Source organism: Corylus avellana, chromosome ca10 (assembly GCF_901000735.1).
Source record: "Corylus avellana chromosome ca10, CavTom2PMs-1.0".
Taxonomy (NCBI): domain Eukaryota; kingdom Viridiplantae; phylum Streptophyta; class Magnoliopsida; order Fagales; family Betulaceae; genus Corylus; species Corylus avellana.
This window is the reverse complement of record NC_081550.1, coordinates 4,121,693-4,192,169: the sequence shown is the minus strand read 5'-3', so window position 1 is coordinate 4,192,169 and position 70,477 is coordinate 4,121,693. Positions and strand designations below refer to the sequence as shown.

Below are 70,477 nucleotides of genomic sequence, written 5' to 3'. Positions count from 1 at the left end.
TGCTAATATGGAGAGTGCCGATTTTTCTGAAGTAAGGAATTGGTTATACTTATTCTTCTGGTTTTGAATTTTGTTTATATGTAAAGACAGAATACTTTTGGTTCTCTATTACAGGTTACTTATTGGTCTTCATTAGTTTCTTACTTTCTTTCTTGGTGTTGCAGATTGATAAAAATACAGACGAGTTGATAGATAAGTACAATGATTTTCTTGATAAGAACTCTGACCTATTTAAGAGTGGTCATTTGGGGTCGGACAAAGTATGAATCACACTGCCTTTAAGATTTTTCTTGTTCCTAGGGTTCTGCTTAGAAGACTCATATGCATGTCTGTTCTTAGAAATGTCTGATGGTTTATGTTAATCCCATACACAGGTGAGATTGGGGGCTGCTGGCTGGAAAGAAAGATACTACAAAGAGAAATTTTTTGCAGAAACCTGGAGGGATATTGAAAACCAAAGAAAAGAAATAGTGAGCTTGTGTTACTACAAACTTTTTCTTGTAGTTTCTTTTATAACATCCCCTATTTCATTCTAAATTGATTGTGTATTACTGATATAAGTGTAGCTGAATATTGATTTAATTGTTGTTTCACTAAAACTCCTCAAATTTTAGTTCAATGGTCTTGGACCATTTTTTTTTTGGACGTAAGAGGAGTTTAAATTATGCTCATAAAGCTTTAACCTCTGTTGCTTGATTTCTTGAAGGTAAAGAAGTACACTGAAGGACTATTGTGGGTTCTTCTATATTATTATTCAGAAGTCCCATCATGGTCATGGTAAGACAATTCTATAAAATGAAGTTCCCTAATTATAATGCCTCTTAATAATGTAATACAATTTACTACAGGTTTTACCCATACTACTATTCACCATTTGCGTCAGATTTGAAGGGACTTGCTCAGGTCCGTGTAGAGTTTCAAAAGGGTTCCCCATTAAAACCATTTGATCACCTTTTGGCTGTACTACCCCCACAGAGGTAACAACTTTCCTGCTCTCTCTTCTTCTTCTTCTTCTTCTTCTTCTATGTTTGTGCTGAATTTATCATAAATCGGTAAATTAAATGAATGTGCTCTTGTGTAGTGCTCATGTGCTTCCTAAAGTTTACCAGCCTCTGTTGACAGATGCAGAGTCCAAGATTATTGATTTTTATCCTACTGGTAAAGTCTGATTTGTAGAGTTTGTTAAAACCAATAGATTTGATATAAAAACTGACTCTAGTCTTTCTTTTATGCTTAGATGTTGATATCGACTTCGATGGAAAACGTTTTATGAAGCAGGTTTGCTTATATTTCTTATATATATTTTTTTTTCATACGCATATGATTTTGTAAATCCTTTGTATAATGTCTTAACAAGACACCTGCAATTCTGCAAGTACTTGATTTTTTTACACATTCCATATGGTGAAATGATATGTTATATTTTCTGTTTCCGATTAAGGGAATCATCAAGCTCCCATTTATAGAGGAAGAACGCCTTGTATCTGAAACTAAAGAATTAGAGAAGGGTCTACAGGTATTGCACTTTAGCCTTATTTTTCTTAACTTTATGTTCCATAGAGATTTGAAGTGTTTTTATAACTTTATTTTATAGAGGGATGAAGCACTGAGGAACAGAAACAATGTTGATCAGTTATATGTGAGTAGTACACACAATTTGGCATCACAGATTTTGTCACTTTCCCCAAATGAAAACAAAGTGGTTGAGATCGATACCAGTATCAGGTGGGTGGATTCTTGTGCTAGGTTACATTTTCTTTCTTTAGCATCAAATTTATTAATATTGTTGTAATATTCTTGTTGACAAATGTATTCCCCACTAAATAAACTGATCAATTAACTTCTTGTTTTCTTTTCTACCTATCAGTGATGGTATTTCTGGTTTTATTCATCTTCCTAATGAGGATACTGAAATAGTTTACAAGGAAGTCCATAACAGCATTGAAGAAAAATGTGTCTTGTAAGTAAACAACATTAAAAGCACATTTTTCCAGTCTTGTTTTCTCTTTATGTTTCTTATGGTATCATTTCTATTGATGTTGCAGATGTGTGTCTTTTGAGATGCGTGATGATGTTGTGCATCTTCCCCACTTACTTGATGGTGTTATCTTTCCAATTAAGGTACTTCAATTAAGGTTTTTTTTTTTTTTAATCCTAGGGGGAGATTCCAACTGGGGCTTTGCTTCATCAGGCGTGGTCTTTATTTCAACTTGAACAATGTCTTGCATCTAATTCTACCTGAAAATAAAAATGACAAACCATTCACTGTAGCCTATAAAACCACAATTTTATGTATGCAGAGTATTACTGAAGGAGATATTACAGAAACAAAACTCTGGCATGAATATCAGGGTAACAAACCTTCGAACAGGTATGATATCTCAGTTCTTGTTTACAACATATTCCATCTGTTCAATTGGTCCCTATATTTGGTTGATGCACTAGGGTGACTTGGATGATAGTTGCAGATTACAGTACGAAACATGTGATTTGAAACATGAAGGGTATCAAAGGAGATTTAGTACAGATTCATCTTGTGAGGTGATACATAAAGGTGCTGGTATTGGATGGGGTGGTGGTAGAGGAAAAGTGAATGATACTTCCAATACAAGCAAACATATTGAGAGCAGAGAAAGAGTCATATTGCCTAGCTCTTCTTTTGCCCAACAGAAGAGTTCAGTGTCAAGTTTGGATGCTGGAAAGTGTTACGGCAATCTTGTTAGCTCAAGTTGTAACCTAAATGAACAGCTCAGGCCTCATGGAGGAGCTCAGTCGATGAACGACAATTTTTGGTTGTCTAGAAATGGTGTACGATATGGAACAGATAATGTGCAGCAGCAGAGAATACAATTCGGGTCTCCTCCTACTCATCAAGGGAGGGGACATCATGGTTCAACAGTTTCTCCAACTTACTCCTGGAAACATAGTTCTGCTACAAGCTCCGTGCAGGGCCGTGGCAGAAGCCAGCATGTTCAACATTCTTCTGTCGAGGAAAGTGGCAGCCACTGATCCAGTGCTTTGTAGCTATTTACCTTGTGGGGGTCATTACATGTGCTAATCCAGTGCTTTGTAAATATTTACCTTTTCTGATTTCAAGTTACTTTGACTGAGATTCCTGTGCTATGACATGTCTAAGTTGCTATATTTAGCACCAAAATGTTTGCTCTTTGAACAGTTACTGCTCTCTCAACTATGCCTTAATCAAGCACAATCATACTTCATGTCTTGGCATTTTCAAATTTGCTTCCTCTGCTGTAGCTAAGGAAGCTGCTTTGATCGCAGCTGATGGGTTTTGGCCACCATAGACTTCAGACTCCATACTTATTCCTAGCAGAGAGACTATACTAGCCGCTCCAGCCATGAATCCAATAATAGTAGCTTTTGAAAGAAAGGTAATTATAAAACCAAGCCTGCGCAAGTCTTCCAACAAAACAATATCCAAGTATGAAATTATTAATTCCATAACATATCAAATGAGTTTTTAAAGTATATTGCAGATTAAAAAAAAAAAAAAAAATCACTTTAAAAATCTTAAAGAAACAAGAGGGGGGGTCATGGTTGGGAGATACTTCTTGCCTGAGCATTGATCCCAGTACAAGAGAAGCAATAGAAACTGGTCCTACTGCTAGGTCTTCAGCAGTACAAAAACATCTGGCTAAATAAGGAAGGTGAAAAACTCTAAACAGATAAATATCACAATTTTATGCGGAATTAACGGATATTTATCAAAGCAAACAATCACCAAAATATGAACAATCACACACAAAGATTTTGGTTACGAAGAGGAAACCTTTAGAAACCGATCTAAAAGTAAAACCTCTCCGGGGCAGCCAAACCTAGGAAATCACTATCAAAAGATTATCTAGAGATTACAGACACTAGGAACACTTACAACCCTTTGCAAGACCTTGGCTCTGTAAGATCGACAAGCCTACAACTCGTCTCCTTACTCACAATCTTCTTCAACGTGATTCTCCTTTACCGGACCCTTCCGATAGACTTCTCAACCGTAGATTTATCAAAGGAATAACTAAAACTCTAAGAGATTCAATTAAACGCTCACCACATATGATCTCTCTTAGCACAGCCTCCGACGAACTCTCTGGGGTGAAAATCCGTACTTCTCTCTTCTCTCTTCTATAATGATGTATATATACCCTCGACAAAACCCTAGACCTAACCCACTTAAAATCATGTTTTTGGGCCTAAAACTTACGGGGTGTCCGGACATGTCAATGGGCGGTCCGGACACGGCTTCGCGGAGCAAGATTTTAATTTTTGGAAATGAGGTCCGGACCCGGGGAATTGCGGTCCGGACCCAGCCTGTCCAGTCTTCATCAACAGCTCCGATCGATGGGTATTTGTGGTCCGATTGAGCTGAAATTTTGCAGGAACGTTTATAACACATGAATCTACATTATGAACGGTGGAGATTGGATTCTGAATATTCTATATCAGTGTTTGAGCCGTGAACAGTAGCATCTGCATTTTGGAACTGAATTAAGCCAACACAAGAACTAACAAACTCCCCCTTTGGCAATTCAGTGACAAAACCAAAATGTCGAGCCAATCCCATCATCTCCCCATATTTACTCCCCCTTTTTGTCACAGAATGACAAAAGGTCTTCATGTTTCCTGAAACACTTCACAAAATACATCAAGGCATATGTGGAACAAGAAGACATAAATAAAACTCATGATAAAAAAATGACGTAGAATGCGTGATTATAAAGAAACATCAGCAAAACTCTCCCTCAATGTATGACTCAATTAACAACAGGAAACTGGAAATGCAAAGCATGTTTCTCCCTCTTAAAAGTTAAATGAACACACATGATAACACATCAATAACTCATGTATTGCACAATGAATATCCAAACATGCTCCAAATATGCAAAATATACATGAGACTAGAAATGGCTAGAAACTCATATTGCTTAACCCAAGCCGAGAAAATGTTCCATTCAACCTATGCTTGTGTGGTGTGTGGGTAAGCCATCCAAAGAGAAAAATTTTCAATTTACAAAATGAGGAGAAAGTTTCACCACCATGAGGTTTTGACAAGTATATCAAATCAAAAGTCAAACCTTATCATACTAGGGCCTAGCCACTCTCATCCTATACATTTCTCTTTGTAAAACATTTTGCACAAGTTTGACACAGTGAAATAAATTCCTTTTGGAATATGATCTTTTGATTTTATTTGTTTCACTATTTTGTTTATTTTTCTCTTTGAGAAAGTGTCCTTAAACTTTTGGTGCTTATCACAAAAGAGAAAGCAGGAATTTTTAAGCCCTAGGTTCAACTAGCATATGGTCAATTTGAAAAATATGACTAGTCAAAAACCTCATATGGTTACCTAACAGACCTCACAAATAAAGTGAAACAAAACCTCAATTTAAGCTTAAATGTGCACAAAAGATAAAGCATAGGCAAAATGTACCACATAAGCTCAGGCTTTAGGTAACCACAAAAACAAGTCCATTGACACAAATTTTCATCTCATGCATATTAAGAACATTCCAAGACGTAAGGAATTAAATCCATAAAAAGCAACATGAGAAATTAATGGACTATCTAGGTGCATAAGACAAAAGAAAGAAAAGAAAACAATCAAAGTAACATATTTTTGTCTTTTTGAAATTTTTCACAAAAGAAATGCACACAAAAGAAAACAAATGCAAAACAAGAAAAATGCAATGCAAAACAAAACAACATGCTTGAATTGAGATTACAACAGGCAAGACATGAATGTCCTTTAGCATTAAACTTTCATCACATCTTATAGGTCTCACTACAAAATAATGATTTGGTTTAATAACTACTTCTAGGTCTTCACAAGACATTACACATTCCTGAACATTTGATTAGCAAGTAGACAAAAATCTTGGTGGTCCGCACACAACATCTCATCTATAAGCTTTTCAAAGATCATGATATATGAATTTCTTGAAAAATCCTTTATGAATATGCCTCAAAACATGAATCTCAAAACAATCATGTATATACTCTTCATACAGAAAGTGTAACAACAAAAACAATTGCAATGCATAAACTAGAAAAAAAACAAAAAAAAATGCAAAGCAAAGAAAAATAACACGCTCTAGGATATTCAAAAATAAACAAAACAATCAATCCTAGGCATGTTATTGACTCACCTAACTTTAGGTAAGATCACTACCACTCTCCCACAATGGGTGAATGGTATAATCCTTCCTAACCCAAACCTTCTTGAATGAAGGTGTAGAGACGTGAACATTTTCAAACTTGTCTACTCTAGACACACCTCCTATCATCATTACCAAACCCTCATAATCTTTCCTAGAAAAAGAATTTTTATTTTTATGCACAAGAGGTTTCAATTTAAAACAATTGGGTCGAATGTGACCAACTTTTCCACAATGATGACAAGTAGGGATAAACCTTTTAGGAGGTAGATTCCTAGGAGGAAGGACGACTCTATATTTGGGGTAAGATACACAAGGTTTAATGTGAATTTTCTTAACTTTCTTACCTTGTGAGGTCAAGGCAACTGCTTTTTTTCTTTTAACCAAAGAGTCTTCTACTTTTTCTGATTTAATAAATATTATCTCGGAAGTATAATCATTGTTAGAAGACAAAGCAACATGACAATCAAAACTTAACTCAGATTTATCACAATCAGAATTCTGAGTATGTAACATATTCTCAAGAGAATTGCTAGAGAATTTTTCCAATTGAGTTTCTGACTCTTTTAATTTATTCTCTAACAAATCAACTTTAGAACCTAAAACAGAATTTTCAGATTTTAGAGAATCAATTAAAGCATGTGATTCAGATAATTTAGTAACAATAGATTCATTCACATGTTTAAGATCTTGAAACTCTCCCAAACAATTTGTGTATTGATGTCTCAAAAGAGTGAATTTTTCCAACAAATTGTTGAAGGAGTTTATAAGATCATATTCCCCTTGAGAAGTATTCATAGCAAACAGGAGTCAATAGATCTCACTCAAGAATTTAATCCAAACAGAGTGAACCCGCTCTGATACCAATTGAAAAACTCTAAACAGATAAATATCACAATTTTATGCGGAATTAACGGATATTTATCAAAGCAAAGAATCACCAAAATATGAACAATCACACACAAAGATTTTGGTTACGAAGAGGAAACCTTTTAGAAACCGATCTAAAAGTAAAACCTCTCCGGGGCAGCCAAACCTAGGAAATCACTATCAAAAGATTATCTAGAGATTACAGACACTAGGAACACTTACAACCCTTTGCAAGACCTTGGCTCTGTAAGATCGACAAGCCTACAACTCGTCTCCTTGCTCACAATCTTCTTCAACGTGATTCTCCTTTACCGGACCCTTCCGATAGACTTCTCAACCGTAGATTTATCAAAGGAATAACTAAAACTCTAAGAGATTCAATTAAACGCTCACCACATATGATCTCTCTTAGCACAGCCTCCGACGAACTCTCTAGGGGTGAAAATCCGTACTTCTCTCTTCTATAATGATGTATATATACTCCCGACAAAACTCTAGACCTAACCCACTTAAAATCATGTTTTTGGGCCTAAAACTTACGGGGTGTCCGGACATGTTAATGGGTGGTCCGGACACGGCTTCGCGGAGCAAGATTTTAATTTCTGGAAATGAGGTCCGGACCCGGGGAATTGCCGTCCGGACCCAGCCTGTCCAGTCTTCATCAACAGCTCCGATCGATGGGCATTTGTGGTCCGATTGAGCTGAAATTTTGCAAGGACGTTCATAACACATGAATCTACATTATAAACGGTGGAGATTGGATTCTGAGCATTCTATATCAGTGTTTGAGCCGTGAACAGTAATATCTGCATTTTGGAACTAAATTAAGCCAACACAAGAACTAACAGAAGGAAATTAATCATAGACTTACAAGGAAATTAAATAAATCTTAATATAAAAAATAAGTTATTCTAACATTCTCTCTTCAAACACAAAATAGAAAGAGTTTGATTTTTTATATTTTATTTTTTTTAATTTTAGGTGCTCTGTTAGTGTTCTCCTGGTCGTAGGTAGATATTACTTTCTAAAGATTAGGTGAGAGAAATAAATGCTAGTTTCTTTTTTGTTTTTTATAAAATAATATCCACCTATAATCGAGAGAACACTAACATTCTTTTTTCTTTGTTTAATGGGATCCAATGTGGCAAGCATCCAAAGCTGATTGTGAGCTCTAAGAATCATTGATGAAGCAGATAATGATAATGCATAGCAGGCTAAAAAACTTGGCATGCAAGCGTGACTCATATGGGCCAGAATCCAGATAGACGAAAAAAACACTTTCATTGTGAACCCGGGTGGCTAGGAGTGCTGTGAACCACCCACCACACACAGTGCCACGGTGGTGATGATGGCCGGTAAGGACGGCTAAAGAAAGCGCTAGCAGAAGTAGGCTGTGGATGGCCAGAGGAGGCACCACTTAGTTAATGATATTTTGAGGTCATTGAACAATGAACAGTTAGCTAAAGCCAAGCTTAATTCTCAGCCCATAGAAAATGTAATATAACTTAAATGTGTTTCACAATTTGGAATTGTAGTAGCTTCAGCAAAATGTGATCAGTTACTTAGACATGTCATAGCACAGCAATCTCAGTCAAAGAAACTTGAAATCAGAAAAGGTAAATGTTTGTTACAAAAAACTGGATTAGCACATCGTCATTGAATGGCATTACACAGAAACATAGGGAACAGTGATTTCAAATGTACATTCAAATGGCTGCCACTTTCCTCGGCGGAAGAATGTTGATCATGTTGGCTCCTGCCACGGCCGGGCACAAAGCTGGTAGCAGAACTGCGTTTCCAAGCTGTGGCAGCATGCTGTCCTCTCCCTGGTTGGACAGGAGCCCAAAATTTTGTTCCCTGATGCTGCATATTATTTGTGCCGTAGGTCACTCCATTTCTATACGACCAAACATTGTTGTTCCTCGACTGAGCTCCTCCATGAGGCCTGACCCGTTCATTTAAGTTACTACTTGACACTGAAATATTGGAAGCATTATTAACTTTTCCTCTACCAGCACCCCATCCATCACCAGCACCTTTATATAACACCTCTGAAGATGAGTCTTTAGTAAATCCCCTGTGATAGCCTTCATGTATCATCTTAGGGGACCGGCTTGAAGCAGAATTCAGGCTACTATCCACTTTTCGACATCTTTCATACTGCAATCTGCAACTCTCATCCAAGTCACCCTAGTGCATCAACCAAATATAGGAACAAATTGAATAGGTGCAATAAATAGTAAGCAAGAACAAGAGATATCATACCTGTTGGAGGGATTGTTACCCTGGTATTCATGCCAAAGTTCTGTTTCCATAATATCTCCTTCAGTAATACTCTGCATACATAAAATATTGTGATTTTACAGTGAATTGTTTGTTATTACACATAATAAAGCGAAGATCACCCGTTGGAATCTCCTATTTCCCCTCACTTGGGGTAAAGGAAACTTAAATGAAGTACCTTAGTTGGACAGTCAACACCTTCATGTAGGCACGGAATATGTACGCTACCATTACGCATCACAAAAGACACACATCTGCAACATCAACAGATGCGATATCAGAGGATACATAAAAAAAGAAAACAAGAATGAAAAAAGTGTTTTTAATGTTGTTTCCGTCCAATACACGTTTCTCACTAATGCTGTTATGGACTTCAAAGCAGTGAACTATTTCAGCATCGTCATTAGGAAGATTAATAAATCCAGAAATACCATCACTGACAGGTAAAAAAAGAAAAGAAGAAAAAGTTTATTGATCAGTTGATTCAGTAGGAATACATTTGTCAATAAAAATATAACAACAATACTAATAAATCGGATGCTAAAGAAAGAAAATGCAACCTAGCACAAGAATCCACCCACATCATGGAATGTGTAAAATCAAGCACTTGCAGAGTTGCAAGTGTCTTTTCAAGACAATAAAAAAAGGATTTAAAAAATTTCAAGCACATGAAAGAAATACAAGAAATATAATCAGACCTGCCACATAAAACGCTTTCCATCGAAGTCGATATCAAAATCTAAGCACAAAAGAAAGAGCAGAGTCAGTTTTTATATCAAATTCATCTGTTTCAAAAAACTCTACAAATCAGACTTTACCAGTAGGATATAAATCAATTATCTTGGACCCTGGATCTGTCATCAGAGCCTGGTAAGCTTTAGGAAGCGCATGAGCACTACACAGGAGCACATTCATTTAATTTGAAGATTTATGATAAATACAGCATAAACATGCAACAAGAAAGAACAGAAAAAGTCTGTTACCTCTTTGGGGGTAGTACAGCCAAAAGTTGATCAAATGGTTTTAATGGGGAACCCTTTTGAAACTTTACACTGACCTGAGCAAGGCCCTTCAAATCTGACGCAAATGGTGAATAGTGGTATGGGTAAACCCTGTTGAAAATTGCATTACATTATTAAGAAGAATTGTAATAGGGGAAACTTTATTTTATGAAATTGTCTTACCATGACCAAGATGGGACCCCTGAAAAATAATATAGAAGAACCCACAATAAACCTTCAGTGTACTTCTTTACCTTCAAGAAATCAAACAAGAAAAATTAAAATTTAAGAGCAAATTTTATATGGAGGAGAAACTTTGAGGAGCTTTAGAGAAACATCAATTCAATCAACCATCAGCAACACTTGTATCACTAATGCACAATCAGTTTAAAATGAAATAGGGTTTGTAATAAAAGAAACTGCAAGAAAACGTTTATGGTAACAAAAGCTCACTATTTCTTTTCTTAGGTTTTCAGAATCCCTCCAGGTTTCTACAGAAAATTTCTCTTTGTAGTATCTTTCTTTCCAGCCAGCAGTCCCCAATCTCACCTGTGTATGGGATTAACATAAACCATCAGGAATTGTTAAGAACAGACTTGCGTATGAGTTTTCTAAGGAGAACTCTCTAGCTAGGTACAAGAAAAAGCTGTAGAAGGCAGTGATTCATCCTTTGTCCAACCTCAAACCATTCTTAAATAGGTCAGATTTCTTCCGAATTATTAGATTTTAACTTTTCTTTCAACTCTTTTGTATTTTTGCCAATCTGCAACACCAAAAAAGAAAGTAAGAAACTAATGAAGACCAATAAGTAACATATAATAGAGAACCAAAAGTATTTTTTCTGTGCATATAAACAAATGGGACATCTATTATTTATCTATATATATATATATATGATTCAGAGAAAAACATAAGAAACTACAAGTAACCTCTGGACGAGTCCTAGTTTCTCTTCAAATGCAAAATATCATATCACAACTTTTACCCTTCAATAAAGAAACTGCCATTATTCAATTCAAAAGCAGAAAAATAAGCATAACCAATTCCTTACATGATACAAATGCAGCTCTATTCTTACACAAATAACAATGGTAGACACATTTACCTTGTGAATGCTACAATTTGGTCATTTTGGATGTGTAATATATATATGGGTAATGGTAGACACATTTACCTTGTGTCTAAAACCATTGTTATTTATGATAGAAAATTGAACTTAATTTTCCAAAATCATTTTTTTATAGCATGAACAAACTCTTAACTACAATTGCACAGGAAAAACACCAATTGGACCAGGATTAGGTGTAAACACTGCTTTATAGAACACAAGCAATGCAATTCAGTTGGAATAGGTGAATGTACAAACAATTGAAACTCATCAAATTGTCATATCAGGAAATTGAAAAATCTCAAAAATATACCTACTAACACTATGACCTAGTGCTATTTAGGGAAACATTGTGGCTCATGATTGTTTAGGAAATCTCTAGAAAAGTTGCTTGATGGAGGTTTAGAAAGAGTTGTATCTAAATTTAGAAAAGGGAAAAATATAAAAAAGCCCCACAAACTATCAGTCGTTTTTTATTTAGCCCCCTAATGTTTCAAAAGTGATAAAGTAGTCCCTCAAACTACCAAACTATTGCATTTTGGCCACTCCGTTAGTCAAAATCGTCAGTTTGGACAGAAACTGAAAAACGACGTCGTTTTGTTAGGGAGCTACTTTATCACTTTCTAAACATTAGGGGGCTAAAATGAAAACGGCTGGTAGTTTGGGGGACTTTTTTATATTTTTCCCCAAATTTTTTTTTTCTTCATAAAACGACATTGTAGTAACTTACCCATAACAAAACGAAATCGTTTTGCAGTTTCCGTCCAAACTGACGGTTTTAACTAATGAAGTGGCCAAAATACAATAGTTTGGTAGTTTGAGGGGCTACTTTATCACTTTTGAAACATTAGGGGGCTAAATCGAAAACGGTCGGTACGTAGTTTGGGGGGCTTTTTTATATTTTTCCCTTTAAAAAAAAAAAAAAGGTTTAGGGAAGCTAATATGACTGCTCAAATCTTAGAGAGTTATCCTCAAAAGACCCATTTCGATACAAATATCAGCATAAATTTTCCATTCAATTCCATTACAAATACAATTACCAATAAAAATAATTTCATCAAAATTACAAACACATGTAAGCAACCTGCATTTATATCTCAAGAAGAACATTTCAAATGGACTTCGATTGCAAATAATTGAAAACAAGTTACACTGTATGGGATTTTTTTTTTCTTTTCTTTTTTCACACTTTAATACAAGCCACTAAATAATAGTCCTTAAACTACATAGGTTTCTCCCTCTCACGGCAACATTGTCCTACTAACAGTGCAATGACGTTTCTCCTTATCATTAACAAAACAAGACAGCAACATAAAAGCTAAGATCAAACAAGTGGCCAATGACATCCTTAAGTTTTTTTTCGATGCTAGTGTTTTTGCACTTTTCAGCAGTAATCTGCAATGTCAACTTCACCAGTTCAGTTTCAAAACCTTTCTTTTGATCAGCTATTTGGGCATCGAATTGTGACCCAGGGAGCATAGTTTCTTCGTCAACCCACATAAAATAATCACAACCACGATCACCTTCGTTCTGCATATTTCATAAATGAGAATTACTAACTAATTGACATACAGAACGTAATATAATTTAGTGCTAACTGAAAACATAAAATATACGGATAAAAAGTTATTTGAATATAATTTTTAAGCTTCGTTCTAGCAGCAAGTCTACTTCTAACATCTCTTTTAACAGCTTGAAGCAAGCCAGCCTTCTTCACTCTTGACCTACCCGTTAAGCACTCTTTCATTTCTATCAAACCAGAGATGATACATGGTAGCAGGCCAAGCAAGTTTACAAAGAATAAATCTGAAACTCCGACCTTTCAAAGTAGTGACAGCCAATTAACCCTTCACCCTACCTCCTATTCTGTCTAGTAACCAAACATCTGCTCAAAATCTCCTAGTGAGAGATCGTTCAAAAAAAAACAAATGATCTCTACTATCCAATCTAGTTCAACAAAGAGAACACAATAAGTTACCCATAATACCCCAATTACCAATCTATCCCAGGTAGAGAACAGATTCTTTATAACATGTCCGCACATAAATGAGTGCTTAGGTATAGCACCAGAGAACAAAATAAGGTTTAGCCAAATGACTTGAGGCATCTTGTGTCTAACTACTTCCCAAATATCAAGGGAATTTTATTTGCCCTAGAAAGAAAAATCGGAATAAGGAAGCAAATATCAGTAAACAAGTTTAACTTAGGGCTGGAAATACCACATACACAAACTGGTTTTTCTCTACTCCCCGCCCATTATCCTTTTCTCTCTTATAATTACTCAATAACATAGACCCACTACACCCTAAACTACCCCATCACCACTAGGGGTGAAATAGCGGTTGCGGTTAGCGGTTAGTGGCTAAAACCGCTAACCGCAACCGCCTAGGCGGTTAGTAAATTTTACTAACCGCCTCCGCTAACCGCCTAGGCGGTTAACCGCTTTGGAATAACCGCTTTTTTCTAACCGCTTTTTTGGGCTTTTTTTGGGCTTTTTTCTTTGGACCGATTTTGAGCCGGGTTTGGACCGGGTTTGGGCCGGTTTTGGGCTCACTTTAAACATTTTTTTTTCTCATTTTAAACATTTTTTTTTTCCCTTTTCATGGCCATTTTAGCATTAAAAATTACTATATACCAAAATCTTGTTGGCCACCTTCTACAAATCTACACATCATATAATATACAAATAAAATTACAACAAAATCATCACTTCACTTGTAGTCTTATACATAAACTCACAAGCAAGTTCATAAACTCACATATAGAAATAAAATAAAACACAAACAAGTTCATAAACTCACAAGCAACCAAAAAAATCAACATATATGGTTAAACTTGAAGCTTGAAGCCCATTTCAATCAACCAAAAAAAGTTCATAAACTCACGACTTATTGTTATTATATATATATATATATATATATATATATATAAAAGCGGTTAGCGGGTAGCGGTTAGCGGTTAGCGGATTTCCAAAACCCACTAACCGCAACCGCCTAGGCGGTTAGCGGTTTTTACTAACCGCTTTCAAAGCGGTTAGACGGTTAGCGGTTAACGGTTATAGCGGTTAGCGGTTAACGGTTGCGGTTAGGCGGTTTTAAATTTCACCCCTAATCACCACACCAACAAAAAATGCCCGCCTATCATGCCAATAGAAAATATCCACTATCAGACTATTAAGAAACTACCCCCACATCACGTCACTATGCCTCAATTCATCAGACCCGGCAAGTGGCCAAATCCAAGAACCAGTTTGCAGAACACTATCTAGTTTTGCTAACTTTGCTTGCTGAGTCATAAAAATTCTGTTACGAATACATGGTTAAATAGGACCCAGAGGAATAGATTAAGCATTTCCCTCATTATGCCTCAACAAGGATCCAGATTTATGTTATGTTATTATCTAGTTAATGCAAACGGGCCAAGCTTGGTACAGCCCAATATCTTTCACAAATCAGAGCAATTCCGAATGATGCAGCAGCCCCTTTGGTTGATTAGCCGTTAGTCATTACAATGTTAAAGTTTCACCCCTACCTACTATCTAATCAACTAATCAAAACAAACAGCTCACATATCTAAGAAAATTTTTCTAACAAGCAAAGTAAAGCCCTTACTCGCTAAAATAAGAACACAAACTTGACACAGATCGATTCAAACAATATAATTCCAAACAAACATGCTAGTCACCCATGATTCACAAATAAACCATAAGAAATCGAAAAACTCCTAATTTTTAAAACCCTAAATTCGCACATTGTATTTATCGCATCCAATAAACCTTCTATCAAGATTTTTCTGCGTACGAGAAGTCATCACTGGTGATTCAATTTCGCATAGGCATTTCGTACACGCAGGGGTAGACTTCGCTGGCGAACTTCCCACCAACAGTACATAGGCACTCGCATTATTGTCAGGGAACTCACTTCCAATCTTCTCCATCATTGACGAGCTGTTAGTCGAAATCTTCAAAGTCAGACTTATTTCCCCCTACGATTTCGGTGTTTAATGGGTTGGGTAAGAAAACCCTAAAAAAGTTGCAAGTTTTGCGGAAAGACGGGACTTGTGCGTGAGGGAGACGATCGGCTGGATGGATGGAAGACGGGACCTATGCGTGAGGGAGACGATCAGCTGTTTGGGAGATTTGATTTTTAATCCCTACCACTAACCAAAACGGCGCCGTTTTGCTTGTTGTTTTAAAAAATAATAATAATAATAATAATAATAAAATTTATAAAAGGGCATTATAGTAATTTACCTGTAACAAAACGACGTCGTTTTGTAGTTTCCGTCCAAACTAACGGTTTTGACTAATGGAGTGGCCAAAATGTAATAGTTTGGTAATTTGGGGGACTACTTTATCACTTTTGAAATATTATAGGGCTAAATCGAAAACGGTTGATAGTTTATGATGCTTTTTTATATTTTTCACCTTTTGAAACGAAGAGTAGTCACTCTGTCACTAGTGGAGCAAGTCCTTTATTTTTCAGAGTTATGGGACCATTGACATTTTTGTGTGTTTAATAATCAAAATCAATAATGGTGTGGAAGCCGACAAAAACCGACCACCATGGTAATATTCTTGCTAGCTGGTTGGTCTTCACATCAACTGACTCACTCAGATTAATTAAAGGGATTTAAAGGATTAACCACTTACGTTCTTTGAATCTGAAATTTTAAAAATTATGATTTTAAAATAGCGAATATGAAATTTAAAGCTATAATCTTTAAAAATGCAATTAAACTTTTGATAAAATTGCAGTTTAACTTTTAAAATTGTGCGTATTTAAAAAATATTTTTTTTTAATTTTATAAAATCACAATGCTAAACGCACTCTTAATCCAACAATAACTGCATGCCTTGCATAGCACAATCTAACCGCGCCCATTATTTATTTATTTTATTTGTCAATGATTAAAAGGGATTGGCAAAAAAAACAAAAGAGTTATATATATATATATATATATATATATTGAGTAAACAAAAGAGTTATAGCTTGTTAAGGAAATAATAGATAGGCCCATGTGCAAAGGAATCCATATATTAATTAGGTCGGGCTCATACCAACTGAAACTAAGAATTGAAAATTGAAACGAGAATTCAGGAAGAGAGAAAATAACAAATAAGGAAGAGAGACCTTAATTGCTCCTAAATCACGCACACACTCTAAATCCTAAAAGGACCTGGTGTCACACCTCAACCGAGAGAATCACACTCCAACACAATGAATTGCAAATAAGCTTCTTGAATAATACATCTCCTCGGGTACAAAGTGACACTTTAAATACCCACTTAATTATTTAAGAGAAACATACTTAAAGAAAACACTTCAATATAAAAAAATAACATAGACTACCACGCTCAAATCCTCACTCATGGGCTCGGACAAAACCCTTTCCTCGCCACGAAGCTCGGCTGTGTGTATGCTATATGTGGAAGCCCAGCTCGGTCACTGCTCGTTTTTTAGCTCAAGAACGTGTACCTATGGAAACCTGTGATTAATGGGTATGTGAAAAATGTTTATGCTTGGACAGCAATGGTCAATGGTTATGTGCAGAATGGAGCTTAAGATAAAGCATTTATTTTTTTTCATGAAATGCTGGTGAAAGATGAATGTTAACAAGAGTATTATAAAAAATATTTTTTTAAAAAAACAATTAGAGAAGATAATAGAAAATTTAATGTCCATAAAAAATAAAAAATAAAAAATAAAAAATAAAAACCTTAGGGTTTTTGAGATTCTAACATACGCAATAAAAATAACGGGGGGACAATTCAAACAGAAGCCCCAAAACAATTGAAAAATCGTGTAAAAATTATTAGAAATAGATCAAATAAATGACTTGGCTCAATATTGAAAATTGATATTGCCACAAACGGCGATTTTCAAAGGCAACAACTGCAACAAGTGGAGAGACGCTTTAACATGCACTAATTAATAAGGGTGAATTGTCTCCAAGAGGTGGCTCAATCGGCTGGGACCACGCCTAATGAAGTGGAAGTCATTAGTTTGAATCTCCCTTATCCTCTTATGCGAACATGTCAAAAAAAAAAAAAAATTAATAAGGGTGAATTGGAGCAGCCAATTAATGATAAGGAATCTCACGGCCGTCCAAACAGAAAAAAGAAATGACACATTTGCTGACTTGATGAGGTTACACTTCTATGAATTGTTTGTAATATAAGACTTCTTATATTGAAAATGATTATTTTGTTTCTCTACAAGAGCGTATGATGCAATTTTAGACACTTTAGATTTTGTATTTTTGTTTATTTTTATAATGCTAGTACTTACATGTTAACTTAAAAATTATATAATATTGCGTTAAAGAGCTTCAAAATAATTTTAGTATATTAAAAGTTGTACAAAGCAAAAATAGGTATGTATGGTGAAAAAAATGAAAAAATAAAAATTATTCTTTGCTTTTCTTTCTAAAAAATGCCCTTTTGGAAAATGAATCTCAAAAACTATTTCTTGATAAATAAATCTAAAGCTCCATTTTTCAACACAAGTTCACATAGATTCTTACAAATGTATTAATTATAGGATATATTTATGAAATCTAATAATTAAATATACTTGTTGTCGTACATATGGTTTACATACTTTTATATATTATAATAAAAGCATTGTATATTGTATATAGAAGAGAGAAAACCGTAAGTGGAAGTTTTGACGAGGGAGGGAAGAACCTAGCCAAGAAGTTTTCTTGTTAACTTAGTAGAGAAGTTGTCGCATGAGAGAGAACGAGCAGAGTAGATAATTGCACTTTACGTTACTAAAAGTAATAAAGAATTTTACTTTTGTTAAAGAGTCCGTCAAGAAAAATGGCACTAGTACTACATTTGCTGGGTATTTAACATTTGCTCTGGTGTCGCTCTTTCTCCTACAATCCGACGCAAAAGAGAAGGAGAAAGATTCAGAGTGAGAGAAAGAAGTGAGATGGGTGTGCCGTCGTTCTATCGGTGGTTGACGAACAAGTATCCGACCGTTGTGGTTAAAGCTAGAGAAGATGAAGGAGAGTGCATCAACACCTCCTTGCCAAACCCTAATGGCATCGAGTTCGATAATCTCTACCTTGATATGAATTTGATTATCCACTTCTGCTTCCAGCCCGCTAATCAAGTTCGTTCTTTTTTGGCCTTTTTTTTCAGCTAGTCTAGAATATTTTAATCATAATTATTATTGTAATATTTATAAGCACCTTATTTTTGAATTTTAATTTTTGTTCTTTCTAGTAAATTAACTCATAATTTGTTTTATATTGTCTTATTTTGTTCATCAGCCTTGCCCTCCAAAAACCTTCGAAGAAGTATTCAATAATATCTTTGAATACGTTGACAACCTTTTCAGTATCGTAAGACCACGGAAGTTACTTTATATGGCAATAGGTGAGACTGCAGTCCTTCAACTTCAACATGCATGTTCCTTAATTTAAATGTTTGGTTGAAATACACGTGCTTAATTTGCTGCGCTTGATTGTAGATATGTAATTATCATTTGGCCTGGAAACTTTTGTCAACTATATATATATATCTCTCTTACCTTAGACTAGTTAGGTCCACAACGGACAACAATTTCCTACGATCTGAATTGTTAGAAATTTCTTAAACGAGTGACATGTACGTGTCCTTAATTAGGATAGGAAAAGAATATGTTTGCTTCTCATAATAATATTAATAAGAAAATGTATTTTTTTTATATATATATAATTAAGTAATGAATATGTTTTATTAAAAATGTACTTCTCACATGCTTAAAGGACCGTAGAGTTTAGTTTGTAGAAAAAATTCTGTTCATTGACAATGTAAACAAGTATTAGGCTATTCGCGTCCGTGTGCACTCGCAGATGTACCTGTTTAATTGTTGTTTGTTATCAAGAGAAACAGATAAAGATTTCTTTCAACCCAGTATATAAAAATGTGACATGTCACATTGCATGTAAGAAACCCATACTTTTAAAATAACAAGTGAAAAACACATGACTTTTTAATAAAAAAAATTTCACCTTTAATTTGTCCTTGCAATAAAAATAAATAAAATAAAATAAAAAATGTGATATATTATCACATGCAAGGGGACACACAAAGATTGCAGAAAGTTTCTCCAATTTAATTTAGAAGAAAACTCTCTTTCAAAGAAACTCGATCTCTTTGGTTTGAATCTCAGGAAATGCTTTGCCTTTAACATCACGTACTGAAATTTGTTCTCAAACTTAGATGGAGTTGCTCCATGGGCCAAAATGAATCAACAACGATCTGGACGTTTTCGGACTATTTGGAGATGTGAAAGAGATGTGAGTTTTCTCATCTTGAGTCTGGCTGAATATAGATTTCTGCTTCCTGCTTGAGAGATGATCGTTTTCTTTTATCTTACTGTTATCTACTATATAGCAAGCCGAGAAGAAGAGGCTAATAGAACAGTTTGAAATGGAAGGAAAACCGGTTCTTCTTGAGTATCTTCTTCCGAAAAATGACAAACATGAAGTTTCAACTTCCCATGTAATCACTCCAGGCACAGAATTTATGTACAAGTTGTCAGAGGCCCTCAGAAGCTATGTTATTTCACGTATAAACACTGATCCAAGCTGGAGGGACATCAAGGTCTGGTCTATGTCTGCCTTCCTTTTGAGAATTAACTTTGTTAAAACCATCATATCTAGAGAAAAAATACTAGAAGATAAATGTTATTTAATAGAATACTATACGACTGCCATATAATTATTAGGATAACGTGCACAATGAAAATCAATACTTGATTTTTCCTTTTTAGAAGCTCTTCTTGATCCATATGCTGATTTTCATTGTGCATGCCACGCTATTCTAATTGTATGGCCAGTGGTAGAGTCAGACATTTTATAATGTAGGGGCCCTAAAAAAAATTTTGGCGGCCTAAAAAATTTTTTTTTGGCGTCTTAAAAATTTTCTTCACCTTAAAAATTTGGTAATTCATACAATATATGCATCACAAAAAAATATCTAGAAAAGTTCATAAATATGTGCTCAAATTGATATATTAGAAATATAACATGTCGACACTATATCAAAAAGACAGAAATACAAAAAAAAATGTCTAGAATAGCACTTTATGGTCTCCAATTAAATGATTAAATTTTAACAACTAATATCCTCAATATTTAATAACCAAAATATCTGAATTACAAGAACATTTAAATTAGGAATTGAGCTTAGAATACTAACCACAAACGAAATCATAGAGATATCGAGGAAATTAGGAGAAATTATGGTTGTGGCTAACCTTGATTAAGTTCAAAATAAAGTTTATACAAATATAAGCAATCATTCAAATTAATAAGCAATCATTATAAATGTTAAACAACTAATTAACAAAAGATCTTAACCAAACGGAATCAGAGAGAATCAGAGAAATCGAGTAAATTAGGGTTGTGACTCACTAGATTTTGATTTTCGAAGAACAATTAAAAAAAGGAAAAACAATTAAAAACAAACCCTTGAAGAAGACAAAAAAGTGCAGAGAGAGAAAAAAAATTAAAATCATTTTGTAAGTTGTGCACTAAGGTGAGTTGGGACTTGTCGGACGAAAAAGAAAAAAAAAAAAAAGTTTAAAAAACTTATTGTAGGGGCCGCAGTACAGTGTGTTGGACATTGGGTGAGGAAAATATGAAGAAATTTTTTTTAAAAAAAAAAAAAAAAAAATCCTTGCAGGGGCCGTGGCCACTGCCCGCCCTAACGTGGTTCCGCCACTGTGTATGGCTATCTTATAATAATCTAATATATAAGAGGATGATTGTGATTGTGTTGGGAAATATAACTTTTAAAGTACCGATTTTTTTAAAAAAATATATATATCATTTTTAAGATTTTTTCGAAAGTGTGTTTTGGTCATTTTTAGAATAAAAAAAATCAAAGAAGTACTTTTGAAATTTTTAGGTATTAAAAATATTTTTTAAGCTCCCTAACGCAATTTCAAACATACTCTAAATAGCATCACTCCTACTAGAAAGATACTTCTGAGTACTGTGGCACATATTACACTCACTATTTAGTTGACTTCTGTGCATTTACTATACAACTAGATACATGGTAATAAAAATCAGTTGTTGATAAGCATTTAGTTTTTGTTTACTGATTTTTACTGCCACATCATCCAATTGTATGACAGTTATAGAGGAGTCTACTGAATAGCATTACTCTATACTAAAATGCAACTTGATTTCAAAGTCACTCATATCCTGTCATTCTTTATTTTGATCATTTAAATAGGTTATTGTTTCTGATGCCAATGTTCCTGGTGAGGGAGAACATAAGATAATGTCTTTTATTCGCCAACAGAAAAACGTTAGTGTTGGATATAATCCAAATACGAGGCACTGCGTCCATGGTCTGGTATGACAACTCTGCTGGCTTCTGTTGTTTGTATTGTCATTGAGAAATGCATATTATGCTATTGCATGGTATTTATCATGTGATATTGCATGCAGGACGCTGATCTGATAATGCTTGCTTTAGCAACACATGAAGTTCATTTTTCCATTTTGAGAGAGGTGAATTTGACTAATTTTTGTAAATTTTAATGATATGTGGTATGGATTGCAAGAGTGAGCATTTTCGGCCTGTATTAGCAATTATTGTAACATGTACCAAGGAACCATGATGCCACTGGTGACATTAGGCCCAACAGAAGGGGTAGAGTTAGAGAGTGGTAATTATGGTATCATTTTGCATGTATTCTTAATCTTCACTTCTTCCTATCTGGAACATTACAGGAGCCTCCAACAAGCAATGAAAGTTCAGAGGAGGAAAGGGAATGGTTTAAAAAGCCTTACGAGGTATCATGATTCACCTAATTACTATCCTTGGACCTTGACTTCAGCTGAAAGCTTTCATATTTGATATTCCTCTTATACTTTTTTTTTTTTTTTTTTTGTTCCGTTTGCATGCAGTTTGTACAAGTATGGATTCTGAGGGAATATTTGGAGCTTGACATGAAAATATCTGAACCTCCAGCCAATGTGAAGATAGATCTTGAGCGGATAGTTGATGACTTCATTTTCTTGTGCTTTTTTCTGGGAAATGATTTTCTACCCGGCATGCCTTCATTAGAAGTTCATGAGGTCTTGTAGCCTTTTTCATCTACACTGCACCCCTTGAGATTGATGGGGATTCCAATGGTTTTGATTTGAAGACAAATAGAGTAGTTAAAACTATTTGAATTGAAGACAAATAGAGGAGCCACCACAGCCACCTCCGGGGGTGGCTCGCAAGCCACCCTAGGCCACCCCAAATGTGGCCAGGGTGGCTCTTCTCCCACTTGGGTGGCTGCAAACCCCTCTTAATTTTTTTTATTTTTTATTTTTTAAAAAAAAAATCAATACTTTCTAATATAATAGGTGGTTTTTTTTTTTTTAATTTCTTAACATGTTTTATGCTGAGGTGTCAACTCTTTATTGGTGGGTAAAAAAGGGCAGTTTTGTGCACCAACCCCATTAATGAAGTTATTCTCTTACTTCTTATAGGGTGCTATTGATTTATTGATGAGTGTTTACAAGAAAGAGTTCAAGAACCTTGGTGGCTATCTACTTGACATGAGCAGGGTAACATATAACTCTCATATTGTAGCTTCTTTCAAATACTGGCTGCCACTGTTAACCTTAAAACTTTTCCCATTTCTATTTACAAAAGCTTGTTGAAGAAGATCAAAGAAAGGAGTATATAAATCTATCCAGAGTCGAGAAGTTCATTCTTTTGGTTGGCTCATATGAAGATCAAATTTTCAGGAAAAGATCAAAAACTCGCGAGAGTAAACTTAGACACCTTCGCAAAGATTCAGATAATGTGAGTCAATTTGTTTTCAATTAAATTTCAATCAGCACTAACGTATCATGCATTCTACTCCAAAACTAATGGAACTGATAAAAACTAATATTGCCTTTTCTAGCAAGATGAAAATAAAGGTAGTAATATGGAGATTGGTACAAGAAACAATTCTGATGCATTATCTAGTGAGGAAGCTCCTACTTTCAGTGAGGAAGCTCCTACTCCCAGTGATTCAGCAGAAAGTAGTACATTATCAGATGGGTCTAAGAGTGCCGATGTTTCTGAAGTAAGTCATCATTTTCAAAAAAGAAAGAGAAATTTCGTAGTTCTGAATATAGAGCTGCGTTTGTATTACATAAGGAATTGGTTATATTTATTCTTCTGCTTTTGAATTGAATAATGGCAGTTTCTTTATTGAAGAGTAATTAAAAGTTGTTGAAAATTCTAAAACCGACTCCAAACGACACCTAATCAACTGTCTAGGTGTTTAACAAAAATTATGAAGAATTAGATCTAACCTAACAGTTAAAAATCAACCAAATACAGATATGAAATAAACATTCAAGAACACAGATATTTGGTTACGAAGAGAAAACCATTTAGAAAACTTTATAAATGTAAAATCTCTCCGGGAGAGCCAAACCCAGGAAATCAATCCACTATAAGAAGAATAAAGAATACAAGAAGGATTACAAAACTTTTGCAATTGACACTTCCTTGCACACGACAAGCGACCCACTTGACTTCTACCGCAGTAGCCCTTTCCAGAACATCTGACACAATTCTTCTATATGATTTCCTTTTACCGGAACTCCGATAGACTTCTCAACCGAGCGACTTATCAAAGAAATAACTAAAACTCTAAGATATTGAATTTAATGCTCACCACATATGATCTCTCTTAGCACAGCCTCCGACGAACTCTCTAGGGGTGAAAATTCGTGTCTTTCTCTTTTATAATAATGTATATATATCAGTACATCAAACCCTAGACCTGGGCCCACTAAAAACATGTTTTTGCGCATAATAGGTACGGGGTGTCCGGACAGGTTAATGGGCTGTCCGGACACGGCCTTGCGGAGCAAAAATAAGGTTTCTGGAATTGCGGTCCGGACACAGCATGCAATGAGTGAAACAGCATTCTGAAAATGTTGTACAGTCTTGATCAACAGCTCCGATTGATGGGCGTTTGTGGTCCGATTGAGTTGAAATTTTGTAGAGATGTTCATGACACATGAATCTACATTATGAACGGTGGAGATTTGATTCTGAGTATTCTATATCAGTGTTTGAGCCCGTAAACAGTAACCTCTGCATTTTAGAACTGAATTAAGCCAACACAAGAACTAACAGTTGTGATATTGTGATATGATATTTTGTGTCTTAAGAGAAACTAGGACTTGTTCAGATGTTACTTGTAGTCTCTTATATTTTTCACTCAATCGTGTATATATCTTCTTGATAAATAGATGTCCCATTTGTTTATACGTGCAGACAAAATACTTTTGGTCCTCTATTATAGGTTACTTATTGGTCTTCATTAGTTTCTTACTTTCTTTCTTGGTGTTGCAGATTGTTAAAAATACAAATGAGTTGCTAGATAAGTACTATGATAATCTTGAGAAGAACTCCGACCTATTTAAGAGTGGTCATTTGGGGTCGGACAAAGTATGAATCACTGCCTTTAAGATTTTTCTTGTTCCTAGCTAGGATTCTCTTTAGAAGACTCATATGCATGTCTGTTCTTAGAAATGTCTGATGGTTTATGTTAATCCCATACACAGGTGAGATTGGGGACTGCTGGCTGGAAAGAAAGATACTACAAAGATAAATTTTCTGCAGAAACCTGGAGGGATATTGAAAAACAAAGAAAAGAGATAGTGAGCTTTTGTTACCATAAACTTTTTCTTGCAGTTTCTGTTATAACAACCCCTATTCCATTTTAAATTGATTGTGTCTTACTGATCTAAGTGTAGCTGAATATTGATTTAATTGTTGTTTCACTAATGGTCTTGCACCATTTTTTGGAGGTAAGAGGAGTTTAAATTGTGATCATAAAGATTTAACCACTGTCGCTTGATTTCTTGAAGGTAAAGAAGTACACTGAAGGATTATTGTGGGTCCTTCTATATTATTTTTCAGAAGTCCCATCATGGTCATGGTAAGACAATTCTATAAAATGAAGTTCCCCTATTACAATGCCTCTTAATAATGTAATGCAATTTACTACAGGTTTTACCCATACTACTATTCACCATTTGCGTCAGATTTGAAGGACCTTGCTCAGGTCAGTGTAGAGTTTCAAAAGGGTTCCCCATTAAAACCATTTGATCACCTTTTGGCTGTACTACCCCCACAGAGGTAACAACTTTCCTGCTCTCTCTTCTTCTTCTTCTTCTTCTTCTTCTATGTTTGTGCTGAATTTATCATAAATCGGTAAATTAAATGAATGTGCTCTTGTGTAGTGCTCATGTGCTTCCTAAAGTTTACCAGCCTCTGTTGACAGATGCAGAGTCCAAGATTATTGATTTTTATCCTACTGGTAAAGCCTGATTTGTAGAGTTTGTTAAAACCAATAGATTTGATATAAAAACTGACTCTAGTCTTTCTTTCATGCTTAGATGTTGATATCGACTTCGATGGAAAACGCTTTATGTGGCAGGTTTGCTTATATTTCTTACATATATATTTTTTTTCATATGCGTATGATTTTGTAAATCCTTTGTATAATGTCTTAACAAGACACCTGCAATTCTACAAGTACTTGAATTTTTTTACACATTCCATATGGTGAAGTGATATGTTATATTTTCTGTTTCCGATTAAGGGAATCATTAAGCTCCCATTTATAGAGGAAGAACGCCTTCTATCTGAAACTAAAGAATTAGAGAAGGGTCTACAGGTATTGCACTTTAGCCGTATTTTTCCTAACTTTATGTTCTATAGAGATTTGAAGTGTTTTTCTAACTTTATTTTATAGAGGGATGAAGCACTAAGGAACAGAAACAATGTTGATCAGTTATATGTGAGTAGTACACACAATTTGGCATCACAGATTTTGTCACTTTCCCCAAATGAAAACAGAGTGGTTGAGATCGATACCAGTATCAGGTGGGTGGATTCTTGTGCTAGGTTACATTTTCTTTCTTTAACATCAAATTTATTGATATTGTTGTAATATTCTTGTTGACAAATGTATTCCCCACTAAATAAACTGATCAATTAACTTCTTGTTTTCTTTTCTACCTGTCAGTGATGGTATTTCTGGTTTTATTCATCTTCCTAATGAGGATACTGAAATAGTTTACAAGGAAGTCCATAACAGCATTGAAGAAAAATGTGTCTTGTAAGTAAACAACATTAAAAGCACATTTTTCCAGCCTTGTTTTCTCTTTTATGTTTCTTATGGTATCATTTCTATTGATGTTGCAGATGTGTGTCTTTTGAGATGCGTGATGATGTTGTGCATCTTCCCCACTTACTTGATGGTGTTATCTTTCCAATTAAGGTACTTCAATTAAGGGTTTTTTTTTTTTTTTAATCCTAGGGGGAGATTCCAACTGGAGCTTTGCTTCATCAGACGTGGTCTTTATTACAACTTGAACAATGTCTTGCATCTAATTCTACCTGAAAATAAAAATGACAAACCATTCACTGTAGTCTATAAAACCACAGTTTTATGTATGCAGAGTATTACTGAAGGAGATATTACAGAAACAAAACTCTGGCATGAATATCAGGGTAACACACCCTCGAACAGGTATGATATCTCAGTTCTTGCTTACAACATATTCCATCTGTTCAATTGGTTCCTATATTTGGTTGATGCACTAGGGTGACTTGGATGATAGTTGCAGATTACAGTACAAAACATGTGATTTGAAACATAAAGGGTATCAAAGGAGATTTAGTACAGATTCATCTTGTGAGGTGATACATAAAGTTGCTGGTATTGGATGGGGTGGTGGTAGAGGAAAAGTGAATGATACTTCCAATACAAGCAAACATATTGAGAGCAGAGAAAGAGTCATATTACCTAGCTCTTCTTTTGCCCAACAGAAGAGTTCAGTGTCAAGTTTGGATAATGTGCAGCAGCAGAGAATACAATTCGGGTCTCCTCCTACTCATCAAGGGAGGGGACATCATGGTTCAGCAGTTTCTCCAACTTCTTCCTGGAAACACAGTTCTGCAACAAGCTCCGTGCAGGGCCCTGGCAGAAGCCAGCATGTTCAACATTCTTCTGTCGAGGAAAGTGGCAGCCACTGATCCGGTGCTTTGTAGCTATTTACCTCGTGGGGGTCATTACATGTACTAATCCAGTGCTTTGTAAATAATTACCTTTTCTGATTTCAAGTTACTTTGACTGAGATTCCTGTGCTATGACATGTCTAAGTTGCTATATTTAGCACCAAAATGTTTGCTCTTTGGACAGTTACTGCTCTCTCAACTATGCCTTAATCAACCACAATCATACTTCATGTCTTGGCATTTTCAAATTTGCTTCCTCTGCTGTAGCTAAGGAAGCTGCTTTGATCGCAGCTGATGGGTTTTGGCCACCATAGACTTCAGACTCCATACTTATTCCTAGCAGAGAGACTATACTAGCCGCTCCAGCCATGAATCCAATAATAGTAGCTTTTGAAAGAAAGGTAATTATAAAACCAAGCCTGCGCAAGTCTTCCAACAAAACAATATCCAAGTATGAAATTATTAATTCCATAACATATCAAATGAGTTTTTAAAGTATATTGCAGATTAAAAAAAAAAAAAAAATCACTTTAAAAATCTTAAAGAAACAAGAGGGGGGGTCATGGTTGGGAGATACTTCTTGCCTGAGCATTGATCCCAGTACAAGAGAAGCAATAGAAACTGGTCCTACTGCTAGGTCTTCAGCAGTACAAAAACATCTGGCTAATAAGGAAGGAAATTAATCATAGACTTACAAGGAAATTAAATAAATCTTAATATAAAAAATAAGTTATTCTAACATTCTCTCTTCAAACACAAAATAGAAAGAGTTTGATTTTTTTTTTTTTTTTTTTTTTTGAAATTCTAGGTACTCTGTTAGTGTTCTCCTGGTCGTAGGTGGATATTATTTTCTAAAGATTAGGTGAGAGAAATAAATGCTAGTTTCTTTTTTGTTTTTTATAAAATAATATCCACCTATAATCGAGAGAACACTAACATTCTTTTTTCTTTGTTTAATGGGATCCAATGCGGCAAGCATCCAGTGGCGGAGCCACGTTGGTGGTTGGGGGTGCCGTGGCACCCCCAACGATTTAAAAAAAAAAAAATTTTCCTTTTCCCTGCTCTGTGGCCACTTGCATGTTGGCGCTCTGATCTTATATACACACCAAGAAAATAAGAAGAAATAGTTAGTAGAAGAAGAACTCAATAATAAAACCTTCATATATATATATATATATATATATATGAATACAAGTTGCTGCTAGGAGACTGATGGTGAACACAACTGGGAGAGAAGTAGAGTTTTGCATTTTTTTTTATCATTTCGTGGGTGGTCATGAACTGCAAAGTATAGATTTTTGTGTTTTAGGGTGTAAGAATCTGCTTACTTTTTTTATTCTGGAAGTGTTATATTTGTGTTATGATATTGTTTAGCCTCTTTAGGCTTTGATCAAATTAAGAGAAGAATATATCTTAGTAATTATCGAACTAGCATTTTCAGCAATAAAAATTGTTAAAACACGACTTTGACTTTGCAACAAAATTGAGGATGATTTTCTTGCAAATAGTTCATTTCTCTATATTGAAAGGGAAATTGCTGAGAACTTTGATTTAAATTCGATACTTGATGATTTTGTACTTTTAAGAGAACGTAAAGTGCAATTCTAGACACTTTTTTTTTTTTTTTGTATTTCTGTCTTTTTGATATAGTGTCGACATGTTACATTTCTAATATATCAATTTGAGCACATATTTATGAATTTTTATGTATATATTTTTTTTGTGATGCATATATTGTGTAAATTACAAAATTTTTAGGGTGGAAAAAATTTTTAAGACGCCAAAAAAATTTTAGCGGCACCCCCAATATGAATTGTCTGGATCCGCCACTGCAAGCATCCAAAGCTGATTGTGAGCTCTAAGAACCATTGATGAAGCAGATAATGATAATGCATAGCAGGCTAAAAAACTTGGCATGCAAGCGTGACTCATATGGGCCAGAATCCAGATAGACGAAAAAAACACTTTCATTGTGAACCCGGGTGGCTAGGAGTGCTGTGAACCACCCACCATACACAGTGCCACGGTGGTGATGATGGCCAGTAAGGACGGCTAAAGAAGGCGCTACCAGAAGTAGGCTGTGGACGGCCAGAGGAGGCGCCACTTAGTTAACGATATTTTGAGGTCATTGATCAATGAACAGTTCGCTAAAGCCAAGCTTAATTCTCAGCCCATAGAAAACGTAATATAACTTAAATGTGTTTCACAATTTGGAACTGTAGTAGCTTCAGCAAAATGTGATCACTTACTTAGACATGTCATAGCACAGCAATCTCAGTCAAAGAAACTTGAAATCAGAAAAGGTAAATGTTTGTTACAAAAAACTGGATTAGCACATCGTCATTGAATGGCATTACACAGAAACATAGGGAACAGTGATTTCAAATGTACATTCAATGGCTGCCACTTTCCTCGGCAGAAGAATGTTGATCATGTCGGCTCCTGCCGGGCACAAAGCTGGTAGCAGAACTGCGTTTCCAAGCTGTGGCAGCATGCTGTCCTCTCCCTTGATGGACAGGAGCCCAAAATTTTGTTCCCTGACGCTGCATATTATTTGTGCCGTATGTCACTCCATTTCTATACGACCAAACATTGTTGTTCATCGACTGAGCTCCTCCATGAGGCCTGACCCGTTCATTTAAGTTACTACTTGACACTGAAATATTGGAAGCATTATTAACTTTTCCTCTACCAGCACCCCATCCATCACCAGCACCTTTATATAACACCTCTGAAGATGAGTCTTTAGTAAATCCCCTGTGATAGCCTTCATGTATCATCTTAGGGGACCGGCTTGAAGCAGAATTCAGGCTACTATCCACTTTTCGACATCTTTCATACTGCAATCTGCGACTCTCATCCAAGTCAGCCTAGTGCATCAACCAAATATAGGAACAAATTGAATAGGTGCAATAAATAGTAAGCAAGAACAAGAGATATCATACCTGTTGGAGGGATTGTTACCCTGGTATTCATGCCAAAGTTCTGTTTCCATAATATCTCCTTCAGTAATAATCTGCATACATAAAATATTGTGATTTTACAGTGAATTGTTTGTTATTACACATAATAAAGCGAAGATCACCCGTTGGAATCTCCTATTTCCCCTCACTTGGGGTAAAGGAAACTTAAATGAAGTACCTTAGTTGGACAGTCAACGCCTTCAAGTAGGCACGGAATATGTACGCTACCATTACACATCTCAAAAGACACACATCTGCAACATCAACATATGCGATATCAGAGGATACATAAAAAAAGAAAACAAGAATGAAAAATGTGTTTTTAATGTTGTTTCCGTACAATACACGTTTCTCACTAATGCTGTTATGGACTTCAAAGCAGTGAACTATTTCAGCATCTTCATTAGGAAGATGAATAAATCCAGAAATACCATCACTGACAGGTAAAAAAAGAAAAGAAGAAAAAGTTGATTGATCAGTTTATTCAGTAGGAATACATTTGTCAATAAAAATATAACAACAATACTAATAAATCGGATGCTAAAGAAAGAAAATGTAACCTAGCACAAGAATCCACCCACCTCATCCAGCTATCTATCTCAACCACTTTGTTTTGATCTGGGGAAAGTGACAAAATCAAAATCTGGGATGCCATCTTGTGTGTGCTACTCACATATAACTGATCAAAATTGTCTCTGTTCCTCATTGCTTCAACCCTCTATAAAATAAGTTTAGAAAAACGCTTTAAATATTTAAAGAACATAAAGTTAGAAAACTAAGACTTAAGTGTAATACCTGAAGGCTCTTCTCTAATTCTTTAGTCTCAGATAGAAGGCATTCTTCCACAATAAAAGGGAGCTTGCAGATTCCCTTAATGAGAAACAGAAAATAAAACACATCACAACATCATGGAATGTGTAAAATCAAGCACTTGCAGAGTTGCAAGTGTCTTTTTAAGACAATAAAAAAAGGATTTAAAAAATTTCAAGCACATGAAAGAAATACAAGAAATATAATCAGACCTGCCACATAAAACGTTTTCCATCGAAGTCGATATCAAAATCTAAGCACAAAAGAAAGATCAGAGTCAGTTTTTATATCAAATTCATTGGTTTCAAAAAAACTCTACAAATCAGACTTTACCAGTAGGATATAAATCAATTATCTTGGACTCTGGATCTGTCATCAGAGCCTGGTAAGCTTTAGGAAGCGCATGAGCACTACACAGGAGCACATTCATTTAATTTGAAGATTTATGATAAATACAGCATAAACATGCAACAAGAAAGAACAGAAAAGTCTGTTACCTCTTTGGGGGTAGTACAGCCAAAAGTTGATCAAATGGTTTTAATGGGGAACCCTTTTGAAACTTTAAACTGACCTGAGCAAGGCCCTTCAAATCTGACGCAAATGGTGAATAGTGGTATGGGTAAAACCTGTTGAAAATTGCATTACATTATTAAGAAGAATTGTAATAGGGGAACTTTCTTTTATGAAATTGTCTTACCATGACCAAGATGGGACCCCTGAAAAATAATATAGAAGAACCCACAATAGACCTTCAGTGTACTTCTTTACCTTCAAGAAATCAAACAAGAAAAGTTAAAATTTAAGAGGACAATTTATAAGGAGGAGAAACTTTGATGAGCTTTAGAGAAACATCAATTCAATCAACCATCAGCAACACTTGTATCACTAATGCACAATCAGTTTAAAATGAAAATAGGGTTTGTAATAAAAGAAACTGCAAGAAAACGTTTATGGTGACAAAAGCTCACTATTTCTTTTCTTAGGTTCTCAGAATCCCTCCAGGTTTCTACAGAAAATTTCTCTTTGTAGTATCTTTCTTTCCAGCCAGCAGTCCCCAATCTCACCTGTGTATGGGATTAACATAAACCATCAGGAATTGTTAAGAACAGACTTGCATATGAGTTTTCTAAGGAGAACTCTCTAGCTAGGTACAAGAAAAAGCTGTAGAAGGCAGTGATTCATACTTTGTCCAACCTCAAACCATTCTTAAATAGGTCAGATTTCTTCCGAAGATTAGATTTTAACTTTTCTTTCAACTCTTTTGTATTTTTGCCAATCTGCAACACCAAAAAAGAAAGTAAGAAACTAGTGAAGACCAATAAGTAACATACAATAGAGAACCAAAAGTACTTTTTCTGTGCATATAAACAAATGGGACATCTATTATTTATCTATATATATTTGATTGAGAGAAAAACATAAGAAACTACAAGTAACCTCTGGACAATCCTAGTTTCTCTTCAAATGCAAAATATCATATCACAACTTTTACCCTTCAATAAAGAAACTGCCATTATTCAATTCAAAAGCAGAAAAATAAGCATATCCAATTCCTTACATGATACAAATGCAGTTCTATGGTTAGAACTACAGAGTTAGACTATGTTTGATAACACTTTCTTTATCTTTTGTTCTCTTTTTTTCAAAACAAAATATTAACAAACAACCTAAAACAAAATACACTCAAAACTACTTTCACATTTACGCCACATCAAAACACTTTTTAAAACAAAAAATTCCATCTACAAAACATTTACAAACGAACGCAATTACTTTTTCTATTTTGAAAGACTTACTTCAGAAGAATCGGCACTCCCATACCCACGTGATAATGTAAGACTTTCTGCTGAATCCCTGAAAGATGTAGCTTTCTCACTTGATAATGCACGGAAATTGTTCCTAATACCAATCTCCATATCACCACCACCTTCATATTCAACTTGCTAGAAAGGCATTAATCAAATTTTCCATAAGTTCCATTGGTTTCGGAGTAGAACGCATGATACGTTAGTGCTGATTGAAATTTAATTGAAAAAAAAAATGACTCACATTATCTGAATGCTTGCAAAGGTTTTTGAGTTTACGCTCGCAAATTTCTGATCTTTTCTTGAAAATTTTCTCCTCATATGAGCCAACCAAAAGAATGAACTTCTCTACTCTGGATAGCTTTATATATCCTTTTCTTTTTTCATCAGCAAGCTTTTGTGCATAGAAATGGGAAAATATTTAAGGTAGACAGTTGCAACCAGTATTTGAAAAAAGCTACAATATGAGAGTAATATGTTACCCTGCTCATGTCAAGTAGATAGCCGCCAATGTTCTTGAACTCTTTTTTGTAAACAGTCATCAACAAATCAATAGCACCCTAGAAGGAATGTTTCAAACAAACTCACTACTAATATTAGGAATCGACAATCTGTCTATACTTTAATATAAAACAGAATTACAAAACCATTAAAAAAAAAAACAGAGTTACAAAACCAAATAAAGGCACTTGTATCACTCAAACTAGCTCTTCTTCTAAGATATCCATATTTTACATCTTTTATATAATACTTACTTTGTCCATTGCATCAATGAGTAATGGCATTAATAATATAATTACTTTTCATATCACAATTACCAATTTGAAACATGTCTTTCAAAAAATAGATTTTTTCTATTCCTAGTATTGACAATCTTGTCCAAGAACAAATGTACACATAAACAGAGCTTACCTAATTATATAGCTTTTTTCTTTAAAACCTTTGTTAAGATAATAAAGGAAGAATAAACAAGTAAATGAAACTAGTCTAAATTAAAAAGGCCACAAGAGAGACCTCACGAATTTCTAACGAAGGCATGTGGGGTAGGAAATCATTGCCACAAAAAATGCACAAGAAAATGAAGTCATCAACTATCCGCTCAAGATCTATCTTCACATTGGCTGGAGGATCAGAAATTTTCATGTCAAGCTCCAAATATTCCCTCAGAATCCACACATGGAGAAACTGCATGCAAACAGAACAGAAGCAAAAAAGTATTAAGAGGAATATCAAATATGAAAGCTTTCAGCTGAAGTCAAGGATGGTTATTAGGTGAATCATGATACCTCATACGGCTTTTTGACGAAAGATGCAGTTGCATTGACATTGTTAGAAGATTTAAAACCTCCTTCTGCTCTGCATTTAACATCTCCAAACCATCGGCATTGCTTCACTGAACTTTCATGAATTGGTTGATTCTCCTGCATTGCCACATCCTGCATTACAGATAGGAAGAAGTGAAGATTTAGAATACAAGTTTGAAACATGTTACAATAATCACAAAAAACAGGCCAAAAATGCTCGTATAGATGAGAAGGCCCAAGTTTTTGTTAACTCACCACTTGTCCCAAAAGCAAAAACTGATCGGAATAGGTGAATTTAATCATTTAATTAATATTCTATCAATCTTGCAATCCATACAACATATCATTAATGGATACTATATCTAAATTTACAACAATTAGTCAAATTCACCTCTCTCAAAATTGAAAAATGAACTTCATGTGTTGCTAAAGCCAGCATTATCAGATCAGCGTCCTGCATGCAAAATCATATCAAAATTAAGTGATGAAAAGCTAGGAGGCATAATATTTCTCAATGACAATTACAAACAACAGAAGCCAGCAGAGCTCTCATACCAGACCATAGAGGCAGTGCCTTGTATTTGGATTATATCCAGTACAAACATTTCTCTGTTGGCGAATAAAAGCCATAATCTTATGTTCGCCCTCACCAGGAACATTGGCATCAGAAATAATAACCTATTTAAATGATCAAATACAGAATTAATGACAGGATATGAACAACTTCAAAAACAAGTTGCATTTGATTGTAGAGTAATGTTATATAGTACAATTTCTGTACAATTGCTGAATTATGACTTGGCAGAAAAAATCAACCCTCGTAAAAAAACTAAGTGCTTATCAATGAATGGTTTTTATTACCACGTATCTAGTTGTATGGCAGTTAGTGTAACATGTGACATTACTCGATCGGGAGTATCTTTTTAGCATGAGTAATGCTATTTAGTATACTATTATATGACTGTCATGCAACTAAGATGTGGTGGCACCAAAAATCAGTATTTGGATTAAGATAAATCTTCAAAAAATAAAAGAAGAGAAATCTGTAATGTCATCTCAATTGTATGACAGTAATATAAACATTTTTTATCTAGTAAATCTTCTCTTAATTATATGATGGTTTTAGCGAATTTAATTCTCAAACCTTGATGTCCCTCCAGCCCGGATCATCGTTTATACGTGAAACAACATGGCTTCTGAGAGCCTCCGACAATTTGTACATAAATTCTGTGCCTGGAGTGATTATGTTGGAATCCGAAATTTCAGATTCGTGTTTCGGAAGAACCGGTTTTCCTTCCATTTCAAACTCTTCTCTTAGCCTCTCTTCCTCAGCTTCCTATATAGTAGGCAACAAATGAAGAAAACTAAAAACTAAAAAAATAAAATAAGAAAATAAAAGAGAAACTCACAGATATTTCCCTGTCCTTAGCAGTCCGAAAACGCCTAGATCGTTGCTGATTCATTTTAGCCCGTGGAGCAACTCCATCTGCGTTTTTAAGGAAAATTTCAGTAGAAAGCATTTTTCATGAGACAGAAACAAAAGATCGAGAGACTCATCAGTCATCACCTATCGCCATATAAAGTAACTTCCGTGGTCTTACGATACTGAAAAGGTTGTCAACGTATTTAAAGATATTATTGAATACTTCTTCGAACGTTTCTGGAGGGCAAGGCTAATGAAGAAAACAAACAAGTTATATATTTACTCGAAAGAAGCCAAAAAAAATTGAGAAATAAAGCCGAAAAAACGAACGAACATGATCATCGGGGTGGAAGCAGGGGTGGATAATCCCATTCATATCGAGATATAAATTATCAAACTCGATGCCATTGGGGTTTGGCAAGGAGGTGTTGATGCACTCTCCTTCATCTTCACTAGCTTTAACGGCGACGTTGGGGTACTTGTTTGTCAACCACCGGTAGAACGACGGCACACCCATCTGAGTTCTCCTTCTCTTTGTGTCGAATTATAGCAGAGAGAGAGAGAGAGAGAGAGAGAGAGAGCGACAGGCGGCTTATTTAGGCATGGAATAGGAAGGGCCATCCATATATGGCAGAATTTGAAGAGGATGGAAAATCCAAGCGTAAGAAAGCAGATGACAGATTGCTTTCTCGTGCTTCTTCACTTTGCATGGCTCGAGGGTGACGGTTGTTTTAAATGAATAGGCTGCTTTCAATTTTGACGGTTGTTTGTCATCATTTTGACATGGAGAGTTTAGTGGATTCATTTTATCCTTAAAAATTTAATGTTGTATTTTTTTAAGAAAATGATTTTATTGTATTTATTAGTGTAAATGATCTCAAGCATTACTCTAAAAATTTAAATAATTTGAAATTATTTACAACATTAGACACAACTACATTATATCGTGACAATGTTAGAGTATACTGATTATCTTATATTATGAAATTTGATTGTATTAATTTTAGATATTTGATTGTAATTAGATTTTGATTGTCAAATATGATTGATTTGATAACCATACTTCTTTGTCTCAATTCTCCTATAAATAAAAGTCTTTTGCATTATAACATTTCAATTATAAGAGCAAAACTTAGCTCTTTGAGCCAATAATAATAGCAAAATGTAGCTCTTTAAGCTTTATTACGTGAGCATATATTATAGACCGAATCATGTAAAAAAATTTATGGAAAAAATACACTTTACTCCCTAAACCATCCACAAATTTGCACTTTTAACCTTAATGTTTAAAAAATAACATTTTACCCCCCCCCCACACCAAAGTATCTGACATTGACACTTGACCCCATAAAGTACACTTTACCCTCTAAAGTATTTTGAGTTGACATTTTATCCCCCGAAGTAACGAAATTTTGGGGAAGTAAAGTATCAACTCAAGGGGTAAAATGTCAATTCAAAATACTTCAGGGGGGGGTAAAGTGTACTTCATGTGAGTCAAGTGTCAATATCAGATACTTTAAGGGTAACATGTCACTTTTTAAACCTTAGGGTTAAAGTACAAATTGATGAATAATTCAGGGGGTAAAATATATTTTCCCCAAAATTTATATTTATTTCCTTTTGTTCCGCTTTTCATTATATTTTCTTTCATACGCATGGAATGAATTGAATACATCTCAAATAAAATGTAGATGATGTTCCTTGTCCCATGAAGTGGCTTGGGGTTATCTGAATTGAGTTTAATCCAGTCTTTTAAAATATTTTAGCATTTAATTTCATGTGTCGGTGGGATTCTTTGTATATGGCTTGCTTTTGGAAATGTTGTGGCTCAAGATTCGACCTTGCTTAATTGTCCTGTTTTTCTCTCTCTTTTTTTCTCTTTTTCTTTTTGGCTTTTTTGTTTTGCCTTAATCTCGTTATTTGCTAGGAAAAAAACAGGGGAAAGGAATTTACCTTTTTATCTATCTCCACCGTCTATATTACTTTTATAGATATGGAATAGTCTTATAAGTATTAGGTTCCCTATACTTTGTAAAAAAAGAAAAGTGTAGTCTCACTATATTCTTAATAGGTTTCATGTTGGCCAATTCGATGTCAAAATTAATTTTGATAATCAGAATATAACTTTAATTAGAATGCAACAACTTTGTCAAATTGATAGTTAGGAATACTTGGTCGGAACCAACTTGAGATCGAATGTTCGAATGAGACACTTTACATGAAATCAAGTTTCTATTCTAGAATCATCCGATCGGTTTGGCAGTTGCATGCACCATGTCCAAATGAGATACATTTTTTAAAAAAAATATATATATATTTGAACAAAAGAGATCTGATTTCTCATTAGAAAATTGAACAGTATAGCCTTAGCTCAGTCAAAACAACATCACAAATACATTCCGGGATGGAAAACATCCAAGTCTTATCTATGATATCGTGGGTAGCTGTCTTAGCCAAACCATGTGCCACTGCATTGTTTACTCTACTTACATATCATGCCCTCCAAATGACATACTTCAAAGCACAACAAGAAGGTTTTTAGAACTTTCTAGTCGAAGGGGCGGTCGGACTCACATCTAAACAAGTGTATTCAAGTACATAATTGGTAGCATGTGTATTAATTGTTCGGTCAGTTACACGATTGGTCAAAGTTCGAATGCCATAAGGATTACAATTGGTATAGTTATTTGGTTGGATTCACAGTTGGACATCATTCAAAAAGAAGGAAGATCACGTTTTATAAAGCGGAGGTCACTATTTCGAATCCTTCATCCACATTCCCTTGTGTGGACATGTCACATTTCAAAGTTTTTGAATTTGACTGCATGCCTTAAAATAATTTTACTTTTGAAGAGTTATTATTTAAAAGATTTTCACTTCTTCGTCAAAATTCGTGTCTTTTATTCTTTTGGCCGGTTAAGGTGATATTACGGGTTGTTTTTAATTTTAGTTTGTCAAGATTTGTTGTACTTGAATCGAGAATGCCTAAAGGAGGTGTGTTTGGGGACAGTAGGCATAATTTCAACCACAAAAGAAGAAAATGATATAAAGAGCAGATGAAGTTTGACTGGACAGACATATATACTTCCTCCCCAAGAAGAGAAGGATAAAGAGTGGGATGAAGTTTGACTGGCCCGACCATTCACAAAAATGCTCTACCAAAAAAAAAAAAAAAAAAGGTGAAGAAAATGAAGCATTCACTAGTGACAACTAATCTTAGACATTTGCTTTGAGAGTTGTTTTTTTTTTTTTTTTTTTTTTTCTTTGGTATTTTGGCGTTTATCTCGCTCTATCTTTACTGAGTTGGTATGCTCTGTCTACCATTAATTAAAAAAAAAAAAAAAAAATGGATCATGCCAATTCGATAGTAATTTAACACAAAAAATAAAAAAAAATAAAAATAAAAAATCTCTTAAAGTAATGTACGTTTATGTAATTAGGGTCTATGCATTACTATGGTAAGCATGTGTATGTTGCTATAGGATGGACGATGGTAAGGCTTATTATGATGCTTTTATGGGACACTTGGCCAAAGGCATCGGAGCAACGAACAATCGGATCATGATCGTTTAATACTATTTAGTGGTTTGGCATGGATCATATGATATTTTATGCGCATGATCTAATGGTTAGAATTAATTAACTATTCATAATCTAAATTGTAAGATTAAATCAAGTGAGATCTAAGGGTCAAAATTATGTGATCACTACAAGTAAGTTTGATCTAACCGTTACAATTAAATGACCGTTAATAATAAGTGCTAACTAATCTATGAAGTTAAATGTTTGTTAATGAACAGACAAAAACAGTTTAAGGTAGTTGTTCACACAGATATCTTGAATACAATGCACCATTTCTTCTATAAATAGCCCACTCCATTTACAAAATAATCAAATATGCATATGTCTCTTTTTTTTTTTCTTTTTTTTTTTTTATGACATGTCCGCACAAGAAAGGGAAGGGTGATTCGAACTAGTGACCTCCGCCTCATTAGGCGTAATCTCTTTCATCTTTTAAAAGCTTAATTCTTTACGTTGTACATAAAATTTTGTAATTTTATAAACAAAACATGCGATTTTAAATCAAATTATAAAAAATAGATTGTTTGAGATTGCGTTTTTAAAAAATTGTGAATAATTTATCGAAATCGGAAATTTTGCACCAACAAAGGAAAGATCTATTAATTTAGAATTATTATATATATATATATATATAATAGATAGTGCAACGTGCAACGTGGCACTGGTGAACCCGATAGTATATATATATATATGTTATAAAGAGCCAAAGAGGGCCAATATTTTTGCCTGTTTGAAGTTAAAGTTCTGTTAAGCGTCTAACAATTGGGCTTTCTTTATCTACTCAAGTTGGGCCAAAAATGAGTTGATTTCGTTTCTAGAAATCTTGGTTAAACTCCTATTGTATCGGGCCTTGTACTATGGCCTACCATAAAAATATTCACAACATTTTAGATTTGTTACCGATTAATTATGATTGCTGCCTGAATTATCAAAGATTAGGGTTCACCCTCCGTAATTCAACCAAATGGATCAAAATTCATTTGGAATATGGGATCGGATCTTGAAATTACTAGTAATTTGAGCAGATAATATGAAAAAATTTATATGAGATTTATCTGTTCAAATAAATTTTGAATTGTTCAGCCACTTATTTAGACAAGTAAATTTCATATAAGACTTTTCATATTATATGTTCATTAGATCGTTATTGTGCCATGAGACGGGCATCACTGTTGCAAGCCGGAAGCTCTTCTAGCATTGAATATAAGGCGATGTGGGGTCGTTTGTGGAGATTACAAATACCCAATGCGGAGAAAAATTTCCTATTGAGAGCATGCCATGAGATCCTTCTAACAAAAGCGAGTCTTTATAGAAGAAAGGTCACCACGGATGTGTTGTGCCCTATTTGTGCTCTTGAGGAGGAGACGTGTTTCCACATCTTGTGAGGCTGTCCCTTAGCAAGAGATGTGTGGAGTGGGAGTATAAAGAATTTTCACAAAAGTTCTCTAAATGGCCCAATGTTTGGGCGGGTGGTGGAGGAGATGTTTAAGATGTGCAACGAAGAGGAACTCGGCTATTTGCGGGGATTGCATGAAGAGTGTGGTTCTGGAGAAACGAGATTGTTCATGGGGGTTCTTTCACTCACCTGAACGTGCTGGTCCATGCCAACAAGCTAGAGATGATATAGCTTATTTTTCTGCAGCAAATACTCGAGAGGTAGCTACCATTTTCGCTCTCGAAGAACTGAATGAGGGTAGTAGTTGGTGTAACCTTTGAGGTGGCGCTTACTGCTGTCAGTCATCCGTTAGGGAGAGAATGGAAAGTGGAAAAGGATGTTTACTAGATTTGATTTGAGCTGTAATGAAGGAGTTTTGTTGCACTCTTTCTGATCTGATTCATTAATAAAAGTAATTACCTTCTTCCCAAAAAAATAAAAAAAGAGTATGTACAAATTACCATGTCCTTTGCATAAAGTAGGCACATCAGTAAATGTGAAAGGGACTATATATCAAGTGAAAAAAATGCAGAGTACTACTTCCAATTGCATTAAACCCTAATAATAGCGATGCCACACGGTAAGTAGAAGTAGGTGGAGCAGTTAATCCCACCCCCCTTTTTTACAATGTACGTAACGAAAATTTTTATAAAGTAGAATGAAAGCTAGACTATGATTTTCTTTTATATTAAGATCGTAACATAATGATTTCACTCATAAGGTCCACAATCTGCATCCCACCTAACGTGACCAAAATTCACTCTCAACCCACAATTCGGTTGGAAAACATCACCAAATTTCATGGACTCAACTTGACAAAAAATAAATAATAAAATATTCTTCAATTCAGTAAAATACATGTGCAATTGAGTTTGACCCAATGCTTTAGTTATGTCCTAGTTGATACCGGTTCGACGTTAGAAGTATATTGATTTTTATCCAATAATATGAATATATCACACTAACACGCTATTCTATTGATCCTAAACCAATTTAAATAGACTTATTGGAGGGTTTCATTGGCGTGAATCTAGTTGGGATTGAACCCGCAAATTCACTGGTTATGAGTTGGGTGCTTTAACCATTTAGTCATGGATGCTTAACGGGAATTCTTGTACATGGTGAGTAATCAAATTTCAATTGAAATGAATTACAAAAGCATAAAAGACAAAAGAAACAACGTCAGTTTTAGAACAGTTGAAAATGAGTCAAGTAAATGACCCAGTCCATCAAAAGAACTGATACTGTCAAAGAAGATGGTTTTGAATTAATAAGTGACCGAAATGAACATGACCGTCTCGAGACCTTTCGACACATCTGAATCCCTAGATTCATTTATATAGCAATAGAGACATAATTTTGGTTGGCAAGAGATATAAAACATTTTAAGCTTGTAAATGTCAGAATAGAGAACGTGATTAGGTAAAATGGTGTAGCATTTCCACGGAACACGATCCAAAAGATGTGCTACTTGATAAACGCACCCTTAAATGTTTGTTTTTTTTGTGTAACAGAGTAGATCATAGGTTTAAAAACCAGAGTACTGTTTTCGCAGCAATAAAAAAGGAAGAGAGATTAACAGTATGAGACCTTGGTCAACTCCACCGTGTCGGGCACATTATCAAATCTCTTATAGATTTAAGCCGTTCTTATTATATCATTAAATTTGTTTAAACTATACTAATTCAGTAGCTGCCAAATCTTTAACAAAGAAACTCTTACACAAGTAATTTTTAAGGACTTAAAAAGGAGATATATTACCTAACAACACAATTTTTTATGGCGAGGAACTCATTCACCCCTGTCGGATAAATCTCAAACCCGTGTAAAACGCTCCTCCACATGTATGCCGGTATCCCAAAAAATTGTTTACAACGTTTATGGCTCGATCCAACCCATTAGAGTTGAAAACAATTACCCTTTTTTAATGAAGGATACCATGTCAATTAAACACATTTAAATGACACGATAACATATTCAACTAATGGGACACCAAATTGTTTTGTTATTAATTATTTTTCCTCCATTTTCTTGGGAAAAATACTTATTTTCCTGTTTGCTCAATATACATTAATTAATGAATCAGAAGCATAATAATAAAACCCAAATTAAAACTAATTATTAACCATGTAAAATGAGTACTATTTTCACCCTCTTAATTGTTTATAAAACTCTCTCTTACTTTGAAACAGAAAGTGATGATATAATCCAAAACCAAAAGAAAAAACAAAAGGCTAATGCGGATTAGATAGCAAGGAACGTACTAATTAACAGGAAATGATGATTAGTGTGGATTAAACGTCCACACTGCAAACTTGCGCCAACGTGAACTTCATTACCGGTCCAAAGGGACTCCCGGTATTGGCGCCGCCGAATTTAATGTACGCCGGACAATTCGCGTTCAAGTGGTACTTGCCGGAAAACCACGTGCCTACCTTCCATTTGACGCGCCCGTCGATCTTGATGTTCAGCAACACGGCGCCGACGTTCTGGTCCTGCTGCAGAGCCTCCATTAATCCCGGCCACACCGGCACGGAGTTCCCGTACATGAACGGCGACCACACCGTGTAGTCGTTGTGGCCCTGGTAGGTGGCCGGAAGCATGGTCGGGAGCGTGACCTGTAGGCTGCGGTAGGAGGCGTAGACGTCGAGGTTCTGGTAGTAGATTCCGACGCGGTCCATGCGGTTTTTGGCGGAGATGGTTATCTGCATGGAGGTGGAGACGGTGAAGGGAGGGGAGGCGGAGACGTTGAAGGAGTAGACGGTGGCGTCGCGGAGGACGAACTGGGGCTTGGTGGGGCGGAGGATGACCCAGACGAGAAAGACGACGAAGAGGACGAGGACGACGAAGGCGACGATGCCGTACAATATGTGGCGGTGGAGCTTCGCCCGCTCCTCGTCGTGGTGGGCGCAGTGCTTGGCAGTCATTTTCTTGAGCGGAGGATCCCGACTCCCGAGGTTTTACGGAGGCTTCCGGAGGGTAGCCTGGGTAGTGGGGACCCGGAAAACTCTAGCTGATAAGGAAGTTAAAGAAATGAACCCAATTGACTCTTTGAGGGAAATTTACCAACAAAAAAGTTTCAGAGTGACAGAGGAAGTGTGCATCATATAGAACTAAAGAAAAAATAACAAAAAAAAAAAATCACTTGTAGACATGACTTAGGCACGTATATATAACTTTGTTGCCATCTACCCTTTTTATTTTTTTATTTTTTTAATATATAAAGCGAAAAAGGTTAAAGGGGGTGAATTTGAGTAGATACTCTACCTCAATGTATATCAAAAACTGTACACGAGGGGCCTAGACATGTAGTATATGATACATTAAAATTGACTAACACTAATCAAGTTAAAAAATTTTCATTGCGATAGTCGAATTCTCACCTTGTAACTTGTCCTATCACTTAAATTTTTTTTTGAGACCATTAAACTATTAGCACATGTGATTGTTGCTACCTAATCTTAGTTGTTAGGTGGTACGTCTTAAATCTGTTATCAATACATTAATTGTAATTTTAATTAGATGTTGAAATTTGTGTTTATGTGTTGATTTTGAGTCGAGTTGATTTATATGTATAAAATTATAATTAAATAAATTAATCAAACCATTCAATTTTAATCTAATAATTTTATATTAAGTCCGGTCTACTTTGAAAATAATGAACTCAGGCTAAAAGAAATATGCATTGGGTGGTGGAAAAAAGGACGCAATGGCTTTCCTTTGATGTCATGCCACCTTCTCTTGATGAGGTATACATCATACATGATTCATCCCTCTACATCCTGATGAGACAGATCAGAATTGGTGGGCCCCATCACATTAGCTGTTGGAGTTGCGAAGGGATGAATTTATTAAGGTACTGATAATGTTCTTTTGTTATTATTATTTTTTTTTTCGTCTAACATATATATTGGGTGAAATAAAATAGGACGGGCAAATTGTTTTTTTTGTTTTTAGCATTAAAATATTAAAAAAAAAATTTCTACACGGCGTGCTTAGCAATCATGACTTATATATATATATATATATATATAAAATAATGTTATAAACTATTTTTTTATTTTTTTTATCTTCTTAATATTGATGTGGCTTTCAAAATTATCATTGAAACAAAATTTAAATATGATTTATTTAAAATTTAATGATGATTTTAAAAGGTACATTAATTTTCTGAGAATAAAAAGATAATAAAAATATGATCCATAACATTAGACTTTTAATATACAATACCGACAATAATCTGATGAGCTGAACAAGTTGGGACATAGCTTTTGATTTATGACAATTTAATTGTTTGTCGTGCATCGCACGGCCTTGAATAACTATTGGTGAATTTGGTGGACTCTGATCTCAACATCAATATACTTACCTTTTAATAAAGAGTATGGAGTCATGTCATGTTTAAATTAACATTACTGGATCTCTATTCAATCGCTGGTTTGTAAAAAATAAGTTATCGGAGAGAAGAATATTTACAAGCTTGTTTGATAATTAATTGGAAAATAGATATTTTGTAAAAGAGTGTATTCTTTGCTAATTTATGAGCTGCTTTCTTTATTTCTGTCGAATATGATATACTCTCCACTTTTGAAGAGATTACAATACAATACAATAGGGGCATCGTTAATTAATTGGTCATAGTAGCACCAATTTTTCCCATCTTTTTTTAATGTTTTCGTTCCACCTTGTTCCATCCCATTTCTTTAGCAATAACTATTGCTCGTGCCCATAAAGCAGCAACAATTGGATCGGTAATATTAGCTTTTGAGGATTGCAAAATAGCCAACACCTAACTTATAGAATTACGCACAATCACTCATATGCTCATATAGGGATGATAGGTATCCAGCTTATTTGCTCAACTTAAGTCCAACTTTTGCCTTATTTTTTAATTTTTTTTTAAAAAATAAATAAATAGCAAATGAAAAAAATGTGTGAGAATAATATTTATTTTTGGTCCTTCTTTGATTTGGTATTTTTTTTAAAATGCAAAATGATATTTTTCTTCATAAAAATGTCATTTAAAATTTTTTTTTAAAAAGTACGATTTTTTAATAAAAAAAATTTCATTTTTCATTTTTTTAAAAAATACCAAATAAAAGAAGGACCAAAAATAGATATTACTTCAGACATTTTTTTCATTTGCTATTTATTTATTTTTAAATAAAAAAATAAGGTAAAATTTGGACTTAAGTTGGGCAAATAAGTTGGGACTCTATCATTTTCAATTCTTATGATGTATATCTACCGCAGCACCCCAATTTACCTTTACAAATTTCTCAGAACGAGCCTTCCAGCAATAGCACATAAATAGAGTGTTTTTACCTAAAAGATTCATTTTTATTTTGCACGACTTTGTATTAAAAGTAATGTTTATGTTCTTTAGCCAAATAGACTTTCTCTGAAAACTTCCTTGCAACTTCTAGTTGAAGAAAAGTATGAGGTGGCCTGGGTGGGTGGGTGCTCGATCGGGTCAGGGAAGGGCCACCCCCTCCCTATTTTCTACACATTCCTTCCAAACATCATAGGAAGAGTGAAGAACATCATGAACTAATAATGATGACAAAAGTTTACTAGGAGGTTTTTTTTTTTTTTTTTTTTTTCCTGATTAGATGTGTTCAGATCAAATGAAAAATTAAAGATCAATCAAAAAAGTTTGTACCACGAATAGCAGAAACCTAACCCTGAAGCAACCATGAACCATGGCATGACATTGATGGAAACCCAAAGCATCAATTGAGAGAGTGAGAGCATCATGAGTTTTTTTTTTTTTTTTTTTTATATATAAATTGAAAGTTAAATGTTATACAATAAGACTCTTATCCTTCCATTATTTTCCAACGTGACGTTTGAGGGAAAAAAAAAATCTTATTTATAACATTACTCTAATTGAGAAGACTAATGACTGACACGGGCAAGTCGCTTTTGTGGAAGAAATTTTTTATGGCTTCCTAATCAAATGAAAAAAGCTTTGTGACCTATTGACTAAGTCATCTAAGCTGACAAACAAAAACCTAATTGTCAAAGGTAATGGACACTTTAGGCATATATTTAAGGAGAAATATTTTTTAAAACAAGAAAGTGATTTATGCAACTCCAAAGGGTATTATTACATCTTACTTATTGATCTTTACTCCATGAGTCTACAATAGGCACTATAGTTCCTCGTTTCGGTTGGTAATATTTGAATTTAATTCCAACATCTTCCCCACGCCACTCCTCTACCATTTGCACAATTCTTGAGGTTGCAATAATTTCCACAAAGAAAAATAAAATAAAATATGCTTGTTGTTAAGGTGTTGGTAGGTGTTTAATTTTCATTTTTAGTTTGAAAATGTATTTTGATGGGGTCCGTTTGGCATTGGCATGTTATTATAGCACAAATTGATTGACGTGAAAAAAAAAAAAAAAAAAAAAAAAGAAAAAAGAAAAAAGAATGCTTGGTATGAAAAAATAAATAAAAAGTTGTTTTATAATGATTTTTTTATTTGAATAGTAGTAAAAAGTGATTAATGTGATGTAAAAAGTAAGAATGTTGATAATTTAAATGTGTAAAGTATAAATAATAACTGTCTATGGCCATTGCCAAACACAACCGATATGACATAGAAGTGAAAATTGCTTTTGTATTTTTAAGAAATAATGTTAAAAATCATATCTTTATCTCATAAATATCCTATAATGCTGCCGTTATCAATTAAAAAATAAAATGTTAAAAGTTGGTTGGAACTACCAGACCAACCGTGTAACATAGTTGTGGGATAAAAATGTATATAATATTACTCATTTTTAACATTAATTTGTGTTTTGAGTTGTTTATTAATGCATGTCTTAGTTAAAAAAACACAGACAAAATAAAAGTACAAACAAATATTAACTAAACACAGACAAAATAAAAGTACAAACAAATATGATGATTTCTTGCTTATACAAAGAATGTCGAATGATTCCTTATCTATATTTTCAATTCATGGACTTCATGATTTGTGACCTCAGCTAACTATCTCATTATAGTTTCCAAATATTAATAAGGTGCGCACATGCACCATGGCCCAATCACAGAGCTAATCATTCACACTCTCCAAATGATCCAGTAACATAACTAATGGAGGAGTATTTGGACAAGGACAACCTTTTAGGATTTGTAAAAATTTTAAAAGATTAATTCATTTGGTTGTATTTTAGCGAAAAGAAATCCACATTCTCATTAAAATGTGGATGCTAAAACAATGTTAAATTCTGCAATCAGTCGCCACTAACTAAAACACGTTGTATTAAAATGGAATTTAAATTCAAATGAACCGCTAGTTCTCTCGAGTCCGATTCAAGACATAAGATTTAAATCGGTTAATGGTAAATTTAATTACTTAATCATTACTTTAACACTCCCTCCACGTGTGAGCTCAAACTCCTTTTTAATAGGTGACGACTAACACGTAAAATATTTAATTTAAATATGAGTAATTTGACAGAGTCAAAGTTCGATCACATAATCTTTGGCTCTGATACTATGTTAAATTACTAATTATTTTAAAAGCTTAAAATTATAGGAAGAGGTAAATTTAATTACTTAACCATTACTTTAACAAATACTAATAAGATTTAAAAATTCTCATTATAGGAAAACTTTCACCCTAATTTTTACCCAACCGCTTAAAAATTACTATTAATGGTACGAAAGAAGCACAGAAAAGAGTCTATTTTGCGATATGACCCATTAGGCACGTGAGTGGTTAATAATAATGTTCATCACGTACGAGGGACACAACCAACGCTGGCCCCCAAAAATCAACGCGTCAACCAAAAAGTAGCGGGATCCAACGGCCGGAGTTCACAAAGGACAAATGGAGCTGCATGCATTCATACATGATGATGGAGTCTTGCTAAGTGCATGCATTTTTAGAAGCTTTCATACGAAAACGACGGCACTTTGGGTACCAGTAGGGTCCCGGGATATACCGCCAGGACCTCCCAACGGTTTCATTAAATTCATGAATATCAAAAAGTCTGTGTGTGGGGTTGAGTGGAACCGGGGACTTGGAATCTAATGAAAAGTTTTTTAATACCGGGAAGGAAAAATTATTTTGTGTACCCACTTCTGTAGGCAAATTCGGGACCCATGCGTTGCACTACTCTCAGCACGGACCCGTTGAGTCGTGAAAAAATTGACCAAGATCGGTCAGTTTGCACTCAATGAATTTTGAACTTAAAAGATCATGAAGTGTATTACTTTAAAAATCAGGCTTTCACCAACTGAGCTAGCTAGCCCCTTGAGTATCCAAGTATGATGCCCTCATTAATTTGGTTGGATAAGGATTTACAACAAATATTTGTTTAAATTACTATCAATTTAAGCCGGTAGCATAGAAATCTTATATGGGATTCACGTGTTAATTTAAATAAATTTTAGAATATTCAATTACCTATTCGGCGTATGAAATTTCTCACATTGTTTCTCCAAAAGCAAAAAACACTCCCTAATTAAATTTGTTTAAGAAATACAAATTCATTATGCATTGTATTAATTACCATCTATGTATTAATGTATATATGCATTTTTCTCGCTTCAACTGTAAAAAGATTTCACTGCAATAGAGCTCCTTAATATGTTTTTTTTTTAACATGTCTACACAAGAGAGGGAGGAGGAGAGATTCGAACTAGTGACCTTCGCTCCAGGAGGTGTGACCTACTGCCACCGATTGAGCTACTCATTGAAGACCTTAATATGTTTTTATATGCATGTTGTCTTCCTACACCTAGAATTACGACAATCAATAATGATAATTAATTAACAATTAACCTTTTATAACATCATGTCGTGGAGCTAGCTAAATTAAAGAAGTAAAGTTACACAGAAGAGAGGAGCCCATATATACTTTCTGATAAATAAAACATATTTATATGATGAAGACATTAGCGAAGGTGGTGGTGGTAGTGGTGGTCAAATGTCAACATCGACAATACTTCGTTGATGTCCATTGATTAACGAACGCAACGATGTGCCGGTTTTCTGGTGGTACCGACCGACTCAAAAGAAGGTCAACAAACGACATGCTCTTCGGACATGTCCGTCACCCTCAACTGACGCTACCAACTGTCAATTTGGATGTATTCTGCATGCAAGTGCAAGCAACAGCTTCCACAATTCCCACCTAATACATCCGTCCAAATTAACGGTGGTTGGGAGTTGTTGACGCTTGGTGAGAAAAACATCCCACAGTTCACATTTTTGCCTTGGCTTTTACGGTAAACTTATAGATCCTATGACTTTTTGAAACTTTTGTATCTTTTTTATTTATTTTTCTTTTAAACAAACACTTTAAACCTTAAACTCTAAAAAGCATTAACAAACCGAAATGACATTCATGTCTGACATTTGCCTTTCTTTAGTTAATTACCGCACTATTAAATTGTACAAATAAATGCTACACACACTCACTCTTATACTTTTAAATATATATTTTCTAACATGACAGTAAAAATTACTATTAAATTTTGAATCTAATTGTGATATTTACTGCCACGTCAGAGATAAAAAGTGTGAGAGTAAAAGTATGTGTAACATTTTTCAATAGCGCACGCTTACGAAACTTTGTACGTACCCATGTTAGAGCATTCGCGTTGGATTAAGCCAAAATAGCTAGCTTTGCTGCTACAATGCTCAGCTCAACAATCTATAATTTATATTAATAAATAATAATAAAAAATTTATAATTATCTATATATTTTTTTGGAATATGGAAAGTAAATAAAGAACGAATATTTTCAATGAAAAATTGAAAGTAAATAATTAAAATAGGAAAAGTGAGTGATCTTACACGCATGTTTATCACCATACCTCTTTGTCTCTCCATCTAACAAAGAAGCTTTCTACTGATTGCTAAAACGTATTGATGAAGTTGAGGCAGATCGATGCTCTTCTTATCAAAGAATATGCGATTGCACTACTAAAATTTTAGCCTTAAAGAGAAAAAATAAAAAAATAAAAAATAAAAAATGATGATTACCTCGTCCTGAAGAATGAACTTTTCCACTATAACCAAAGGTAATTCATACACATCAAGTCTTTAAAGTTGTTTTCGTGTGTGTGCATGTGTTCGTACTATGCTTATGTTGCTCAAAAGATCCGATTGTCTTAGCTCTTACTGATATTCTATTAGGGTTAAGTCAGGTTATAGGTTAATCAATTAAATTTGAAGGAGTATTTACAGTTCTTATTGTCAAGGCTCCTCATCTACTTCTACCCAAATAAAATAGTTATAATTGGTCTCTCCTATCTGCCTTTTTAATTAGATAAATTTTTTTTTTTAAAAAAAAAAAAAACAGAAAGAAAAGTGTAGTATCTTTAGAGATCTATCTTTGAGCAAATTAAATTAGCCTCAATATATATATATATTAATTAATCCAAATTAATCTTCCCCACCCTCCACTACATCTCTATTTTGGATTCTGGATTCAATTTCCATCCATCTCTTTTCCGTCAACTTTTCTTCTTTATCAATCATGTTCATGGTTCTTTTCGATAAAAAGAGAACAAGGCTTTCTTAAGCTACACAAGCTAAGGATATATCACACCAATGGCTTTATAACACTCACAATGCAAAAGGCTAGGTTCTCTTTTTCATTTCTTTTTTCTTTTTGTCAAAACATTTTCTTAATTCTTAAGATTCTAATTCAATTTCTTTTAATTTTTCTTTCTATATATATATATATATAAATTAGAATAGTGTCTCGAATTTTATTCTTCCCGTTAGAATCCACTCAAGGGATTCTGAGCTGCCCTAGCATCTATGGATGGGATAGCTTGTTAGCAAAGAAAACATGTGTAATATTTTTGTTCTCATAAAACCATATAATATGATATTTTTTCAACCTTTTACACATTTTTGATATTAAGATTTTGGGGAAACTTCACTCAAAACTCCTAAACTTCCACTCAATTTGATAAACCTCCCCTAAACTTCAAAATCTCTCAATTTAGTCTCATGAGCTTTCAATTGTTCTCAATTTGGACTCCTTTGTCTGATTTTAAACGTTACATGATGTTTATATCCCCAACTTTGTATAAAATTTCAACTTCCAAAATGTTTTTTTATTTTAAAAAAAAAAAAACAAAAATCGGAGATATTTTGGTCTTTTTTTTGTATTTTTAACGGCTAAAATTGACCGAGGAGTCCAAATTGAGAGGAATTAAAAGTTCAAGTGACTAAATTGAGAGATTTTGAAGTTTATGGTGGGTATTTCAAAATTAGTAAAAGTTCAGGGGTTCTCAGTGACGTTTCCCCTTAAAATTTTCATTAAATTATTTTCTTCTTCGAAAAACAATACAAATCAAGAGAAAGAAGGCAACATACAAAAGTAGAGAATAAAGGAAAATACAAAAGGTTGTCATTTCATTGGTTGGGAGATTCTTAAGGCAGAGAATCCCAAAAGAAAAGAGGGAAGAGGAAATGGCAAAAAGAAGGAAAAGAATCATTTAATCCAATGCTCAAAAGAACAAACCACAATTATTTGTTCTTTTGGAGAGTTCAAACTAAGAGCTCCTTGCTTGAAAATTGAGTGAAAAATCTCAAGGGTGAAGGATCTTAAACAAAAATGGTGATAATTCTTATTAATTAGGGTATTTACTACATGCATGGGAGATTTCTGTTGATGGCTACCATTATCTCATTTTATAAATACAATGATGTCTTTTCCCATCATATGCAACTCGATCTTCTTTTAAGACTTGCATCTTTTTAAAGAGATGCAACCCTTGAAAGAGATGTGTCTATATAGCAAATATCAAAAGACACCTCCCACCAAAATTTATCACTCATTAGAGATTATTGTGTGATTGAGGGTGGGGTGCATGCACATTGTTATGATATCCCTAGCACAAACTTTCAAATGATAGTGTTTTGAGTCTAATGTAATTCATATCAAATAGATCTAGTAATACACAAAATTACTTCTTTTTTTTTTTTCTTTTTTAACATGCAATTGCCTCACAATAGTGACATAGCAATCTCAGTCAACCTTTTAGATCAACTATTGCCCTAATAAGGCCACTAATTACAAATTGTACAATAAAGGTTATTTCCAAGAGGAAACTCAATCGGCTAGGACCACGCCTTATGAAGTGGAGGTCACTAGTTCGAATCCTCCTCCCCCTCTTGTGCGGACGTGTCAAAAAAAAAAAAAAAAGTTTTAAAACTTTAGTATAGTAAAAAGTTAATCAAGAATCTCTAATTAAGGCCCTCAATTATGGTAAAAAATAATTTTACAATATTGGAGCCTTAAACAATTTTTTAGATATGAAAATGAGAATTTATTGACTACATGTAGTCATTCCATCTCTTCTAATGTGTACAATATATTCACACTCATAAAGAATAGACTTTTGATGAAAGTTAATAATTAAGGCCTCACCGTCGTAAACTTTTCAACGTATATGAATTATTGAAATGTCCACTTATTTACTTATCCATTTTCACATTCATAAAAGTCCAACATGCATAACTTTCTCCAATGTGGCAATTTCAATTTCAATTACATTATCAGTAGAACATGAAAAGTCTTTTGTTTCTAATGTACTCCAACGTCAATCTAAATTGAATATTGAGAAGAATACAGAAAGTCTTGAATTAAAAAATTTTGTTAGTAATTTTCATCCTAGAAAGCAAGAAGAATGATTTTAATAAAAAAAAAAAATTAATATTAATTCTAATGTAAATATTTAATAGGATAAAAGTCCACATAACCCCTTCAAACTACCACCCCAATGATAATATATCCTCAAAACTATCAATTACGACAATTGATCCCCTAAACTATCAAACAATGACAATGTACCCCCCAATGCTAGCAAAATGACAAAATTGCCCCTATAAAAATTTCAATAAAACAAAAATACCCTTATTTTAGTAAAGGTAATTTCGTTAATTTATTAAAATTGAGGGTACATTGTCATTGTTTTGATAGTTTGAGAGGTAAATTGTCGCAACTGATAGTTTGAGGGGTAGATTATCATTGGAGTGGTAGTTTGAGGGAGCTAAGTGGACTTTACCTTATTTAATATTTAAGTATAAGAAAAAATTCCTTATTTGAAATTGTCGTCTTAGGTTTCAAAATGTATGGAACCAACCTTGACGATCGGACAAATAAATCTTATAAAAATTCTTTTATTTACTATGATTCTTATAACAAATTTGTCATCATCTAAAGGAATTTAGTGATGGGCTCAGGGTAGTTTTGCCCTTCTGTGACATTGAAAGGAACCTAACATATGTTCTTATTGACACACAGGCCCACACATTATTAATTCTTAATTCAAAGGAGGAAAGGGGGCATCATTATCCATTTTATTGATGAGAAAGAAAATGGACAAACTGAAATAGGAAGAACTTGCTAGGAAAAAAAAAATTGTTAAGGAAGATGGACATGATGCAATAAAAATTATGAGCACATGGCATATGATGCAGATCAATTTACTGGTGACTTTTAACATTATTGATGCACCTGGCTTCATGCAATCCAAGGTTGTTAATAGTTCCGCCTCAGGCTGATTAAAAAGGCTACATTTTTGTATAGTTACTGGATCAAAATGGGCCGTTAATAGAAGTCTGAAAATCTGGTACAAAAATCTCACTCGACTCATGCTAGAGCGAGATTATGACTAGATTTTCACTTGACTTTTGCTCGACATTGGCTCAAACGATATTGTGACCAACCATGAAACAGAAATTTCACTAAACACTTGCACAGCATTTGCTCAAGCAAGTTTGACGATTATTTTATTTATTTATTTTTAAAAATGGGTAATTTCACTTACCCCATAAAGTTATGCGGCTTTTGCAAACATCTTTCAATGTTCAAAGTCTCTCATTTTAGTGTATTGAACTTTAATTTTCTTCCACTTTCTCCTTTTCGTTAGGCCCAAGGGGGCGGCCGAACCACCCACTTCGGCCAAACCCTCAAAAACTAATTTGGGCTAAACCCTTAGGCCAAGGGGGTGGTTCGGCCACCCCCAGGCCAAACAAGGTGGCCGGCCATTCCCTATGGGGTGGTTCAGCCGCCGCAACATATTTCTTTTTGCTTTTTTTTTTTTGGTTTTTTGTTTTTTTGGATTTCTTTTTTTAAATAAAATATGTGATGGGAGCATTAAAAAAAAAACAAAAGTCAGAATGGTCGAATTGCAACAATTTGAAAGTTTAGAGGGTTAAGTGTTACATTTTAAACATTAGAAGTAAAAGTGCAAATAGGTGAATAATTTAGAGAGTAAAATGTATTTAAAAAAAAAAAATCATTACTACATCACATCTTCAATAATTCGAAGCCCTCATCAATTGAAGATCAAAGTTAAGACCACAGTACAAGTTCACCAAAATTTCATATCTTAAATTAGATTAAAAACATCTCATTCTTGATTATCTCCAAGCCAGGGCCAGAAACCACACTGCACCTGGAATATCTTGTCTAAACTTGGTTATAGTTGCTTCCAGTTGGCCTCTGTCATTCAATTAATCAGGTCACCCATTGGAACCACAAGCAGAGTTAAGAGGTATTAAGAACTTGACTACGTTGGAAACGCCATGCCTCCTATAGTACAGTTCTAGATCAATACAACCTCTTGGGATTTCCGCGGGCTTTCAGTGGAAAAAATTAGTGAAAAATTGAAGCTTGACCTTTCTGGCTTAGAAAGCTTTACCTCAATCTTTAAACGGATTTGGCTTACATGCTGTAGTATAAGCAACGGTTAAAATTGAATCTCAAAGTTGACTTACTTTTAAAAGATTTTAATAGGAGAAAAAAAAAAAAAATTGAGAGATTCAATCTTTACCGTTGCTTAAGTTACAGCATGTAAGCCAAATCCTATTTAAACATGATATAGTAGATAAAAATGGATGGGGATTGGGTACAATGAGACTACTAATTGCATATGGATAGCCCTCATGTGAGAGGGCATTCAAGCCCCACCTTGCTTAAGCTGGTGCTACTCAGATTGTCTGGACACCTGCTCAAGTATGGTGGAATCTGAGTGCCATGAGCTGGCTCATTGCACCCGATCTGGACCTCAGAGAAAACAAACCACCTCTCCCATTATGGAAAGAGCAACAGCCAACAACAGTATAAAATAGAGAAATGTTAAGGATAATACTTTTTTTATATTTGGCCAATCTTATCTTACAAATCAACCATTAAATTTGTAGACTTATATGAATTCTATATAAGTTAATGATAGACCCCACAAATTTAATAGTTGATTCCTAGCATTTCTCATAAAAATATACTCTTCAAACAACAAATTTTCAACAGACACGTAAAACTGCAAATAGGATAGTGGATACTGACAACACAAGGGCGTACATTGAAAGAGCAACCTCAACTTGCACGACATTGCAATGAATACAGCACTTTGTTCCTGTTCAGGCACGTCTTGTCCAGTTTTATCAAAATTTCACAAATTAAAACTTTAATGATCAGATGGATTATAACTTATCTTCATGTCATGGTAACAGAGCACAATTTGGAGAGATCAGGGAACAGTTCCATGATTCTTATCATATAGATTGATCTATTACATGAAGAAGATTCAGATGCTGTGATAGAGAATTTCCGATGAAAATGATGAATAGTGGATGAATGTGGAAATGAGAATAGAAATGGTATTGATAATGAACTCCAATTAGGGTTGGAGACAAACCACAAGTGAATCTAATTGGGGCTGGATACAAACCACAAAGACATACATCTAATCATTCTATGATTCTCATTAATAACCAAATGGTCTTTAAATAGAAATATAAATAGATAAAGCTTAAAGTGATAATACCTAAAGTTCTAATATTCAAATTCAAATAAACTCTAATCCTAATAATCTAATCTTAATATTAAATAAATTAATACTAATTTAAATAATATAATCCTAATGAATTGGAATGCAATTCCAATTCAACTATTATCCAATCTAATCATAACATTATCCCTATCCATACAAAACAGTCTCACATTTTTTCAAAAAAGAAATAGAAAAGATTATTGTGTTTGACTGTGGGAATATGAGGCAAGGGAAGTGCCTAAATCGTTTTGAAAATACGTGGCTTGGGGCATAAGGCTTCATTGAGAAGGTGAAGACTTGGTGGAGTAGTTAATTAACTTTCAAGGAATATCTAGCTTTGGTTTGGATAAGAAATTAATAGCCTTGAAAGTAAACTTGAAAGAATTTGGATAGATTGGGGTTAGAAACAGCAAGTTGTTGGTTCAGATGAGGGAGAATAACTTAAAGGGCAATGGGAGATTTTTTTCAAGAGGAGAGGGGAAGAAGACAGGATTGAGGTCTGAGTTCAAACCAGGGTGGCCTTAGAGTGAAGAAGACTTTATACAGATCATACACATCCAAACTCTATGTAGACTCCTCCCAAACCACCCCCCACCCCCCCGCGGGCCTCTCCATGTGCAGCACCTCACAGCACGTAAGCCAAATCTGCACCTTAATTACACTGCATAAGTTTTTCAGCACACTATATAATCCAAATTCCCCAAGTGCCCAAGGCCCATGATAACATACCTAGAAGAACTCAATCAAATCCACATGTGGCAACAGGGTGGCCATATCCACCCACTGGCAAGGGAAATAATGCCATTGCTTCAAACAACTCCATTTTCACACTATTGGTTTTATTCATCATCTATTGTCCCTAAACACTTTTCTAAAACAAAGGAAATGGTAAAGGAAAGTTGAACATATTTCGTGCAAGTATCAGAACTGTCTGACAATGACATGGTAGGACATAGAATCACTAGAATCCTTTGATGAGACTCAACTAGAAGAACTTAACCAGAGTTGAATGATTGAGAACAAAATACAAGCCAAACAGAAGCCAAAATGTTTATAAAAATAGGTTATATGCCTAAACCTTAAATAATACAAATCAATCAGCCAGTCCGCCACTAATGAGCAAATGATACGATACAACAATGATCTGATCTAATGGATAAAGGTCTTACACCATAACGTTGCCTAATTAGACCTATATGGAGCTAAATTGGGTCCTATACAAGTACCTTGGATGAGCCATATGATCCATATTGGCCTTATTTGGATGGGATACTCCCTTAACTTCATCTATTTTGCATTAGGAAAAACAGCAACCTTAGGATTGTCAAGGTGATTGCACAGCAACACGGATAACACTTCTAAACAGGGACTAAGACGAAAATACAACAGAGTTGATATACCTGTTCTTAAAAAATTATACCAACCAAATTGCTTTAGGTATCCAATCATCAACCACCATCCTCAATCCTATGACTATTGATGAGAGTGGGAGGCTGGGAGATAACAAATTCTCACATGATATAAAACGACAACCAATTAAGAAAAATGCTTCCCAATGATAATCATCCACGATTATGTTGGACCTAAAGGGCCAAAACAAACGAAGAACAATTTTGTAGCAAGAAGCCAATGGCATAGCAAGAATTTCTTTTGTTCATTCCCATGATCCCTCGATTTCTCTCCTTTTTTACCACCTCAACCATTTAAAATAAATTAATTCCCACCAAATTTAAATGCATAACAAAAACCTATTTTTCCAAATAAAATCGAAATAACTTCAAGGATAAGAAACACCAAAACCTAAAGAATGTAACTCCACAACGCAATTCTAGCATTAACCAACACAAAACACAATTGCAGAATAACTGTACAGCCATTAATCAAACCAACTAATCATTCAAAAAAGAGAAAGAAAATAAACTAATTCCAATGTACAGTTAAAACTACCACTAATTCCTCATTTTCAAACAAATCCTGCTTTGGATATGAGATTATTAACCCAAAAACACCTAATTTACTCACAGAGCAACCCTGCAGTCCCTTGGTGCCCCAATCAGATTCCCCGACCCACTGCTATTGGACGAAAGCCCGACCGCCAGACTCTGGCACCAGACCCTGAGCCACCGGCTCCTCACCCTCCACCCACCGGCCCGGAACTGAACCCTAGCCTCAACCTCCACATTGAAGCTGACGGAGCCACGTGCCCTGTCCCCGTTGATGCCATTGACGACCCGCCTATCCACGTAGGAATCTACCGCCGAGAACGCCGCGTTCAAAACCGTCTGGTTCCGCTTCCCCTGCTTGAACGGCGGGAGTCGCGTCTTGGAAATTAACTCCGACCCGTAGAATAGCCCGGACTCGACGACGTCGTACGAGATGGACATCTTCTTGTTGGGGTTGTAGACGGCGAACCGGGCGTTCCAGGTGCCGGTGATGGAGGAGGATGAATTGGACGCGGTGGAGAACTTGGAGAGCGAGAGGGACTCGACGCGGAAGACCGGAAAGCGGGGGCGGAGAACGAGCCAGAGCACGAGTATGACCACGCCCATGACGACGAAGGAGATAATCATGGCGGAGAGGAAGCGGCGCATAAAGGGGCGCGAGGACGCCGGTCGGTACTGGTTCTGGTACCGGTAGGGCTGCTGCTGCGGTGGCGGGGCAACATAAGGGTATGCGGCGCCGTATTGGGGCGGAGGAAAACCGTTGGGGGCTGCCGGGTAGCCCGTGATGGGTCTGGAAGGGTCTTGCATATCGCACGCAGAGACACAGAGAAACTGGAATTCTAGAGTCCAAAGGGAGTGAGTTCAATGGGTTGGAGAGGAAGGGACTCGGAGGATATTTATAAAAGTATTGTCGTTGGAGTTCGAATCGATGATATGCTTGCGCTTTTATTATTCTTTTTCCGTGTTACATTAGATATTCTTTTCAAAATTTCGATTTTCCAACTTAATTGCTTGTTGACACACTAATCGATATTTTCAAATATCTCTTGGCAAATACAACAACAGTCACTAATTTGGTAGTTCTCATTCTCTTAAGTTCGACCGTTAGGTGAATGATTTTTATTTTTTGCAAACACGTTAGGGATATAATATAGGTTATGAGGGAACGTAGACTTTTTAAATTTTGAGAAAATCTAAAAAAAAATTTTCAAATACAAGGTATAATGAAAACAAAAGATTAAGTAGAATAAACTATGGTAATACTTGTCTTTAATATTTAAATTATAACATCTACTTCTAATGTTATCTATAAAGACAACATATGATCTTAAGGTATTTTAATCCTAAAATACATCTATTATTAGAGGCCTAATATCGACCAAGTCATAGCTTGACCTAGTTCTATCAAGCCATTAGTAGGATCTGAGGCAGCTAATACTAATAGGATTGAGAATTTTTATTTTAAGAGTCGAACTTTCAATCTAGTACCTATTGAACTATTTTGGAGATATCCTTAACGCCACTGAACCAACACTACTCATGGTAATGGTGGAATTAATTTAAGGGAATTTAGATATAAACTCATTAGGTCAACGCGCCTTCATTAAAAACTCCTTAGGTGTTTTTTTTCGAAAATTGACTTCCTGGGTTAATCGAAACTATAATAAGCTCCTTATCATAAAAATTTTTTAATAGCCGTTAGTCCACTCAAAACTCTCCATTTTATCTGTTTAAAATATTAATTTTTTATTAATTTAATTTAAAAAATTAATGGGGTGGCCGTGAGCCACCCCATGGGTGGAAAGGGGTGGCCGTGAGGCCCGTGAGCCACCCTTTGGGTAGTTGGGTGGTTTGGGGTGGCTTGCGGCGGGGTGGCCCTCAACCCATGGGGTGGCACCGCCACCACTGGCCACCCTTCAATTTTTTTTTTTTTTTAGATTTAACTTTTAAAATTAATTTAATAAAAAAATTAATATTTTAATTAGGTAAAACGGAGAGTTTTGAGTGGCCCTAACGGGTGTTAAAAAATTTTAACGGTAAAGAGTTTCTTGTAGTTTCGATTGATCCAGGGACTAAATTTCCGAAAAAAAAAAATACCTATGGAATTTTTAATGAAGGCACGTTGACCTAAGGAGTTTATATCTAAATTCCCTTAATTTAAAGTATTTCATGAGAAAGATAGAGAGTGTAATTAAAAAAAAAAAAAAAAAATTGTCCTCAAGAGGTAGCTTAATCGGCTGTGAACCACGCCTCATCAAGCGGAGAACACTAGTTCGAATCTCACATCCCCCTTCCCTTGTGTGGGCATATCAAAAAAAAAATCTGAACTATTAAAAAACTACATAAAATCTCAAATGTCCTTTCAATTTCAAGTGAAATGCAAAGAAGTCATTATAAGGTCGAGATTTTTTTTGTTCCATCTAATGATGTATATGATGTAACATCATTTAGAAATTTTAAATAACGTAACAATATATTCATTACATGGCATCATGTATATCGTTAGATAAAACAAAATAAAATATTGGCCATAAAATAACTCAATTTTTACTTTTAAGTGAAATGAGGATGATTGTTGTCCTTGTCTTTCAATAATACAATATACGAGATTCACTTAAACATAAATAAATGCATGTAAAATTACTATTAAATTTTTGATATAATCATTATTAGATTTTAATTTATAAAAAAAATTAAAAACACATCATATTTAAAATGACATTAAAAAAAAAAATTCGAACTCCTAGCATTACTCGAGATTGGGGTTCTTCAAATGCCTTGGATAGCAATAAATATGACACGTCTGTCTTCTTTAACAGAGGAACGCTTTGGAATTTGGCCACAATTTGGTTTTTCCTTTTCTTCAAGAGATAGATAATCGTGGAACGTACAAAAAGCAAAAGAGTAATGCTATGAATCATTTTTTTATTATCTTTTTATCCGTTAGGAATCATCTTTTTATTATCTTTTTATCCTCTTAAAGCTGATGTGATTTTTAAAATCACAATTGGATCAAAATTTAAGAATGACTCATCTAAAATTTAATGGTAATTTTAAAAGTTACATCAGCTTTAAGAGAATAAAAAGATGGTCCATAACATTACTCAAAGCAAAAACCATAGGGGCGTGAGGTTGATGTGAAAAAAGAATACTAAAAAGAAACAAAATTTAATTTCAAGACACCCCCTAATTAATTATTCTTTCTATTTTCACAAAACATAATTTATGGAACAAATTGACTTTATCCACTACGTTAAGTATGCTCTTCAACTTCTTCATGATAAACAGCTACTAAAGGTTGAATACAATGCTATCCATTTCACTTGAATTATACTAAATGATGACCTATACAAATGAGGCTTTGAGATATATATATATTTCCTAAAATTGGATATGCTATTGAATAGTGAGCTGTGATCACTTTTGTAATGCCCCAACATTTTAACCTATATAGATAAATTTTTTCGTCATATACGGGCCTGGTCGATGCTTCCTTACAAACGAAGCGAGGGTCGCTAGTACGTCTTCGGACCTACGATCGAAGACACTCTGACGCTCAAATTAGCGTAGAAAAGAGAGAGCTCCCGTTGAGGGAGGATGGGTGTGTGTGTTTTGTGAAGTGAGTGAGACTTACTTGACAAGGGAAGGAGATGAGACCTTATATGGTCTCTTGGGCCTCCCTTGGGTCTTTTTGATTCTTCTTGGGCTACTGTGTGGATGGCCTCTTTTGCGCTTCTTTGAGCCCTTTTCGGGCTCTAGCTAGAGTTGCACCCCCTCCCCCTTTTCGAAAAAACCAAACAAACAAACTACCAAGTACCAACTAATCATTCAAAACATAAAAAGTAGTTTCCAACATAAAAATATACCACCAATAATTCGTCATATTTTTTTTAAAAAAAAATTGCCTTCGAATATGAAATTATTGGCAATGTTTAATTCGACAGACACCCAATTACTCAGAGTCACGCATAAACCATGCAGTCCCCCGCTCCTGCCACCATCGTCCCGAACCCGCTGTTATTGGACAAGAGCGTGATAGCTAGACCTTGGCACGAGACAAGGAGCTGCCGATTCTCCTTGTTGTACCCGGCCTCAAACTTAACGTCGGCATAAACGATCACATCGAAGCTGACGGTGCCACGTGCCATATCCTTGTTGATGCCATCAACGACCCCCTTCTGAACATAGGAATCGGCCTTCAAGAACGACGCTTCTAGAACCATCTGGCTATGCTTCCCCTGCTGGAACGGCGGAAGTAGCGTGCTGGATATTAGCGCCGAATTGTAGTAGAGCGCGGATTGGACGCTGTCGTACGAAATGGACATCTTCTTGTTGGGGTTGGAGACGGCAAACCGGACGTCACAGGTGCCGGTTTGGGAGGCGGAGGAGTAGGAGGTGTACGCCAAGGAGAAGTTGGAGAGTGTGAGAGACTCTACGCGGAAGTGCGGAAGATGGGGGTGGAAGGCGAGATGGAGGATGAGAACGACGAGGCCAATGACGACGCCAGAGACGACATTGGAATTAGAGTTAAGTGGAGTGATGAGTTAAATGGGGGGTTTTAATAAGATGTACGTAAATTATTAAAAAATCATATATTTTTTATATGTTCGTTTTATAGATTAAAATGAACGAAATTCTCTCGACCTAATTGAAAGAAAAACTCTATAATTTATAAAATTATAAATTACACAATTGAATCTCCCTCCACAATGAATTGTAGGGTGAAGTAAAACAGAACGCCAGCGTGCTAAGCACACCAGGCAAAAATAAAAAATAAAAAATTTTGCCTGATGTGCTTAACACGCCGACGTTGTGTGTATCACGACCCTGGATTATAATATCAACAAATGTATTAGAGTTTGGGTAGCCACGTCACCCACTTTTTCTCTACATTATTATTCTATTAATTAACAATTTTTCTTATCTTTACAAATTGCATGCCATTTTTCTTTTCACAACTCTTCGTGTCTCCAGGAATTTTTTTTTTTTTTTTTTTAAATAAATATTTAATCATGGATTCGATAACAGAGTTGACTCAAGGATATTTGCCTTTCGGGGGCTAGGCTAGGTGTTTTGCTTTAAGGGTTACTATAAGGTCACTTTTGAAAAGGTTTTTACAGTATATGATAACTAATTACAAAAAGAGTAATGTTTATATATATATATAAAATAGTTGGCCAATTTATAAGATTAGGATTTTACGTCTACTTTTTAAGCATTATTTGCAATCATAGTTTTCAAAATGTTATTAAATTGTCCCTAAATTAAGGATGTCTATTAATTTTGAATGAGACATAATATAAGAAAATTCTAGTAAAAAAAATAGGAAAGATGTATTATCTCACATGCTCTATGTTTTAGGTTATTTTGATTTTGTTGATTGACACAACAGCCAATTCCACAAGACTTATACTTAAAACAAAGACACAATCACACCAAATTTTACTCTATATAAGATAAAAAATTATTATTATTATTTTAAAAAAAAACAAAATTAAAATTAAAGCCACCCCGCCCCCACTTGAGGTGGCCGGCAGCCACCACAAAGGGAGGTGGAGGCGGCGGAAAGCCGCCCCCAGGACATAGGGTGGATCGCCGGCCACCCCATGGCCTGGATGGGGGTGGCTGCGTGCTACCCCCAATTTGGCTTGGTGGCCGCGCGGGCCACACCTAGGCCATGGGGTGGCTCGCCGGCCATACCATGGCCAGGATAGGGTGGCCGGCGAGCCCCCACCTCCCTTTAGGGTGGCTACTGGCCACCCTAAGTGGGGGAGGGGTGGCCAGCCAGCCACCCCTTTAATTTTGGGTTTTTTTTTAATTGTTTATCTCATATGGTCTATAATCTGGTGTAAATGCATTTTTTTTTTCTTATTGTGAAATTGGCTGATGTGTCAGCCTGTGAATGGTAGGCACAAAAATCTCTTTTTGTACAACTTCTCTATATAAGTTATTCCCATAACATAACGGTATATAGGATAGGAAGATACTTGTATAGTGTCTGGTTAATTTCTTTAGTGAGTTTTGTATTGGTGTTTTTGATGATATAAAATGTTACTCATTCATTAAAAAATAAAAAAACAAAAAACAAAAAATTTATTTTGATTTTATTGCCTATATATATATTCAATTTTTTTTTACATTGAGATTGTCTTTATATATGGTTTGTTTTCAATTTTTAAATAGAACAAAAAAAATTCTTGCTTTGGATTTGGCTATTATTTTTTGGTTTTTTAACATATTCGCAAAAGGGGAGAGAAATGGCTCTATGCTTCATGAGACTTGACCCTTTGAAAAGGATATTAAACTAGATATATAAGAATAAATATAAGAATAACAATAACAATAACAGCAAAAGGACTTAATTTCTTGCTTATTAATTAATAATTCCATCTCATTCTCCTCTGATTTTACATGACTTTGCCATAAACTTGAAATAAATTAAATTATTAATAAATAAAAAAATAAAAAACTTGCTTGATCGTCGCCTTTTAAGCTGCTGCACCGTCATGCGTGGTGATCGAGTTAGGAGGAAGAGCTAGGAATTCTACGGCACCTAGTGTTTCTGGAGCAACCACGTTGATATGGATTCGCAGGCCGTGGAGCACCCTTTTCACAACCCGGGTATGGGCCTCCGGGACTCTTGCATGGGTCAGGGAGGAGAGGGATGAACGAAGGAGGAGCGTCTGCCTCCACATGGTTTACTACAACCACGCTAATCAAAGCCAAAAACAACAACCACCATTTCATGCTGCAGGAGAATACTGCCATTGCTGAATATTAATATTCACTTTATATTTTCCCTTTATATATATATAGGCCTTGTGTAGGGTTTCAATTAATAGAAACTTGCGTGCCCAAATTACAATTTGATACGATAATTAATGTGTATTTTCGATTTCTTTCCATATTGTTTTCTTCAAATTGATACGATAAATATATTGATTCTTAGATTTAACTGAAAAGGAAACTTGCAATTGGATATATTGGATATATATTGAATGTATTGGATATGTATTTGATGAATTGGATGGATTGGATTGAATGTATTAAATTAAATGTATATTTGATATATTATATATATATTGAATGTATTGGATATCAGGTTAATACGTAAATCTGGGTATAAACCCGAATAATTTGAAAAATATATAAACAAAAAAAAAAAAAAATTTGTCGTGTCAAATGGTGTAACACGTCAAAAATTTGTGACGTGGCAAATTTCTGATCACCACATCAATTTTTTTTTTTTTTTTGATGTGGCATTTTCACCATGTCAAAAATTTTTGACATGGTAAAAGTGGAATGTCAAAATAATTTTTTTTGACGTTCCAGTTTTTGACATGTCAAAAATTTTTGACGTGGTGAAAATGCCACGTCAAAAACTTGAATTTTTTCACACCTGCCCTTTTAACCGTTGAGACACATAAAAATGACAGGTCAGAAGGGTTTTCTAATGTGTCAGTACCATTGACACGTCAGAAATTGTTGGCAAAAAAAAAAAAACTCAATTTTTGTAGTGTGGTAGAGCTGATGAGAGAGAAAGTTACTGATAATATTTATTGTAATTTATTACTTATCAAAAAATATTTATTGTAATTCAGAAATTTTAATAATTGGATATATTTTGAGTTGTCTGGGTCTGTTTGAGGAGCTTAAAAATGTATTTGACACTCAAAATGTCTGTTTGAAAAAAAAAAAATACCATTTTGATTAAAAAATTGAAAGCGCTTTTAAGGGTTCAAAAATAGGCAAAACGCACTTTTGGTAAAAGGTTGAAAATAAAGTTTTGCCAAAAGGCATTTTTTAACTTAAAAGTTCTATTTTTCAAACATAATCCCAAAGATACTTTTACTTCAAAAAAATTTTTTTAAAAAAAAAACTAAATAAGATTAAAAAAAAAAAATTGTTTATATTTATTAATTCCATATAAGTGTCTACTTGGTCTACACCAAGGACAAGGAAAAGTTGGGAAAATTTATGTCTTTATTAAATGAGGATGATTCCATGTTTAATTAATTATTAGTAATGCTATGTGTCATCTTTTTATCATCTTAAAATCCTCCTAAAGTTGATGTGGCTTTTAAAATCACCATTAAATTTTAGATGAATCATACTTGAATTTTGATCCAATGGTGATTTTGAAAGCCACATCAACTTTAGGAGAATTTCAGGAAGATAAAAAGATGATATCTAGCATTACTCATTAATTATTTTAGGACATCTAGCTTGATCTTATTAATGTTGGAATTTAATTATTACAAACAAATCAAGTAGGTTTTCACCCACTTTGAATTTTGATTCGAATATTGGATTTTTCTTGATATCATCTTCAATCACGTAGCTTTTATTGCGGCATTATTATATAAATCTTGCCTTTATTAATTACGGCATTACAAACTTTTTGTCAATTCTATAAATTTTTATTTTTGTATTGGATTTCATCCAATTTTAGTCCATGGTTGCTACTATATATAGCATCAAATCAAAGATGACCATTGAGGAAACAAATTATATGGATAATTTTCGGTGATTGAGCATATCCGAGAAAAATGAAATCAAAGAAGAGAAACAAGGAAGATAAAAATTAAAGTAAATTAGCAGAGAACATCATGAAAATAATTCGAAATATTTTGAATAGAATAGAGAAATGTTTGTTTTCTGTCTTTTATCTAGCTCTGGTCTATCTTCATACAAGAGATGGATAAATCCACCATTAAATATGTGGGACCACATGACACAGATTCAATAGTAAATGTGTAAAAAAATGGACAAGAGATGGATGTGTGGCACTTCCCGAATGAAGATAACACTGCAGTCTTATATTAGAAAACAAAAAACCCGCCTAAAGTATGTGGATTATAAAGGCACTCATAGGGCCAAAACTGACATTAGTTCCTTATTAAGTGAGACTCAGTTTTATAAATGTTTCTAGGAAGCTCTAATTATTTAAATTGTCACTTATCCTAAAAGTTTAAGCTGACAAAAAATGGTAGATTTTTCATTTAAATTATATTCTAATACTTTCCTTCACTCGTGAATCTAAGTTTCCCCCTCAACAATTGATGTCCACGTAAAATTTGTAATTGAAATGAAAGGTGAATGACAGCGAGAATCAAACTAAAGACTCTTTACATAATATCATAGTAGTTTGAGCACATAACTCTTCTTGTCAACTAGCTAAAAAAGGAAAATCCTGAGGTAATTAATTTAGTACACAGAAGAAACTATGCAACTGTGTCTGTTATCTTGGAGCTTCCCCGTCTGTTTTGAAGATAAAAATATGATATTCAGATTCTTGCAGTAAACATCAATTGATCTTTTCACCTGAAGCCATTTTCCATCACTAAATGTTGTTGAAACCAACATCTTCACGTCAAAATTGACCACCTGAGTGACCCCACTATTTAACTCCCTAACCAAGTCCTTCAACTCCTTTGCCTTCACAGAGCAACCCAAATCCGATTGTAGCTGGGCACTCAAAGTCGTTTGTTTCATCTTCTCTAAAGAAAGAGACGACGCCAAGGAATAAGTCTTAGAAAGACGGGTTCTCCTGTAAAGCACAACGATGTTGAAATTGCTGAAGTACAGGTTTAGTTTCTTGTTTGGGTTTCTGATAAAGATTGTGATGTCATACTTTCCCCGTATTTGTGAGCCAGAAAGCTCAAAGTTGGAGACCATGAGGGCGTTGACTCTAAAATCGGGAGTTTCCGGTTTGAGAATGAGCCATGCAACGGAGATGATCGACCCAAAAATGGTCAACCATAGAAACAGCACCAAGGCCAAACGGCGGAGAGCATCGGGACTCCGGGAGTTGCTCCGCTGTGATGCACTGGCGTTGACCTGCTGGTTGGTGTCTAGCGGTGGATTGCCGTAGGAAGACAGCATTGAAAATGTTGATTGAGCTAATGGTATGAAAATGATGCCAGGGGGGGGGGTCCTTATATACACTGTTTCCAAACGCGGAAACCAAGCTTTTAACAGTTTCTTGGATCATGCGTAGGTTTTCCCGAAATGCGGAGGTATATTCTGAAATGGGCCCAAAACACGTACTTAGGAGTCTAGGACAGTAATCGTCCTTGGGGCAGTCGCTATATGGTCGGTGCTTCGAAAGCACGGTACAAGCAATTTCCCATGAGATTCACTCGTAGAAGAGGACAAAGGCCATATGCTCAGCACTTCACCGCGTCGTCAAGGCGACTTCTACTTCGGCGACCTTTCCTGTTTGACATGAAACTCAACAGGAAACGAGAAGAATTCAGCCGCCATGGCCCATGATGTGCCAATGGCATAAAAAATAGGCTACTCTCGATCACACTTGTCATTGAAATCATAGGCTGTACGTTCTCATTATAACAGCAGAAATCTTTACAGAACAACAACGACTCCTCTTTTGCTTCCTAAGCAGTCCACGATAGAATTTCTGGAGTAATATAATATAGCCCAGGCTTTTAATTTGACATGATACAAACATATTAATCCAAAAAATGAAACATTTGAAAAGGTGAGAATTTAGTGCCAGAAAAATCACCCAACAAAAGTCTTTAAGGAGTTCTCGTTCGCAATTAAACCTAGATGATCTTTTACAGAAGTTCGAACAAGAACCACTTTCAGAGTTTTAAAACTAAAACATCTATTAACAATTTTTCAGTACTCCATATGAATAATGAGAGTATAATTCACATCTAACAACTTACCTTGTTGCTTAGTTATAATAGAACAAACCAACAGATGGAGAAAGCTGCAAAACATCCAGGATACCTTCTCTTCAAAAGCAATGTCTAAACAATTACCTTGTTGCTGATAAATGTTCCAGGGGACAATGGGCTTTCTACGCAAGTATCATAGGGATCTTTCACTCATAAATCATCAAAGAAAACTTAAAAAGTAAATATAACCAATTGTCGAGCTATAGCGCACAAGGCAATGGGGTAAATTTGGCCTAAACTAATTGTAGAATGAAGCCGACTTCAATCTGAACCAAACATGGATCTAAGTAACATAAAAACATTTGTTTCTACATCACAACTACACATTCAATTTTTAGTTCTCCTTTTGTTCCATCATTAATCACTATGTTCCATTATCAACAAAGAACAACAATAAGAATGTCGCGATTAATGATAGCACTAACACCACGAGTTACGGCATTACTATATATTTGGAAGGAACACAATGTTATTTAACTTGTATGGTCACTATGTACAACAACAGAAGGCATTGAAAGAATTACATAATGAGACCAAAAAGAAAAAAGGGTAAGGCCTGGTTGTTCTTTTTAAAATCCAAGCCGAGCTTGAATATGAAAAAAAAAAATAGAATAAAAGGAAAAAGCATGACAAAAAGCTAAGAGCTACTAGATCAATTACAAATAATATCAAATCAGAACAAGCTTACCGCAGATAAGATACTTCATGAACTCCGACCTATGTCCTCGATCATCATTCCTTTAAGACTCTTTGCTAACCAAATAGCTGTCTCCCTTGGGGAGACTTTGTCTTTCCCAAAAGGCTTCAAAACAACTGCAAGCTCTTCCAATCGATTTTGCTGGAGCAAATCTGCAGACAATTCTAGTAGCCCTTCAAGTGCATCTGCCCTCTGCCTAAAAGACTTTACATCCAAAATTTCTTTTACTGGTGTTTCCTCTTCAATCACAGAAGGGTTAGGCTTTGTTGGCTCCGAGGTATCAGATTTTGGAACTGAAGGGACAGGATCTCTCACATCCACTTCCTTGAGGCCAGATTGATCAGAAACATTTGAATTTAAACTCAGGGTTTCGGAGTCACATGATGATTTAAGATTTGCACAAGCAGTCATGTTTCTCATCCCTATTTCATCCCTTACTACATTTACGAGCTTACCAACATCCACATTCTGAACCCCCATCTCTACAGTTTCCAGCATTGGCTGTTCACTTGCAACA

General features: G+C 34.9%; 9 protein-coding genes across 12 annotated transcripts in view; 2 read left to right on the top strand and 7 right to left on the bottom strand.

The window, feature by feature from the left end:
* LOC132164335 (5'-3' exoribonuclease 3-like) overlaps positions 1–3,190 on the top strand; it is an 8,301-nt gene extending 5,111 nt beyond the window's left edge. Inside the window, exons 11-23 of one of the 2 annotated variants that reach the window (XM_059574831.1) lie at positions 1–31; positions 165–260; positions 375–470; positions 707–777; positions 849–977; positions 1,082–1,158; positions 1,238–1,278; positions 1,442–1,516; positions 1,595–1,725; positions 1,868–1,960; positions 2,046–2,121; positions 2,301–2,371; positions 2,469–3,190. The exon at positions 1–31 is cut by the window's left edge and continues 116 nt beyond it. In XM_059574831.1, the coding sequence (XP_059430814.1) occupies positions 1–31; positions 165–260; positions 375–470; positions 707–777; positions 849–977; positions 1,082–1,158; positions 1,238–1,278; positions 1,442–1,516; positions 1,595–1,725; positions 1,868–1,960; positions 2,046–2,121; positions 2,301–2,371; positions 2,469–3,009 (1,528 nt within the window). In that variant the 3' untranslated portion in view covers positions 3,010–3,190. Of the gene's footprint in view, positions 32–164; positions 261–374; positions 471–706; positions 778–848; positions 978–1,081; positions 1,159–1,237; positions 1,279–1,441; positions 1,517–1,594; positions 1,726–1,867; positions 1,961–2,045; positions 2,122–2,300; positions 2,372–2,462 lie in introns of both variants that reach the window. The other variant, XM_059574830.1, reaches the window with a different exon arrangement.
* Positions 3,191–8,582: 5,392 nt separating this feature from the next.
* On the bottom strand, positions 8,583–11,086 carry LOC132164648 (uncharacterized). 3 transcript variants are annotated; one of them, XR_009438399.1, is made up of 9 exons: positions 10,775–10,961; positions 10,505–10,575; positions 10,304–10,432; positions 10,139–10,215; positions 10,019–10,059; positions 9,666–9,756; positions 9,499–9,574; positions 9,303–9,373; positions 8,583–9,204 (listed from the first exon to the last, which is right to left on the bottom strand). XR_009438399.1 is itself a non-coding variant. In XM_059575190.1 (9 exons), the coding sequence occupies exons 6-9, from the start codon at positions 10,039–10,041 to the stop codon at positions 8,691–8,693; spliced, it is 684 nt and encodes a 227-aa protein (XP_059431173.1). In that variant the 5' UTR covers positions 10,042–10,059; positions 10,139–10,215; positions 10,304–10,432; positions 10,505–10,575; positions 10,775–10,870; positions 11,001–11,086; the 3' UTR covers positions 8,583–8,690. The 3 variants fall into 3 exon arrangements, 1 of the variants encoding a protein (XP_059431173.1); XM_059575190.1 differs by lacking the exon at positions 9,666–9,756 and adding an exon at positions 11,001–11,086 and having other exon boundaries at positions 10,775–10,870; XR_009438398.1 differs by having other exon boundaries at positions 9,499–9,756.
* Positions 11,087–18,343: 7,257 nt separating this feature from the next.
* LOC132163835 (5'-3' exoribonuclease 3-like) lies at positions 18,344–27,624 on the top strand. The gene is made up of 23 exons (XM_059574218.1): positions 18,344–18,550; positions 18,711–18,816; positions 19,645–19,721; positions 19,819–20,028; positions 21,670–21,792; positions 21,888–21,950; positions 22,173–22,235; positions 22,350–22,520; positions 22,923–23,000; positions 23,089–23,241; positions 23,345–23,500; positions 24,796–24,891; positions 25,008–25,103; positions 25,314–25,384; positions 25,456–25,584; positions 25,689–25,765; positions 25,845–25,885; positions 26,051–26,125; positions 26,204–26,334; positions 26,477–26,569; positions 26,656–26,731; positions 26,913–26,983; positions 27,075–27,624. Exons 1-23 carry the CDS (start codon positions 18,368–18,370, stop codon positions 27,487–27,489), a joined length of 2,754 nt encoding a protein of 917 aa, XP_059430201.1. The 5' UTR covers positions 18,344–18,367; the 3' UTR covers positions 27,490–27,624.
* A 2,240-nt stretch (positions 27,625–29,864) lies between these two features.
* LOC132163905 (5'-3' exoribonuclease 3-like) lies at positions 29,865–36,293 on the bottom strand. The gene is made up of 23 exons (XM_059574282.1): positions 36,111–36,293; positions 35,921–36,026; positions 35,763–35,839; positions 35,498–35,689; positions 34,909–35,031; positions 34,729–34,807; positions 34,336–34,394; positions 34,064–34,234; positions 33,532–33,609; positions 33,294–33,443; positions 33,041–33,187; positions 32,429–32,521; positions 32,213–32,308; positions 31,942–32,012; positions 31,742–31,870; positions 31,578–31,654; positions 31,457–31,497; positions 31,230–31,304; positions 31,016–31,152; positions 30,775–30,870; positions 30,613–30,688; positions 30,417–30,487; positions 29,865–30,324 (listed from the first exon to the last, which is right to left on the bottom strand). Exons 1-23 carry the CDS (start codon positions 36,291–36,293, stop codon positions 29,865–29,867), a joined length of 2,787 nt encoding a protein of 928 aa, XP_059430265.1.
* A 6,724-nt stretch (positions 36,294–43,017) lies between these two features.
* LOC132164193 (NDR1/HIN1-like protein 1) lies at positions 43,018–43,927 on the bottom strand. The gene has a single exon (XM_059574630.1). It carries the CDS (start codon positions 43,718–43,720, stop codon positions 43,088–43,090), a length of 633 nt encoding a protein of 210 aa, XP_059430613.1. The 5' UTR covers positions 43,721–43,927; the 3' UTR covers positions 43,018–43,087.
* Positions 43,928–58,415: 14,488 nt separating this feature from the next.
* LOC132164302 (NDR1/HIN1-like protein 10) lies at positions 58,416–59,480 on the bottom strand. Its single transcript, XM_059574790.1, has one exon. The coding sequence runs from the start codon at positions 59,362–59,364 to the stop codon at positions 58,633–58,635; it is 732 nt and encodes a 243-aa protein (XP_059430773.1). The 5' UTR covers positions 59,365–59,480; the 3' UTR covers positions 58,416–58,632.
* Positions 59,481–62,519: 3,039 nt separating this feature from the next.
* LOC132163904 (uncharacterized) lies at positions 62,520–62,882 on the bottom strand. The gene has a single exon (XM_059574280.1). It carries the CDS (start codon positions 62,880–62,882, stop codon positions 62,520–62,522), a length of 363 nt encoding a protein of 120 aa, XP_059430263.1.
* A 4,787-nt stretch (positions 62,883–67,669) lies between these two features.
* Positions 67,670–68,803, bottom strand: LOC132164671 (uncharacterized). Its single transcript, XM_059575216.1, has one exon. The coding sequence runs from the start codon at positions 68,440–68,442 to the stop codon at positions 67,765–67,767; it is 678 nt and encodes a 225-aa protein (XP_059431199.1). The 5' UTR covers positions 68,443–68,803; the 3' UTR covers positions 67,670–67,764.
* Positions 68,804–69,678: 875 nt separating this feature from the next.
* LOC132163486 (serine/threonine-protein kinase Nek5) overlaps positions 69,679–70,477 on the bottom strand; it is a 7,472-nt gene continuing 6,673 nt past the window's right edge. Inside the window, exon 14 of the mRNA XM_059573790.1 lies at positions 69,679–70,477. This exon is cut by the window's right edge and continues 992 nt beyond it. Coding sequence (XP_059429773.1) covers positions 69,967–70,477 — 511 coding nt within the window. The 3' untranslated portion in view covers positions 69,679–69,966.

Coding starts and splice junctions, on each gene's coding strand:
- LOC132164648 (XM_059575190.1), bottom strand. CDS start 10,041: ATGGAAAGCGTTTTATGTGGCAG. Junction 9,575..10,018: donor GAAAGCGTTTTATGTGGCAG/GTCTGATTATAT, acceptor TTGATGTTGCAG/ATGTGTGTCTTTTGTGATGC. Junction 9,374..9,498: donor GTGTTGACTGTCCAACTAAG/GTACTTCATTTA, acceptor TTATGTATGCAG/AGTATTACTGAAGGAGATAT.
- LOC132164193 (XM_059574630.1), bottom strand. CDS start 43,720: ATGACTGCCAAGCACTGCGCCCACCACGACGAGGAGCGGGCGAAGCTC.
- LOC132163905 (XM_059574282.1), bottom strand. CDS start 36,293: ATGGGTGTGCCGTCGTTCTACCGGTGGTTGACAAACAAGTACCCCAAC. Junction 34,235..34,335: donor TCGTCAAAAAGCCGTATGAG/GTATCATGATTC, acceptor GTTTGCATGCAG/TTTCTCCATGTGTGGATTCT. Junction 31,305..31,456: donor GAAAACGTTTTATGTGGCAG/GTCTGATTATAT, acceptor TTTCTCATTAAG/GGAATCTGCAAGCTCCCTTT.
- LOC132164671 (XM_059575216.1), bottom strand. CDS start 68,442: ATGCTGTCTTCCTACGGCAATCCACCGCTAGACACCAACCAGCAGGTC.
- LOC132164302 (XM_059574790.1), bottom strand. CDS start 59,364: ATGCAAGACCCTTCCAGACCCATCACGGGCTACCCGGCAGCCCCCAAC.
- LOC132163835 (XM_059574218.1), top strand. CDS start 18,368: ATGGGTGTGCCGTCGTTCTATCGGTGGTTGACGAACAAGTATCCGACC. Junction 25,766..25,844: donor TATTGATTTTTATCCTACTG/GTAAAGCCTGAT, acceptor TTTCATGCTTAG/ATGTTGATATCGACTTCGAT. Junction 26,335..26,476: donor GAGATCGATACCAGTATCAG/GTGGGTGGATTC, acceptor TCTACCTGTCAG/TGATGGTATTTCTGGTTTTA.
- LOC132163904 (XM_059574280.1), bottom strand. CDS start 62,882: ATGTCCATTTCGTACGACAGCGTCCAATCCGCGCTCTACTACAATTCG.